General features: G+C 40.5%; 6 protein-coding genes across 6 annotated transcripts; all 6 read left to right on the plus strand.

Moving 5' to 3' along the window:
* Positions 1-1,848: 1,848 nt before the first annotated feature.
* On the plus strand, positions 1,849-2,982 carry LOC120946283 (olfactory receptor 1G1-like). The gene has a single exon (XM_040361112.1). The coding sequence runs from the start codon at positions 1,891-1,893 to the stop codon at positions 2,767-2,769; it is 879 nt and encodes a 292-aa protein (XP_040217046.1). The 5' UTR covers positions 1,849-1,890; the 3' UTR covers positions 2,770-2,982.
* A 15,279-nt stretch (positions 2,983-18,261) lies between these two features.
* Positions 18,262-19,238, plus strand: LOC120946284 (olfactory receptor 1-like). The gene has a single exon (XM_040361113.1). The coding sequence runs from the start codon at positions 18,280-18,282 to the stop codon at positions 19,153-19,155; it is 876 nt and encodes a 291-aa protein (XP_040217047.1). The 5' UTR covers positions 18,262-18,279; the 3' UTR covers positions 19,156-19,238.
* Positions 19,239-27,198: 7,960 nt separating this feature from the next.
* LOC120945705 (olfactory receptor 1G1-like) lies at positions 27,199-28,137 on the plus strand. The gene has a single exon (XM_040360061.1). The coding sequence runs from the start codon at positions 27,199-27,201 to the stop codon at positions 28,135-28,137; it is 939 nt and encodes a 312-aa protein (XP_040215995.1).
* A 7,658-nt stretch (positions 28,138-35,795) lies between these two features.
* Positions 35,796-36,713, plus strand: LOC120946285 (olfactory receptor 2A12-like). Its single transcript, XM_040361114.1, has one exon. It carries the CDS (start codon positions 35,820-35,822, stop codon positions 36,684-36,686), a length of 867 nt encoding a protein of 288 aa, XP_040217048.1. The 5' UTR covers positions 35,796-35,819; the 3' UTR covers positions 36,687-36,713.
* A 15,439-nt stretch (positions 36,714-52,152) lies between these two features.
* Positions 52,153-53,929, plus strand: LOC120944905 (olfactory receptor 1G1-like). The gene has a single exon (XM_040358664.1). It carries the CDS (start codon positions 52,174-52,176, stop codon positions 53,047-53,049), a length of 876 nt encoding a protein of 291 aa, XP_040214598.1. The 5' UTR covers positions 52,153-52,173; the 3' UTR covers positions 53,050-53,929.
* Positions 53,930-63,821: 9,892 nt separating this feature from the next.
* On the plus strand, positions 63,822-65,102 carry LOC120946286 (olfactory receptor 1G1-like). Its single transcript, XM_040361116.1, has one exon. The coding sequence runs from the start codon at positions 64,138-64,140 to the stop codon at positions 65,086-65,088; it is 951 nt and encodes a 316-aa protein (XP_040217050.1). The 5' UTR covers positions 63,822-64,137; the 3' UTR covers positions 65,089-65,102.
* The last annotated feature ends 6,987 nt before the right edge of the window (positions 65,103-72,089 follow it).

The following is a 72,089-nucleotide window of genomic DNA, read 5'->3' on the forward strand; positions in this document are numbered from 1 at the left end:
AAAAAAAAAGCATTTGTTTTTAAAAAAATTTGGTCTTTTTAATTTTTTTTGCAGAAAATAAAAATCCCAGAGGTGATCAAATACCACCAAAAGAAAGCTCTATTTTTGGGAACAAAATTATAAAAATGTAGTTTGGGTACAGTGTAGCACGACCGTGCAATTGTCATTCAAAGTGCAGAAGCGCTGAAAGCTGAAAATTGGTCTGGGCAGGAAGGTGTATATGTGCCCGCCAGGTATGGAAGTGGTTAAGAAAGTTGTGCTGATCAATTTTTATCATTACCCTTTTTGTGTACTGTGTACACAGTGGGCCAGATCCACATAGATCGGCACCGGCGCAGCGTATCTAAGATACGCTACGCCGCCGTAACTTACTTGGCTTTGTTTCAAATCCACAACAAATTTGCGCCGTAAGTTACGGCGGCGTAGTGTATCTCTGGCGGTGGAATTCAAATCGGCGATTAGGGGGCGTGATTCATTTAAATGAAGCGCGTCCCCACGCCGAATGAAGTGCGCATGCTTCGTTTCTAAATTTCCCGCCGTGCATTGCGCGAAATGACGTCGCAAGGACATCATTTTTTAAACTTAGACGTGACTTACGTCCATCCCGATTCACGGACGACTTATGCAAAAAAAAGAAAAATGTCAACGCGGGGAACGACGGCCATACTTAACATGGCAAATCTAACTATGCGCCGCAAAAAAGCAGCTTTAACTATACGCCGGAAAAAGCCAACTAGAGACGACGTAAGAGAATGCGACGGCCGCGCGTACGTTCGTGGATCGTCGGAAATAGCTAATTTGCATACCCGACGCGGAAAACGATGCAAACTCCACCCAGCGGATGCCGAAGTATTGCATCTACGATCCGAAGGCGTACGAAGCTGTACACCTGTCAGATCAAACCCAGATGCCGTCGTATCTTGGTTTGAGGATTCAAACTAAAGATACGATGTGGGAAATTTGAAAGTACGCCGGCGTATCAGTAGATACGCCGGCGTACTCGCTCTGTGGATCTGGCCCTTTAGGTCTAGCAGCAGTTTTCATATTTTTTTTTTTATAATCAAATTTTTTTTATTCTATTATTAACTTCAACTTTCCAATTCAGCATTGTACATTCTTATGTTTCATCGTTTACATAAAAGACGCAAATGAACATTGCAGGAAAGAACTAGATACAAAATTGTCTTATCAAAAGCTTATCATTTATACTAACCCCCCCCCCCAAAGAAAAAGAAAAGAAACAAGTAGAAAAAAGAGAAAAAGGAAAGACGAAGAAAAGAAAAAAAATATATATATTTATTTTATTTATTTATTGATTCACATGGTAGCATGAGGGACTACACTTTATATTTTAGCCCTTAGAAAATATAAGAAGGAAAAACAAAAGCAGTGCTCCTTTTATATTGTTTTAGATAACTTTGTCCACTAACCAATAAAATAAAATAGGGGACCGAAAGGTAAAAACACTTTCAGTGATTCTAAATTTAAATTTTAATGACTGTTCTCAATTATAGAAAAGGGGCTCCCAAGGTGTTAGAAATGAAATCTTTAGAGATCAATAATGAGACTTTCAGTTTTGTGTTCTTACAAAACAGCTGATTATCCTGAGGGAACGCCAACATTCTATATAAGAATAAATCGTTCGGTGCTAGAAATGCCTACATGCACACCTGAGTGCATTGTGTAGGTGATACATTTAAACAGAGAAAAAAATGAATAATATGAGGAATGTGACAGAGATTACATCTCTTACTCTTGTGGGTCTATCAGACCATCCACTTATTCTTCTATAGTGATACATTTAAACAGAAAAAAAAAAAGAATAATATGAAAAATGTGACAGAGATTTCTTTTCTTACTCTTGTGGGTCTATCAGACCATCCACTGACCATGAATGGACTTTTTGTGTTCTTCCTTCTCATCTATCTGATGACTCTTATCACAAACCTTCTTATTTTTTTCTTGGTCCTCACTGACTACAATCTGCACAACCCAATGTATTTTTTTCTTGCCAACTTGGCATTTCTGGACATGTCCTATTCATCAGTGACGGCACCAAGGATGCTCTTTGATTTGGTCACAAGAATCCGATCAATATCCATTCCTGCCTGTATATCCCAAGTCTTTTTCTACACCTCATTTGTTTGCTCAGAACTTTTCTTGCTCTCGGCTATGTCCTATGACCGCTACATTGCCATCTGCCACCCTCTACATTACAAACTAATTATGTCTTGGAGGGTCTGTACTTGTATGGCCTCTCTGGTCTGGGTTGCAGGATATTCTATCTCTTTGACCTATGCTTTATTTTTGCTCAGGTTGTCCTTTTGCAGAACATCTTCCATCCACAACTTCTTCTGTGACCTCCCACACTTATATCAAATTACATGTACTGACCCCTTCATAAATATGATGATCGTATTTTTATTAGGTGGTAGTACAGGATTGGGAGCCTTTCTTTTGACCTTTATTCCCTATGTCTATATTTTCAGGACCATCCTCAGAATCCGTAGCAAGACTGGAAAGAGGAAAGCCTTCTCCACCTGCACATCACACCTCACCGTGGTCTTCATCTTTTATGGCTGCTTCATTTTTATTTACTTGGTCCCCACTTCCAGCGATATGGTCACTTTAAATAAACTGTTCTCAGTCATAACTTCCCTTATTAACCCATTGCTGAATCCTCTGATCTACAGCCTGAGGAACAAGGACCTTATGGAGGCACTTATGAAGTCGTATTATCACCTAAAATTAATCCAGGCGTCATGGTGAAAATGTCATTGTGAACGTTGACACTTTTTTTTTATTTCTGTGCCATTTTTCAGTTGTTTAAAAAATTGTCCTTTATAAAATGTAAACATGTCGGGAGCTCGTAGTTGCACTTACCTTTACATGAACAGGAGACATTGTACCCCACAAACCAAATGTAGCAGTTTCATTACACTTTAGTTATCCTTAAAATATTTGTCTACCATTTTAATGTACCTACAGGGCTATTAATTAGAAAAAAAAGTTAATTAGTTAGAATTTGTTAATTTGAAAAAAAAAAGTTTTTATAAATACAGATCAGTTTATATACAGTAAAAGCTGACAAATAGAGAAAAATCAGAAAAAAAATGCAGTTTTAATCTGATTTATGAGCAATGTATAATACTTTTTCAAATATTTTCACCAAATTATTTTCTCCTTTTTCTCCCAAGTACAGGAACACCGATGTAGGTCTTGATATACGTTGGATCTTTATGGTTGATAAGCAATATATTGTACTCAGTGGGTGGATGGGTGACCATTCAATACAGCATCTCTCATGCCGCGTACACACGATCAGTCCATCCGATGAGAACGGACCGATGGACCATTTTCATTGGTTAACCGATGAAGTTGACTGATGGTCCGCCGCGCCTACACACCATTGGTTAAAAAAACAATCGTGTCAGAACACGGTGACGTAAAACACAACGACGTGCTGAAAAAAACGAAGTTCAATGCTTCCAAGAATGAAGTTAAATGCTTCCAATCATGCGTCGACTTAATTCTGAGCATGCATGGATTTTTAACCGATGGTTGTGCCTACTAACGATCCTTTTTTTCCCATCGGTTAGGAATCCATCGGTTAAATTTAAAGCAAGTTGGCTTTTTTTTAACCGATGGTTAAATAACCTATGGGGCCCACACACGATCGGTTTTGGACCGATGAAAGCGGTCCATCAGACCGTTGTCCTCTGTTTAACCTATCGTGTGTACGAGGCCTTACAGTAGGAAGAAAATAAAGAAAAATATTTTTACTGAATCAATAGAATGTTTTAAGTGCCAAAGAAGACCATTAGAAAAGCTTTATGTAAAAGTCATGTTTTGTCATGTCATACTATGTGTATTTCCTACTCAATGGATTCAAATGTTTCCATGTATTTATAACTTTAGAGAGGATAGCAGAGAGAGAGAGAGAGAGAGAGAGAGAGAGAGAGAGAGAGAGAGAAAGGGATGGCCTCAAGGTCAATGGGCTGACATTATTGCCCCTTTCTGTACTGATGATCTGCAAAAGGCTAACTTTGACCTGCCAACAGGGGGCATCGAGAATTATCAGTGGTTGAAGGCAGCGATCCTGGCCCAACTTGGGGTGACTGAATGTGGTATGGGCCCAGAGATTCACCACTGGAAATACCACCCTGACTGGCCACCAAGGTCTCCTATGCATGACCTTGCCAGAACCATTGACGTATCTTGGAATAAAGCCTACATATACCATCAGAATGTTTATACTGAAATATAAAATATTGTTGTATTTATGGAAATATGTAAATATGTGCTTTGGGAGATAAACACCTTTCCTACAATACAAGAAATCCAAAATTCTTTTATCCGTGCTATTTTGAGGACAAGTAACACAAATGAACATTTAAAATATATATATATTTATTAACTAAAGATATAGTTCAAAAATTCAAATCAGGTACAATTTGTGACAAAATAAACAATTGATATACTTCTACAATCAGAGATACATGGTGGTTAAATGTTCAGATAATATTTATATTATATGACAAGGTAAATTCATAGCTCTTATTTAAATCATCCTGGTATATTCAAAAGCTGGTGGCTTGTAATATAACCTTCCCGTTATTTCCACGGACTCTAGTAATTAGCTTGTGTTTACCTTGACACTGTGTTATCTCTTCTCAATACCAAACAGATCTCTTGCTTAATACACCTTATATATGTGTACAGAACAAATGTCATATTGTACACAAGCTCTGCAATGCAGACAAGCTTATTTTAAATTTAGAGAGAATTTATTTTCACAGACATCACCCTAAAACCATAGTACCACTGCCGGCATTAGCTTTTTAAAGACAAACATTATTTTGTGTATGTCTCCTAATGCCAGCATACTAAGTACATTTACTTTTGGCAGGTCATTTTTTTTTCTCTCTACATACCTTTATATCCTGATTTTGTACAGGGCTTCCACGTTCTGATGACTCCGGGACTGGGCGTTCCTATCCCAGCCTCAGGGTTCCAATGACTGGGCATTCCTATCCTTCAGTTCGATGATTGACGGCTTGTGAAACAGGTCCCCTGTCGCACAACGCGAGTCACCAGATTCCTGGAGATAGCCGAGCTGCGAGTCGGCACTATACGGCGCCTGCGCCCACCGTGTAGAGCTGACTGCGCAGGCGCCGTATAGTGCCGACTCGCAGCTCGGCTATTTCCGGAAATCTGTTGACGCGCGATGTGCGACAGGGGACCTGTTTCACAAGCCGTTAATCATCGAATCGAAGGATAGGAACGCCCAGTCCCGCAGTCATCGTAACCCGGAAGCCCTGGACAAAATCAGGATATAAAGGTATGTACAGAGAAAAAAAATGACCTCCCGAAAATAAATGTCCTTAGTATCATTAGTATGCTAGATCTAATTTAAAAAAAACATTTTTGGGTTAACCCCCGCTTTAAGAGTTCTTTCTGTTTGAGAAGTGAAAGTCCTATGAGGGACCCTCCTCAACCCCCTACATCTTTGCGTTCAATCTCTCCCTTCCAGCTTCCTTCAAAGATCCTCTCAGAGAAAGAGTTCTCCAGACATCTTCCCAGAGTCAGCCCCCTCAGAGATCCCCCAAAGATTCCTCCAAAGATCAGAGATCAAGAGCCTCATCAGCCATCAGACCTCCCTTGTGCTCTCTGCAATCACTTTTGATCTCCCCCAAAAAGTGGGTGTGTATCTCTCTTTACTACGTCACTGACGATGTCATGTGATGCTATGTTAGGTCGGATGCCATTAGCAACCAAGGATATGGCTATCTTGAACAATGCCAATATTAACCTGTAGGGGCAGTGGTGTATAAGGAATAATTCCTAATTTTAGGGTCGTCCAGGGTCAGTAATAATTTATGACCCCCTTTGACTTAAATCTTGGTATAGCACCATAAATTATTTTATATGTCAAACAATTGTCAGACATCTTGGCACTTCTAGTGAATTTGTGGGCTGTTTGTTTACATATCATTAGCTTAGACATTTGTTCAATTCTTAGAAAAAAGTGAAAAAACTTTTGAAGTGTACTTTTCAAGGCAAAACCTTTGCTTCCCAAATACAGATTCTCAATGTCACTTGTGATCTCACATTTGTAAGGATAATAATATACAGGTCATTCTCAAAAAATTAGCATATTGTGATAACGTTCATTATTTTCTGTAATGTACTGAGAAACATTAGACTTTCATATATTTTAGATTCATTACACACAACTGAAGTAGTTCAAGCCTTTTTATTGTTTTAATATTGATGAATTTGGCATACAGCTCATGAAAACCCCAAATTCCTATCTCAAAAAATTAGCATATCATGAAAAGGTTCTCTAAACGAGCTCTTAACCTAATCATCTGAATCAACTAATTAACTCTAAACACCTGCAAAAGATTCCTGAGGCTTTTAAAAACTCCCAGCCTGGTTCATTACTCCAAACCGCAATCATGGGTAAGACTGCCGACCTGACTGCTGTCCAGAAGGCCATCATTGACACCCTCAAGCAAGAGGGTAAGACACAGAAAGAAATTTCTGAAGAATTGGCTGTTCCCAGAGTGCTGTATCGAGGCACCTCAGTGGGAAGTCTGTGGGAAGGAAAAAGTGTGGCAGAAAACGCTGCACAACGTGAAGAGGTGACCGGACCCTGAAGAAGATTGTTGAGAAAGACCGATTCCAGACCTTGGGGGACCTGCGGAAGCAGTGGACTGAGTCTGGAGTAGAAACTTCCAGAGCCACCGTGTACAGGCGTGTGCAGGAAATGGGCTATAGGTGCCGCATTCCCCAGGTCAAGCCACTTTTGAACCAGAAACAGCGGCAGAAGCGCCTGACCTGGGCTACAGAGACGCAACACTGGACTGTTGCTCAGTGGTCCTATGTACTTTTTTCGAATGAAAGCAAATTTTGCATGTCATTCGGTAATCAAGGTGCCAGAGTCTGGAGGAAGACTGGGGAGAGGGAAATGCCAAAATGCCTGAAGTCCAGTGTCAAGTACCCACAGTCAGTGATGGTCTGGGGTGCCATGTCAGCTGCTGGTGTTGGTCCACTGTGTTTTATCAAGGGCAGGGTGAATGCAGCTAGCTATCAGGAGATTTTGGAGCACTTCATGCTTCCATCTGCTGAAAAGCTTTATGGAGATGAAGATTTCATTTTTCAGCACGACCTGGCACCTGCTCACAGTGCCAAAACTACTGGTAAATGGTTTACTGACCATGGTATTACTGTGCTCAATTGGCCTGCCAACTCTCCTGACCTGAACCCCATAGAGAATCTGTGGGATATTGGGAAGAGAAAGTTGAGAGACGCAAGACCCAACACTCTGGATGAGCTTAAGGCCGCTACCGAAGCATCCTGGGCCTCCATAACACCTCAGCAGTGCCACAGGCTGATTGCCTCCATGCCACGCCGCATTGAAGCAGTCATTTCTGCAAAAGGATTCCCGACCAAGTATTGAGTGCATAACTCAACATAAATATTTGAACGTTTACTTTTTTTTTATTAAAAACACTTTTCTTTTATTGGTCGGATGAAATATGCTAATTTTTTTAGATAGGAATTTTGGGTTTTCATGAGCTGTATGCCAAAATCATCAATATTAAAACAATAAAAAGGCTTGAACTACTTCAGTTGTGTGTAATGAATCTAAAATATATGAAAGTCTAATTTTTATCAGTACACTACAGAAAATAATGAACTTTATCACAATATGCTAATTTTTTGAGAATGACCTGTATATGTGCTTAACGAGTTATAATATATGAATTACTAATACACATATATTGTTATGGCATTACAAAGAAACAATACTATTTAAGATATTTAATATATAATCTCACCGACATTGTGAATAAGCCCCATGGCCTCAATATATAACGACAATACCAGTTGTTTTGTGTCATGCTGTGCAAGGCCTTTCATCTTGTTTATCTTACTGGGAGTCCTAAACTTTTGAGTTACAACCTGGGAGATGGCACAGCCAGACATCCAGTCTCTTGTAAGGACATGAAGTCATTCTGGTAGCAAGGCCTTATTAACAGGTTTTGAACTGTGACTCAACCTAAGACACAAAATGGTGTCTCTTCTGCCTAATATATATATAAATATGGAAAACTATGAAAAGTCCACAATGTACAATGTTTATATGTATTCTTTTAACCCCAAATGTCCTGGCAACCTGGATCAGCTGGTCAAGAAAATGCTGCAACCAGAGAAGCTGACGGGTCCTTACCATCCCTGCCAGATGACCTGCAGCACTGGGTGAGCCATGGAGACCCCACAACAATGGACCAGCTGGTCTTGTTCATCAAGGGGGAAAAAGTGGTGGAGAACCTGCTTGACCCTGTTAAGAATTGAGAACTGACACCAAGGGCAGCAAGGCAAGCTATAGCACCTAGGAAGAAAGGCCATCCAGACCCTGGAGCTGGGTCCAGGCTGGCAGGAAATCATTTTTCGATGTACAGAGAGCATGCTCCACACATCTCAACCTGGTTGAAGATTAGTTTTAGTGTGAATATTTTATAGTATATAGTTAGTCAGGTTGAAAAAAGACACAAGTCCATCAAGTTCAACCATAGTGAAGTAGTGTTGGCGGGTAGTGTGTATCCATGGAGACACCAGCGAGTACCCCTATTCCCGGTGTCCATAGCTGTATCTTTGTGACACAAAAGGTTGGGGTGGTGAACAGTCTCATAGATGACATCATAGTGGGATGGGACTGTCCATTGTTTCTTGAACTATGGGAACAGGTACAGAATAGACTTTCTAGACGTTCAAGAAAATTAGAGGCCCTGGTCCTTTCAGGACCCAATTATGAGGGGTCCGGTCCAGAGTCACCCACAACAAACCCCACTAATGTTGAGGTACATACTGATGGTTGTGAAATTTTGAATGATAGTGATGCTGTTGTTGTTGCTCATGTTCCAAGTCTCAAGACCGTATTTACCTCTGAGTGGGGGGGATTCCTTTCCATTACAGGCCATGGTGGGGGAAATTTCCTCCTGTCTGATGCATCCTGACTTGGGTGTATCCCTGGTTGTTGAAAACCACCCAAAAACATTGGTTAACACTAGGGAGCAGGTTACTGTTATTACTGGGGTTCCACAAATGCCTGCTGCAGATAAAAGGTTTCCTCATGTTTTGCTCAATGGGGATTTTATCTAGTGACAGTGCGGGGAGGCACCTGCCAAGGCTGTGAATCTATGCTCACCAAGGAACCTTTGGCCATTGTGAATTATGTTACCATCAAAGGTTATACCAAAGGGAAGGCTGAGTATAAACTTAGCATCTGTGCTGATGGTATTTTAGTGTTTTTTTTCACAACCCTTGACCTCTCTCCCAGATCTCATTTCAATATTAGACGTTTCACACTCTCTTGGGTCTGGGGCTGAACCTAACCAAATCTATGGCAATGCCCATGAACCCTTCTCCAAAGTTAATCTAGCCATCAATTTGCATTGTCACCGCAGTCATTATGGTATTTTCCAATTCGTATGACCCCCTTACTCGCAATCTCTTAATTAATTAAACATTCTTCCCATTTTAGTGAAAATTAGAGATATGACCAAATTGTGGACAACATTCTTATATGTTTTTCTTGGATAGAGTGAAAGCTGTCACAATGTCTATCCCTCCAAAATGAGAGGTTTTATGATCACAGACAGACCAACTTAATATTAGCACCACGTCCCTTAATTCAATGTAAGAAGGGGGATTGGGATTTTTAAGGTGCAGAATAAATTGAAATGTTATCAACTATAAAGATTTATTTTTTATTTTGAAGAGCAAAATAAAAAATTGTTAAAACATAACAATCGGCGAAACAGAATTTCATGGATACAGCACTAGAAGAGAAACTTCCCAACATGTTTTGCCCATGTATTGGGCTTCTTCAAGGTATGCTGTCCAATTAGAGGTACAAGCCTTCTATTAACACAAGAAAAAAAAGAGAATATATACATATGGTAATTATAATTACCATATGTATATATTCTTCTTTTGTTTTTTCTTGTGATAATAGAAGGCTTGTACCTCTAATTGGACAGCATCCCCTGAAGAAGCCCAATACATGGGCGAAACCTGTTGGGAAGTTTCTCTTCTAGTGCTGTTTCCAAGAAATTTTGTTGAATTGTACTTGCCGATTGTTATGTTTTTAAAAAAAAATTTTTTGCTCTTTAAAATAAAATAAAAATCTTATACATTATAGTTGATACCATTTCAATTTATTCTGCACCTTAAAAATCCAAATCCCCCTTCTTACATTAAATATCCTTACAAAATCATTTCCTTTTTTCAGGCCCTACCTTTGTGTGTTCTGAAATTCTCTATAGACCATATTCAATCAGCTTCATTTCCATCTCCAGAATTTAAGGCCTTTGTTCCATTACATGGAGGCAGGGCTTTTATTTTGGTGGGAACGCGGAGGGAACCCAGTTCCAGAACCTCCAGAACTGACTGTATGTAATGGCAGGGGTGCTGGGGTGCTGGGGTGTGCTGCAGGGTCTTTTCTTGCTAGTTGCTGGGGAGATCTATTTTAACCGGAGGGGGATCTATTTTTGCAGAGGGGTCTATTATTGCTGGTGAAGGTCCTATTGTTGCTGGGGATGGGTCTTTTATTGCTGGGGGGTCAGTTGTTGCTGGGAGAGGGCTCCAATCCCCCTGCCTCAAAGCACCCACCCCCCATGTTGAGGACATGTGGGCTAGTATGATTCAGGAGTGGGGGCGCTCACTCGTCCCCCCCATCCTGACCTCCAGGCTGCATGCTTGGAAAAAGGGTCTGGCACATCACACAGATGCACCACTTTACCGGCAGACTAAGGAGATCCCCAGGCACGATATTTAAAGAAATATTTCATTTTTATTGTTTCACTTTAAGCATTATTAAAATAAAATAAATTGTTTTAAAAACTTTTTTTTTGTTCCCCAAACACTTTTTTATGACAATAACTTGCATATAAGCCTTTAAAATTAGCACTTTTGATTTTTCATGTTCGTGTCCCATAGACTTTACATAATAATCTAGAGTGGGTGACTGGGGACAAAGAGAAGGCAAATTTATTAAATACCGTATTTATCTTCCTATAGCGCGTACCGGCGTATAGCGCGCACCCCTAACCCAGAAGGAAAATTTCAGGAAAAAAATAAAATACTTACAGTTTGAATGCCCCTCGTCGGTGTCTTGCCCGGCATCCATCGGTGGCCTTGTCCAGTCCGCTGTCCGTCTGCGTCCTTGGTGGTGTCCTCCCCGCTTCTCCCGCGCTGTTTTTGAGCCGATCCCCGCTTCCCGCGCTGTGTTTGAACGCCGCCGCCGACATATACAGAGCGCAGTACACTCGGGCACGCTCGACCATGCTCGGCTCCTCTCGCATAAAGGCTAGGATGCGGCACAGGGCGTGACCGCGAGCGGAACCGAGTGTACCCGAGTGTTCTGCACTTGGTATATGTCGGCGGCATTCAAACACAGCGCGGGAAGAGGGTATCGGCGTATATCGCGCACCCACGATTTTCCCCTGATTTTAAGGGGAAAAAGTGTGCGGTATACGCCGATAAATACGGTACATTCTTCAGTTCTGTGTATACAAAGGAGCATGGGGAGCTCATGTCCATAATGGGGGTGGTAGTGACACCAAATGATCCACAATGGCTCAAAAGGGACCTGGTCCATAAATATTTACACAGAATCAAGGTGGATAAAGCAACTGGACCAGATGGCATCCACCCATGGATTCTAAAAAAAATTGAGCTCTGTCATTTCAAAGCCATTGTATCAAATTTTTAAGGACTCATTAACCACTTGCCGAACAGCTCAAACATATACGTTGAGAAAGTGGCTTGTTCCAGCGAATCGACGTACCCATAAGTCAGCCCACTTAAGAGCCATAGCAGGCAGAGGACCTGATGCGCATGGGCGGCGGGCGTGATAACTGCCGGCCACCCGTGATCGCGGGCACCAGCACCAGAATGGGGATTTGTGTATGTAAACACACAGATTCCCGCTCTGACAGGGAATAAAACAACACCCCCCCTCAAATTCTCAATCTAAAGAGCGCACTTTTAGGGCAGCGATGGCCTTTATTTCCCCGGATGAAGCATATAATTTTAGCCTGAAAAAGATTCAGATGTGCTCTCTTGGAATAGGTAGAGACCAGAATAGATAAAGGAGGCGTGGTAAGACGGTCATTTTAATGGAACTGATCCAACCAAGCCAGGATAAATCGTGTTTTGACCATTCTTTAAGATCCTCACCTAACTTTTTATAAAGGGCAGGGTAGTTAACTGTATATAATTGGTCAATACCGAAGGTCAGACTTACACCCAAAAAAGGGGATGGAGCAGGAGTTCCAGGAGAATGAGAAGTAATTCTGTAAACGCTTGACCGTTGAAGCTGAGACTGAAGCGTTTAATGCTTTAGATTTAGATATTTTAAGGAGACCAGAAGCAAAACCAAGTCCCTGTAATAGTTTAAAGATATTGGGGTTTGAGATAAGGGGTGAGGATACGAAAAGGAGAAGTACATCCGCATACAATGCGCATTTATGTTCTTGAAGGGCACACTGGACCTCTTGAATGTCAGGGTGATTCCTGATAGCTATTGCCAGTGCCTCAATGGCAATAGCAAAAAATATTGGTGAGAGAGGGCAGCTTTGTCTCGTTCCTTTAGTGAGTAGTGCCTCTGCAGTCTCACCTAAACACAAGGCTTGGAGTAGAAAGCATGTATTGTTCCCAGGAAATTAGGGACAAAACCCCATCTTTCCAGGACTTTGAAGAGGTATGGCCATGCCACCATGTCAAAGACTTTCTACAGATAAATAGATAACAGGAAGCCTTCTTGCGGAATTCCCAAATTCCACTGTGAACAAAGAAAATAAATAATGTCAATTGCTCTCCGTATCTGATTGGGACCCTGTCTGCCTGGAATGAAGCCTGCTTGACCTTTGTGGACATACAAAGCTCTAAATCCAGACAGTCTAAGGTTTTAGTTAACATTTTTAAACCATTATTAATCAGAGAGATTGGTTGATAGTTACTCACATCACTTGGATCTCTGCCCAGTTTGGGTAGAATCGTTATGTAAGCTAAATTAGGGCGGGGGCAAATTATTTGTAGTGACGGGCAATATCAATGTTTTGAGGTTAATTTAGGGAGAGGGATACCTTGAAGGAATTTGGTTAATCAGCGATGTGAACTTTGGTTGTCAGCCTTGTATAGTTTAGCGTAGAAGTCTTCAAAAGTCTCCATGATCTGTTGAGGGTTTAGGCTAATAGTGCCTGAGCTAGAGCAACTTTTAGGGAGGCAAAAAGAACCAGATTTGGAAGTCTAGCCACCAGCAAAAGCCCTATCCATTCTTTTTGGGAATACGACCCCTGGAAAAAAAGTATGGAATCATCACTCTTGGAAAATGTTCATTCAATTGTTTAACCACTTGCCGCCCACCCACCATCAAATGGCGGAGCAGCTTTCGTTCTGGGCGGATGTCATATGTCATATTTACCCATCTTCGTCTTCTGCGCTGACTATTTTCCATGCTTCCATAAATAACCATGCCACTGCCTTCCACATGAACTGACCCTGCCCTGTTTTATCAACTATGCTTCTGTCCACCGCTTGGATTGCTTGCACGTGAACTGAACATGGCCTGTTTTATCAACTATGCTTCTGCTTACTGCTTGGACTGACCTGTTGCCCTGCTACTGTATTACTCAGGGGTCTTGCATATGTGATGGACTCCAGAATTGTTTTTCTGGATGGAGAAAACAATTTTTTGAGTTTTCTCCGGGTCTCATAATTTCCGGATTAGGGTCTGGAGGCTTCAAATAGATTTGGATGGGGGAAGACTTTACCCCTGTGCCCCTGTGTCCAGGTCTTACCAGACTGAGGCCCTCAGCCTTCTGCTGACTTACTGCCATCATGGCTCTGCCTGCCCCATGAACTGACCACACTTCTGCCTGCTACCTGGACTATGGAAATAATTAGCTGTATCGTGAGGCAGTATGATTGTGAAGGACTGGAGAGCGGTACACTAATGAGTGGTAACAGTGTACCAGGACCAATATTATAGCTGTGCTGGCTGTCTCTGCCTGGAAAATTCCTATGGACAAATGCTTTGGCTGTGCTGAAAATATCCTTGTGCTGACTATATTTCTGCCTGATGCCTGGATAATTACTATTGTTGTCGCTAAGCACATTTCTGCCTGCTGCCTGGACCAATGATCTCCTCCGTGGACACTACTATAAGCACAGGCAATACTTTTTTTGGAGTGTAATTCTTGGTATGTACATGCTATGTGTTAGAAATATGAAGGGCCTTCAAAAATGATAGATTGCCAGAAAATTGGATGTGTAATTTCTGCTCCTAGAACACCTGAAGGTGCTACATGAATGTTGGGCCTCTGTATGTGGCCAGGCTGTGCAAAAGACTCCCAAAAACTTGTAGAAAGAATGACACGTTCATAAGACTCATTATGCCTCATAGATTATATGTTGGGGTGTTTGCTTTCCAAAATCGGGTCATTCTGTGGGTGTTTCTTCTGTCCTGATGCTCCAGGACCCTTTAAAAGTGTGATAGGTCGTCATGAAATTATATGTGTAATTTATGCTCCTAGAACACCTGACGGTGCTACTTGGATGTTGGGCCTCTGTATGTGGCCAGGCTGTGTAAAAGTCTCACACATGTGGTATTGCCATACTCAGGGGTAGCAGAATGTATTTTGGGGGTGACATTTTTGCTATGTACATGCTGTGTCTTGGAAATATTGTATAAATGGACAACTTTGTGTAAAAAAAAAGTGTTTTCATTTTCTTTCCACATTTTATAAAAACTTGTGGAAAGAAATTACATGTTCAAAAGATTATGCCTCATAGATTGTATGTTTGGGTGTTTTCTTTCCAACATGGTGTAATTTTGTGGGCATTTCCATTGTCCTGGTGCTCGAGGGCCTTCAAAATTGTGATAGGTATTCATGAAATTATATGTGTAATTTATGCTCCTAGAACACATGAAGGTGCTGCTTGGATGTTGGGCCTCTGTATGTGGCTAGGCTGTGGAAACGTGGTATCGCCATACTCAGGAGGAGTATCAGAAAGTATTTTGGCATGCAATTTTTGCTATGCACATGCTGTGTCTTAGAAATATCGTATAAATGGACAACTTTGTGTGAAAAAAAACGTGTTATCATTTTCTTTCCACATCTTTACCAAAACATGTGGAAAAAACGGCATGCTCAAAAGACACATTTGTTGGAGTGTTTGCTTTGCAAAATGGTGTAATTTTGTGGGTGTATCCATTGTCCTGGTGCTTCAGGGCCTTCAAAAGTGTGATAGGTCGTCATGTCATTAGATGTGTAATTTATGTCCCCAGAACATTTGACGTTGCTCCCTGCATGTTGGGCCTCTGTATGTGGCCAGGCTGTGAAAAAGTCTCACACATGTGGTATCGCCATAATCAGGAGGAGTAGAAGAAAGTGTTTTGGGGTGCAATTTTTGCTATGCACATGCTGTGCCTTAGAAATATTGTATAAATGCACAACTTTGTGTAAAACAAAAATGCGTTTTCACTTTTTTTCCACATTTTATAAAAACTTGTGGAAAAATGACAAAAGACTCATTGGCCCTGATTCACATACATCGGCGCATATTTATGCCGCTGTAGCGTATCTTTTTTACGCTACACCGACGCAGCACAGAGAGGCAAGCACTGGATTCACAAAGCCAGTGCTGCCAAATCTGCGCTGGGTTTCTGAGGTGTAAGCCAGCGTAGGTGGAAGTGGACGTGAGCCATGCTAATGAGGCGTGACCACATGCAAATGATGGGCCGAGCGGCAGATAGATACGAATAACGATCAGCGCATGCGCCGTCCCGTGGACGCATCCCAGTGCGCATGCTCAGAATCACGTCGGAACGAATGCCTAAGATACGACGGATCACTGCCTACGTAACCTACACCAAGCCATATTCACGTACAACGTAAACGACGTAAAATACGACAGCGCATGTTCCCTGGTCCATACCTTTGCATGGGTTGCGCCTCATATATGGGGAATAACTTTATGCCAGACGTATGACTTATGCAAACCGTGTATATTATGCGCCGGGCACAAGTACGTTTGTGAATCGGCGTATCTCCCTCATTTGCATAGAAAATCAATGGAAGCGGCAAATGCGCCCAGCGTAAATATGCGCCCACTCTATGCCGGCATAGGCAAGTTACGTCGGTCGGATGAAGCCTATTTTCAGGCGTATCTAGTTTTGTGGGCACGGCGCACAGATACGACGGCGCATATTTGCACTTACGCTGCGTATCTCGAGATACGTTGGCGCAAGTGCTTTGTGAATCTGGGCCAAAATGCCTCATAGATTATACAGTATGTTTGGGTGTTTTCTTTTCAAAATGGGGTCATTTTGTGGATGTTTCCATTGCCCTGGTACTCTAAGGCCGCGTACACACGGTCGGTCCATCCGATGAGAATGGTCCGACGGACCGCTTTCATCGGTTCACCGCTGAAGTGGCCTGATGGTCTGACATCTTGACATCAGTTCAAAATCTGATCGGGTCAGAACGAGGTGACGTAAAACACACGACGTGCTAAAAGAACGAAGTTCAATGCTTCCAAGCATGCGTCGACTTGATTCTGAGCATGCCGGGTTTTGAACTGATGCTTTTGTGTACTAACCATCGGTTTGGACCTATGGTAGCGGTCCATCGGTTCGATTTTAAAGCAAGTTCTATAATTTTTGTCCAAAGGACAACAGACCGATGGGCCGTACACACGGTCGGTTTGGACAGATGAAAATGGACTTCAGGCCGTTTTCATCGGTTTGGACCAACCGTGTGTATGCGGCCTAAGGCCTTCAAAAGTATGATAGATCATCATAAAATTGTATGTGTAATTTATGCTCCTAGAACGCCTGGAGATGCTAACTGGATGTTGGGCCTCTGTATGTGGCCAGACTGTGAAAAAGTCTCACACATGTGGTATTGCCATACTCAGGAGGAGTAGCAGAATGTGTTTTGGGGTGTAGTTGCAAGTATCCATATGCTGTGTGAGAGAAATAACCTGTTAATATGACAATTTTGTAAAACAAAAAAAATCTTAATTTTGCAAAGAATTGTCGAAAATTACAAAAATTACAACTTAAAAAAATTCACAATGCAACTTACTAAATACCTTGGAATGTCTACTTTCCAAAAAGGGGTCATTTGGGGGGTATTTGTATTTTCCTGGTTAAGAAATGAGATAGGCCAGTGACGGCGAACCTTGGCACCACAGATGTTTTGGAACTATATTTCCCATAATGCTCATGCACGCTGCAGAGTAGTTGACCATCATGGGCAATGTAGTTCCCAAATAACTGGGGTGCCAAGGTTCGCAATCACTGAGATAGGCCATCAGTACATCAGGTGTGATCAAGTTGGATCAATTTTTAATGATTGGCACCATAGCTTGTAGACTCCATCATTTTCACAAAGACCAAATAATATACACTGATTTGGGTTACTCTTACCAAAGATATGTAGCAGTCTAAATTTTGGCCAAATAAATTTATGAAGAAAAATTACTAATTTGCAAAATTTTATGGCAGAAAAAAAGGAATAGGTGTTTTTCACAAAATTTTCAGTCTTTTTTTTATTTATAGCGCATAAAATAAAAAAAAACAGTGGTGATTGAATACCACCAAAAGAAAACTCTATTTGTGTGAAAAAAAGGACACAAATTTCATATGGGTACAGTGTTGCATGACTGAGTAATTGTTATTCAAAGTGTGAGAGCACTGAAAGCTGGGCAGAAAAGGGGGTGAAAGTGCCCAGTAGGCAAGTGGTTAATAGTGTTTTATATCACTTTGTCCACTAAACAATAAGTAAGTAAAATAGGTGAAACAAAGATAAAAAAAACTTTCAGTGAATTCTAAATTGAAATTTTAAAGACTGCATTCAATTAATGAAAAGGGGCTCCCAAGGTGTTATAAATTATATCTTAGGAGACCTTTAATGAGACTTTCAGTTTTGTGTTCTTACAACGCGGCAGATTATCCTGAGGGAACGCCAACATTTTATATAAGAATAAATCATTCAGTGATAGAAATGCCTACATGCACACCTGAGTGCATTGTGTAGGTACACCGTACAATTTATTTTCCTATTACTCCTCAGATCCATCATTTTATTATTCTTCTATACTATTAAATTTAAACAAAGGAAAAAAAAGAATAATATGAGGAATGTGACAGAGATTACGTATTTCACTCTTGTGGGTCTATCAGACCATCCACTGACCATGAATGGACTTTTTGTGTTCTTCCTTCTGATCTATCTGATGACTCTTATCACAAACCTTCTTATATTTTTCTTGGTCCTCACTGACTACCATCTGCACAACCCAATGTATTTTTTTCTTGCCAACTTATCATTTCTGGACATTTGCTATTCATCAGTGACGGCACCAAGGATGCTCTTTGGTTTGGTCACAAAAAGCCGATCAATATCCATTCCTGCCTGTATATCCCAAGTCTATTTCTATGTCTCCTTTGCTAACTCAGAAGTTTTCTTGCTCTCGGCTATGTCCTACGACCGCTACATTGCCATCTGCCACCCCCTACATTACACACAAATTATGTCAAGAAGAGTCTGTACTCGTATGGCCTCTCTGGTCTGGGTTGTAGGATATTCTCACTCTTTGGTTCATACTTTATTTTTGCACAGGTTGTCATTTTGCAGAACAACTTCCATCCAAAACTTCTTTTGTGACCTTCCACACTTATATCAAATCACATGTACTGACCCCTTCATAAACATGATGGCCGTATTCTTATTAGCTGGTAGTATTTTATTGGGAGTCTTTCTTTTAACCTTTCTTTCCTATGTCTATATTTTCATTACCATCTTTAGAATCCGTAGCAAGACTGGAAAGAGGAAAGCCTTCTCCACCTGCACGTCACACCTCACCGTGGTCTCCATCTTTTATGGATCCTTCATTTTTCTTTACTTGGTCCCCACTTCCAGAGATATGGTCAATGTAAACAAACTGTTTTCAGTCATAACTGCCCTCATTAACCCATTGCTGAATCCTCTGATCTACAGCCTGAGGAACAAGGACCTTATGGGGGCACTTATGAGGTCTTATTATCACTTAAAGTTAATACAGGCATCATGATGAAAATATCGTTGAGAGCAATGACACTTTTTGCATGTCTGTGCCTTTTTCAATTGTTTAAAAAATTCAGTATTGTCCTTTATAGAATGTAAACATGTCGGGAGATCGTAGTTGTACTTACCCTTACATGACCAGGGCTCATTGTACCCCACAGACCAAATGTAGCTGTTTCAATACACTTTGGTTATCCTCAAAACATCTGTGACTAATTTGTCTACCATTTTTTTGTTTTGTTTACAAACGATTTTTATTGGGTACAAAAAAGGTGGTACAAAAAGAGTTGGCATATGCCTAGATACATATAATACAAGCAACTTGCATATAAGGAAGGAAAATCAAAAGATATTGGGGCAGATCCACAGAGAGAGTACGCCGGCGTATCTACTGGTACGCCGGCGTACTTTCAAATTTCCCGCGTCGTATCTTTAGTTTGAGTCCTCAAAACAAGATACAACGGCATCTGGGTTAGATCCGACAGGTGTACGTCTTCGTACGCCTTCGGATCTAAGATGCAATTCTTCGGCGTCCACTGGGTGGCGTTCCCTTCATTTTCCGCATCGAGTATGCAAATTAGCTATTTCCTACAATCCACGAACGTACGAGCGCCGGCGCATTCCTTTACGTCGTCTCTAGTCGGCTTTTTTGGCGTATTGTTAAAGCTGCTATTTCGTGGCGTACTCAATGTTAAGTATGGCCGTCGTTCCCGCGTATAATTAATTTTTTTTTTTTTTGCGTAAGTCGTTCGTGAATTGGGATGGACGTAATTTACGTCCAGGTCAAAACCAATGACGTCCTTGCATGCGCAGTTCGTTCGGCGCGGGGACGCGCTTCATTTAAATTAAACAGGCCCCCTACCCGCCTCAAATTTGAATTCCGCGCCATTACGCCGCTTGAGATACACTACGCCGCCGTAACTTACGGCGCAAAATCTTTATGGATTCGAACCAAAGCCAGGTAAGGTACGGCGCCGGGGCAGATCTTTGTGGATCTGCCCCATTATGTATTAAGGTAGATATACTATGTTTTAGTCTGTGAACACAATAAATATAACCATTATGCTTGTTATACATTAAATGTTCATCCGTCTTCTGTGGCTAGTAATATGAATCAGGATAGCAATTCATTGGTTGACAGCATTCCACCCGTTCCTCTAGCACATTTGAAAACTAGAATTAACAATAATAATCTTATGGAAAAAATATTTCACACACTACAGAATACCAATCCTTTATGTAATAAAAAATGGGACCCTGGAAATCCAACTCCCTGACTACTTTAGCAGATCTCCAGCTTGGAGATTTATTTGCCTCGTTTGAGCTCCTATGCACACAAAAAGAGATTCCACTTCGGGAATACCTCTATTTCATGCAAATCAGACACTTTTATACCTCCCACTATGGTCTAACCCCTTCCTCCCCCTCCTACGAACTGATCTGCCGAGGAGCCCCCAGAGGTAAGGGCCTCATCTTGACTCTCTATAAAACTGCATTGGCTTTGGGTTTTTCAGGTGAACCTCCCATAGGCTAAAATGGACAATTCGCTCCGGAGGATTGGGATGCCTTGCTGGCAAACCTTCGGAAAGCCCCTAAATCACTGGCAGTTAGAGAAACAGCCTATAAGGCAACGCTGTATCCTGGCCTAGGCCATCAAGGCCCAGGCCTAGGGCAGCAATTTGCAGGGGGGGGCAGCACCAAAAGAGTCCCCACTGGCTTGCGCTACACAGTTAGTGTAAAACAAGCTGCTTCTAATTTGGACTGTCCTATCATCCTGGACCACAAACCTTCCTCACTGTGCTATGTGTTTTATGCTGCATTATTGATCAAGGTCATCAAGGTTATATCTTCTTAGTCTTCTCCATAAAATTATCAGAAATGTTTTCTTAAAGTAGGACTATAGGCAACACTTTTTTTTTTCATTTTAGATAGAGTAAGGGAGGGTTAGAGCCCCTGTCAGTTTATTTTTTACCATCCCTGTCCCATTGCAGAGATTTCCCTTCACTTCCTGCCCCATAGCCAAACAGGAAGTGAGAAGAAATTATGCAAATTAAGGGAATCCATTGCCCCCCCAAGCCCTAAGAACTATTATTCCTACTCAAAGTTTTCAGGGTGGCCTTGACAGGAAGGGGTGGGTAATATTTAAATTAGGGGTGCACAAGTTTAGTCAGGCCTAGGGCAGCACAAAACCTAAATACACCACTGCTATAAGGTAATGACCAGATGGTATTACACTCCTTCCAGACTCCAAGTAATGGTCCCGGGAGCGTCTGGATTGTGCTTTAGAGGCTGCCAGATTCAGGGCACATTTAAACATATATTTTGGGATTGTGAGCTCCTTGCCCCTGTATGGAAAAAGGTGACTGCTGTTGCCTCTGCTATATCTGGAACTTCTTTGGAGCTCACAATCCCAATGTGTTTACTTGGAGCAACGATCCCAGGGATCCTCCGCAAGGAAGAATTTCTTATACACACAGGCCCGGATTCACGTAGAATGGCGTATCTTTGTGCGGGCGTAACGTATCCTATTTACGTTACGCTTCCGCAACTTTTACAGGCAAGTGGCGTATTCTCAAACGAAAGTTGCGGCGGCGTAGCGTAAATAGGCCGGTGTAAGCCCGCCTAATTCAAATGTGGTAGATGTGGGCGTGTGTTATGTTAATTTTATGTGACCCCACGTAAATGACGATTTTAATGAATGGCGCATGCGCTGTCCGTGAAAGTATCCCAGTGCGCATGCTCCAAATTAACCCGCAAGAAGCCAATGCTTTTGACGTGAACGTAAATGACGCCCAGCCCTATTCGCGAACGACTTACGCAAACGACGTAAAATTTTCAAAATTCAACGCGGGAACTACGTCCATACTTAACATTGGTACGCCGCATCTACGCCTCATATAGCAGGTGTAACTTTACGCTGGGAATAGCCTAACGTAAACGGCGTATCTGTACTGCGTCGGCCGGGCGTACATTCGTGAATTCGCGTATCTAGCTGATTTACATATTTCTAGGCGTAAATCAGCGTACACGCCCCTAGCGGCCAGCGTAAATATGCAGTTAAGATCCAACGGCGAAAGAGACTTATGCCGGTCGGATCTAATACAAATCTATGCGCAACTGATTCTAAGAATCAGGCGCATAGATACGACGGCTCAGACTCAGAGATACGACGGCGTATCTGGAGATACGCTGTCGTATCTCCTTTGAGAATCTTGGCCAAAATCTGTATATCTACTCTCTGGGTCATTGCTCTTCACTGGAGGTCTCCTGTTGTACCCCTAACCTCCATTCATGACAGAATTGATATGGTGATGATTATGGAGAGGATATTGTATACTCTACAAGATAGGATGCACCTATTTCATAGTAGATGGGAAAACACATAAGCACATTTTGTTGGCACAAAGCTAAAGTCTGCGCGAGGTTGTTATGCCATAACAAAACAAGACCTTTATGTATTAATTTTTCATATGTTTTTCTGTATGCTTTAAAATGTGTTCTTTGTTTAATTTTCTTTCATATTATGCTTTGGATGTCACTTTTATGATGTATACCATTACATGCCTGTATGATTTCTTTCTGTATAATTTTTATTTTTATTTTACCTCTTTAAAATAATAAAAAATGTTTGTAAACAAAAAAAAAATGGGACTCTTGGTTTAAACAGTCTACTATTTTTTTGCACCTTATTGTTGCCCGGCTTATCTGTCCTCCCCTGCCTCCTGGAGATTGCCTAACTTCATTGTTTGGATGATGCTATCTATGCATTGTTTTCTGTTGTCCTCTTCTCCTTCTTTCTTCCATGTCTCCCAGCATCAGGGTCTTTTCCAATGAGTCCTCTCTTAGTATTAGGTGGCCAAAGTATTTGAGTTTCAGCTTCAGGTTCCGTCCTTCCAGTGAACATTCAGGGTTGATTTCCTTCAGGATTGACTGGTTTGATCTTCTTCCCATCCAAGGAACTTTCAAGAGTCTTCTCCAACTCCATAGTTCAAAAGCATCAATTCTTCGGTATTCAGTCTTCCTTATGGTGAAAGTTTCACAGCCATAGGTTACTACTGGGAATGCCATAGCATTGACTATACGGCACTTTGTCTGTAGGGTGATGTCTCTCTGATTTTTATAATGTTGTCTAGGTTTGCCATTGCTTTCCTCCCAAAAAGCAAGTGTCTCTTAATTCCATGGCTACAGTCACCATCTGCTGCGATCCATAAAGGGGTTTATGCACCTCCAAGGCTATTAATTAGAACAAGGTTTTTTTATAAATACCCGGATCAGATTCTTTAAAAGCTGACAAATAGAGAAAAATCTGAGAAATTTGGTTTTAGTTTGATTTATGAGGTTATAGCTACCTGGGGCCGAACCTATTGAAAACCTGAGACTGAAGTTTATGGGCCAGATTCACATACATTTGCGGCCGTGTAACGTAACCCATTTACCTAAATTGTGGGCAACCTTGTCGTATATCTTTCTTGGGTGGGGTGAAAGCTTTTTTTTTTCAGGCCCTACTTTTGTGTGTTCTGAAAACAACTATAGATCAGATTTATTTGAACATTAATAATAAACTTGTCTGTCTTCTTAAAAGTCCCAGATTTCAGAAACTACACGTTTGAGCGTTTAATAGCCATCAACTCTATGCAATGTGTCCGATTTGACCAACTATGGTCCATATGGCCAAAAAAACAGTAAAATTACAGAGTAATGACTCCTTATTTTACTTAGCCTTCAAATCTAAGTCTAGTTATATTGATATGCTAAATGTTTGTTTGGACTCTGTTTTCTTTCTTTATCTTTTATTAAACGGAGTAGCCTCCACAGTTAAAAAAAAAAAAAGTCCCAGATTTAACACACACCTCCTATGCCGTTTTCATCATTCTGGTGGCCTAGGCCTCCCTATTCTGTGGAAATATTATCTGGAGAGCTGGATTATCCTGATTGGCTGAAGGGCATCCCCACACCTGACATTCCTTGGCTGCATGTTGAGTTTTCTTCAATGTTACCAAATTTTTTCCAGTTTGTGCCAAATGAGGACTTATGAGGTTGGTCAGTGAAATAGTCTCCCACCCCCTCCGTCTTTGCTGGCAGTACCGCAAGAAGTATGATCCAGCCTCTCCTATCTCACCTCTGATATCCTAGTTAGGTGATCCCTCTTCCGTCCCGGCCTTTCATTCATCTCAGTCTTTATAGGAACTCTCAAATGAGAGAAAAAAATGAATGTCAGGTACACACGAGTTGGGAGACATCGGTCGGTTCAATAAAAAACAGGCGACATTCGGCCCAGGAGTATGTCAGCGGGTCCGACAGAAGCCGGGCGAGCATGCTGGAAAACCAGCAGCCGACCGTCTTCCGATCAGCACTCTCAGCCAATGAGAGAGCTGATCGGAGTGTTTTAGCAGAATCGGGGCCACCCACCTGTCAGAATATAACAGCTCAGCAAAGTAGATCAGGTTCTTTTTGTGTGTACCAGGCTTAAAAGAGGGGGAAAATAGTTGGATAGCTTTTCTACTGTTAGACCCCTTTCACACCGGGGTGCTTTGCAGGTGATATAACGCTAAAAATAGCACCTGCAAAGCGCCCTGAAAGAGCCGCTGCTGTCTCTCCAGTGTGAAAGCCCAGAGGGCTTTCACACTGGAGCGGTGCGTTAGCAGGACAGTAAAAAAAGTCCTGCTAGCAGCATCTTTGGAGTGGTGAAGGAGTGGTGTGTATACCGCTCCTATTCCGCTCCTGCCCATTGAAATCAATGGGACATCGCGGCTATATCGCCAGCAAAGTGCCTCTGCAGAGACTTTTTGCGGTGGTTTCAACCCTTTCTCGGCCGCTAGTGGGAAGGTAAAAGTGGCTGAATAGTGCCGCAAAATTGATGGTAAAGCTTTACCACCGACACACCCACCACCCCAGTGTGAAAGGGGCCTTAGAGGTAAGGGAAGACATATCCTTTCTATACCAATATCTAAAGAGCCTTCACCTGTCAGATGAAACTGCCCTGATGAATACTTGGGAGTCCAACAAACGTCTGTCTTTTATCCCCCGTGTTTGGGATGTAATGCTCACTAACCTGCGTAAGTGACAAGATTGCTTTTGGTCTGTGAAACAGCGATACCGTTACATACAAGATGGTACATGTATGACCTTTCAAAAACTTCATACTGTTGTCTAGACATGTGCAAATCGTCTCGTTCCAAATTCCTTTTTCGTCAGAATTCTGCAAATTTGTTAATTGACGAAAGACCATTTAACACATTTTTTCCAAAAATCCAAAAATTCTAAAATCCAAAATAATAACTAACTCACTAATATTATTTTCCAAAAATTCAAAAATTCTAAAATCCAAATTATTAACTAACTAACTAATAATAACTAACAAATAATACCTAACTGTTAAATTATAGTTACAAATTATTCAAAATAATGAATGCCACATCTAAACAAATGGAATGTAACAAATTATTTATAATAAATAGTAATAATAAAAGCTGATCATGTGGTAAACATACCGGTGGCTGTTTACCATGCGATTGGGCGTGATCCATTCACAGCCAATCACAAATGTAAACACAGACCAGTAACTGGCTGTTACCCGCTCCTTTCTTCTCACACACATTTCCAGAGTGAGGAGAGAAGAGCCAGGGATCAGTGAGTTACAGATCTGTGTCTGTACTGCACCAAGCACAATAAAGAGAACCTGTCTCATCACCCCTACCCCCCTTGCACATGTCACCCAATAGTCCCTACATCAGTACCCATCAGTGCCCATAAAGTGCACTTGTCATCATCGGAGTCACCCATCATCGGAGTCACCCATAAGGGACCTGTCACCCATCAGTGACCATCACCTATCACCCATCAGTGACAATCACCTGCTCCTGGAACACTTGACAGTGCTACTTGGATGTTGGGCCTCTGTATGTGGCCAGGCTGTGTAAAAGTCTCACACATGTGATATCGCCATACTCAGGAGCAGCAGAATGTATTTTAGGGTGCAATCTTTGCTATGGACATGCTGTGTCTTAGAAACATTGTATACATTTTTCAAATTTGTGTGTAAAAAACAAAGTGTTTTCATTTTCTTTCCACATTTTATAAAAACTTGTGGAGAAAAATGACATGTTATAAAGACTCATTGTGCCTCATAGATTATATGTTGGGGTGTTTGGTTTCCAAAATTGGGTCATATTGTGGGCTTTTCCATTGTCCTGGTGCTCCAGGACCTTCAAAAGTGTGATATGTCGTCATGAAATTAGATGTGTAATTTATGCTCCTAGAACGCTTGATTGTGCTACTTGGATGTTGGGCCTCTGTATGTGGCCAGGCTGTGTAAAAGTCTCACACATGTGGTATTGCCATACTCAGGGGTAGTTGCAGAATGCATGTTGGGGTGAAATGTTTGCTATGTAAATGCTATGTGTTAGAAATATTTTATTAATGGACAACTATGCAAAAAAAAACACATTTTGATTTTTTCCACATTTTATAAAAACTTGTGGAAAACACTTGGGCTTCTCTTTATGGCCAGGCTGTGAAAAGTCTCACACACACACGTGGTATTACCGTACTGTGGAGGAGTAGAAGAATGTGTTTTGGAGTGTAGTTGCAAGTATGCATATGCTGTGTGAGAGAAGTAACCTGTTAATATGAACATTTTGTGAAAGTGCCCAGTAGGAAAGTGGTTAATAGAATTTTATATCACTCTGTCCACTAACCAATAAGTAAGTAAAATATGTGACAAAAAGTTACTTTCAGTGGATTATAAATTAAAGTTTTAAAGACTGTATTCAATCAATGAAAAGGGGCTCCCAAGGTGTTATAAATTAAATCTTAGGAGATCTTTAATGAAACTTTCAGCTTTGTGTTCTTACAACACGGCAGTCTGTCCTACGGGAATGCCAACATTTTATATAAGAATAAATCATTCAGTGATAGAAATGCCTACATGCACACCTGAGTGCATTGTGTAGGTACACCGTACAATTATTTTTCCTATTAATCCTCAGATCCATCATTTTATTATTCTTATATACTGATGAATTTAAACAGAGAAAAAATAAAGAATAATATGAAAAATGTGACAGAGATTACCTTTTTTACACTTGTGGGTCTATCAGACCATCCACTGACCATGAATGGACTTTTTGTGTTCTTCCTTCTCATCTATCTGATGACTCTTATCACAAACCTTCTTATTTTTTTTTTGGTCCTCACTGACTACAATCTGCACAACCCAATGTATTTTTGTCTTGCCAACTTGGCATTTCTGGACATGTGCTATTCATCAGTGACGGCACCAAGGATGCTTTTTGATTTGGTCACAAAAAGCCGATCAATATCCATTCCTGCCTGTATATCCCAAGTCTTTTTCTACGTCTCCTTTGCTGGCTCAGAAGTTTTCTTGCTCTCGGCTATGTCCTACGACCGCTACATTGCCATCTGCCACCCTCTACATTACAAACTAATTATGTCTTGGACGGCCTGTACTCGTATGGCCTCTCTGATCTGGGTTGTAGGATGTTCTCACTCTTTGGTTTATACTTTACTTTTGCTCAGGTTGTCCTTCTGCAGAACATCTTCCATCCACAACTTCTTTTGTGACCTTCCACACTTATATCAAATCACATGTACTGACCCCTTCATAGACATGATGGTCGTATTCTTATTAGCTGGTAGTATTTTATTGGGAGTCGGTCTTATGACCTTTATTCCCTATGTCTATATTTTCAGGACCATTCTCAGAATCCGTAGCAAGACTGGAAAGAGGAAAGCCTTCTCCACCTGCACATCACACCTCACCGTGGTCTCCATTTTTTATGGGTCCTTCATTTTTCTTTACTTTGTTCCCACCTCCAGCAATTTGTTCAGTTTAAATAAACTTTTCTCAGTCATATCTGCCCTCATTAACCCATTGCTGAATCCTCTGATCTACAGCCTGAGGAACAAGGACCTTATGGTGGCACTTATGAGGTCTTATTATCACTTAAAGTTAATACGGGCATCATGATGAAAATATCATTAAGAGCAATGACACTTTTTGCATTTCTGTGCCATTTTCAGTTGTTTAAAAATTCAGTATTGTCCTTTATTAAATGCAAACATGTCGGGAGCTCGTAGTTGTACTTACCTTTACATGATCAGGGGTCATTGTAACCCACAAACCAAATGTAGCAGTTTCAATACACTTATCTTAAAAAAATCTGTGGTTAATTTGCCTACCATTTTTTTTGTTTACAAACTATTTTTATTGGGTACAAAAAGAGTTGACATATGCCTAGATACATATAATACAAGCAACTTGCCTATAAGAAAAAATCAAAAGATATGTTGTATTAAGGTAGGTATACTTTTGTAGCACTACCCCCGAAGGAGCTGCTGGTTTGTTTTGGGTGGCATGTTACCTCTACTCCTTCGCTGTCTAGGGTATATGATGAGAGTTGAGAAGAACTGCAATGGCCACACTTTAGGTTTCTTTTGCTCTGCTTTATTACCCAACAGGGTAAAAGAATTAAAGTGGTAGTTGAAGAGGTGGAAAGGGTAATAGGTAATAGGTTCAGGTGTATAACTTTGTTCGGAAACAATTCTGCCTCCAGAAACTTAACTTTCGTCGCCACTCTAGCCAGAGTGGGTATTGTGAACCTGGATAGGCCTGTCTCACGGTGTCACACGGAAACTTTAGCAAAGTCTCTGTCACAGACCTTCCCAAAGGTTGAGATGTATTCGGTCCAGAATCCTTCTCAACACAGGATTAAGCACCCGGATTGCTCTTGAATAAACTTGTGAACTCAAAACTGACAGTCCCCATCACTCAGCCTTTCAGTAATCATGCGTCCTTCGATGAAGTTCAAGGCCTCTCCTGAGATACCAACCTCGTGCTCGGTGCTCTCCAAGACAGGTTCTTCATCGGGTGGCTTCCTTCCTCAGGACGGACAGTACAGGACCACTCAGCAATTATAGACCCAGTCTGACTACCAGGCCTACATAGTAGATCACACGACCCAGAACTTATGACGTCTGTCCCTTACGTACTCTCCCCCAGCATGCACAGCGAGGCGATCAACCCCCACTGATAGGCTTCCGAGGAAAAACACCCAATACACCCTGACTCAACTGCTGCCACCCTTGGCCTGGGGTGGTACCAACACCCCAGACACCAATAGTGGTCACTCACAGTACAGCCATGGCTGGAACAGAGGCCCAAATTTGGTAAAACAATACAGTCAGAGGTAATTAAGTCTCTGACCACCCTCTAAATTTAAGGCAACGCCCGCTGTGAAAGTAGCAGTCCGCTACACTTTGTTTTAGTCTGTGAACACAATAAATATAACCATTATGCTTGTTACACATTGATACAACATATAATATGCGTCTGTCTTCTGTGGCTAGTAATATAAATCAGGGTAGCAATTCATTGGTTGACAGCATTCCACTGGAAATCTCCATCCGTTCCTCTAGCACATTTGAAAATTAGAATTAACAATATCAATCTTATGGAAAAAGTATTGCACACACTACAGAATACTAATAATTTATATAATAAAAAATGGGACCCTTGGTTTAAACAGTCTACCATTTTATTGCACCTTATTGTTGCCCGGCTTTTCTGTCCTCCCCTGCCTCCTGGAAATTGCTTAACTTCATGTTCATTGTTTCGATGATGCTTTCTATGCATTGTTTTCTGTTGTCCTCTTCTCCGTCTTTCTTCCATGTTTCCCAGCATAAGGGTCCTTTCCAATGAGTCTTCTCTTCGCATTAGGTGGCCAAAGTATTTGAGTTTCATCTTCAGGATCTGTCCTTTCAGTGTATATTTAGGGTTGATTTCTATTAGGATTGACTGGTTTGATCTTCTTCCCATCCAAGGGACTTTCAAGAGTCTTCTCCAACTCCATAGTTCAAAAGCATCAATTCTTCGGCATTCAGTCTTCCTTATGATGCAAGTTTCACAGCCATAGGTTACTACTGGGAATACCATAACTTTGACTATACGGCACTTTGTCTGGAGGGTGATGTCTCTCTGATTTTTATAATGTTGTCTAGGTTTGCCATTGCTTTCCTCCCAAGAAGCAAGCGTCTCTTAATTCCATGGCCCCAGTCACCGTCTGACGTGATCCATAAAGAGGATTATGCACCTCCAAGGCTATTAATTGGAACAAGGGTTTTATAAATACCCCGATCAGATTCTTTAAAAGCTGACAAATAGAGAACAATCTGAAAATTTTTGTTTTAGTTTGATTTATGAGGTTATAGCTACCTTGGGCCGGACCTATTGAAAACCTGAGACTGACGTTTATGTCTTTTCATACCAGGTATACGGTATATTATAAGATTACTTACGGTATCCACAGCCAGTTAGTGGGCTTGAGAGCATTTTGTGATGTTTGCCTTTGTTGCAGGATTGTGGATTTGGTTTGCTTAAATCTCCTGGAATTGATTACCACAGTCTGTGGCAATGCCCATTAACCTTTCTCTACAGTTAATCTAACCCTCAATTTGCATGGTCACCGGCCGCAGTCATTATGGTATTTGGCAATTCTTATCACCCCTTATTCATAATTTCTTAACAATCTTTGCGTTTTAGTGAGAATTAGACATGCGCATTAGTTTTCGTCCTAATGCATTTTCCTCCGAATTTCGGGGATTTCCGTGTTCGTTTAAACTAACGATAACAAATGTGCAGAATCCGAAATCTGAAAGATCCGACATAAAAAATGCTTTATTTTTGTTTTGTTGCGACAACAGTTGTATATAGATAGAAGATTCGACATGACGATGACAAAAGTGATCTGTGTCTATCGAACCTGCGGTCGAATGTGCCTAACCTAGCTCTATTAGTCTGAGATTATTCGACATAGAGAGGAAATATTCGACATTTTAGAGACATGAAGATTGGACGAAGCAGCTAAAAACATACGATCGCCGCGAGCCGACATTTATGGTCAAATGCTCCTCCCATAGGCTACAGAAGAATTCTAATGTTGGTTGACTAGTAATAATAATATATATATAATAATTACTAGTGTCATACAACATCAGAATTCTTCTACAGCTTGTGGGCGGAGCAAACGACCGGAAATGTACGATCGCAGTGTCGTACAGTTTAGCTGCTTTGTCGAATCTTCTTAAAACATCCGACACAGGGCCGATCCTAGGGTCACAGGCTCATGGGTGCAGAAATATTTCTGACGCACCCACATGGGCGTGGTCATTTTACTAACCCCTCCCCCTTTGCCAATGTTTCTATGGCAATGACACAGCCGCAGAGATACTCCCCCACAAAGTCTTCATTACCCTGGGATCCTTACATGATCTGTTAACAATAAACAAAATACAGGAAGAGAAGCAGAGTACTTTATTGGGACCTGGAGGGGGGGGCTCTCTGATGGACACAGAGAGGGCTTCTGCTAGAGAGTCTGCTAGAAAGAGCCCCCAGACATACTACAGACATGATACAGGAGATGGTCAGAGACTGCAGACATAGTACAGGAGATGGTCAGAGACTGCAGACATAGTACAGGAGATGGTCAGAGACTTCAGACATAATACAGGTGATGGTCAGAGACTACAAACACAGTACAGTAGATGATCAGAGACTGCAGACATAGTACAGGAGATGGTCAGAGACTGCAGACATAGTATAGGAGATGGTCAGAGACTGCAGACATAATACAGGAGATGGTCAGAGACTGCAGACATAGTATAGGAGATGGTCAGAGACTGCAGACATAATACAGGAGATGGTCAGAGACTGCAGACATAGTACAGGAGATGACCAGAGACTACGGACATAGTACAGGAGATGACCAGAGACTGCAGACACAGTACAGGAGATGATCAGAGACTGCAGACACAGTACAGGAGATGATCAGAGACTGCAGACATAGTAAAGGAGATGGTCAAAGACTACAGACATAGTAAAGGAGATGGTCAGAGACACATCAGTTCTGGACGGACATACACCTATGCTCAGAACCCTAGTTCTGGACGGACACAAACAAGGACAGAAGAACAGAGGGAAGAACTCTGCCACTTTGGCGCCCCCACCTCTGCAGGCGCCTGGGTGCAAAGCACCCTGTGCACCCTGCCTAGGATCGGCCCTGATCCGACAGACACCATAAGCCTTCAATGACAGATTCAACATTAATTCGGATTTTTGGACTAATGCATTTTTTAACAAAAAAATAAAAATAAAAACGAATTTCGGGAGTAACAAAATAAATGTATTTTTCAGGCGAAAACGAAATTCTGAAAATAAATATTTCAGTGTGCACATGTCTAGTGAAAATCAGAGAAATGCCTAAATTGTGGGAAACCTTGTCGTATATCTTTGTTGGGTGGGGTGAAAGCTTTTTTTTTTTCAGGCCCTACTTTGTGTGTTCCGAAAACAACTATAGATCAGATTTATTTGAACATTAATAATAAACTTGCCTGTCTTCTTAAAAGTCCCAGATTTAACACACACCTCCTATACCGTTCTCATCATTCTGGTGGCCTAGGCCTCCCTAATCTGTGGAAATATTATCTGGAGAGCTGGATTATCCCGATTGGCTGAATGGCATCCCCACACCTGACATTCCTTGGCTGCATGTTGAGTTTTCTTCAATATTACCAATTTTTTTTCCACTTTGTGCCACTGAGGACTTTTTGAGGTTGGTCAGTGAAATAGTCTCCCACCCCCTCCGTCTTTGCTGGCAGTACCACAAGAAGTATGATCCAGCCTCTCCTATCTCACCTCTGATATCCTAGTTAGGTGATCCCTCTTCCGTCCCGGCCTTTCATTCATCTCAGTCTTTATAGGAACTCTCAAATGAGAGAAAAAAATGAATGTCAGGTACACACGACGCGGGAGACATCGGTCAGTTCAATAAAAACCAGGCGACATTCGGCCCAGGAGTATGTCAGCGGGTCCGACAGAAGCCGGGCGAGCATGCTGGAAAACCAGCAGCCGACCGTCTTCCGATCAGCACTCTCAGCCAATGAGAGAGCTGATCGGAGTGTTTTAGCAGAATCGGGGCCACCCACCTGTCAGAATATAACAGCTCAGCAAAGTAGATCAGGTTCTTTTTGTGTGTACCAGGCTTAAAAGAGGGGGAAAATAGTTGGATAGCTTTTCTACTGTTAGACCCCTTTCACACCGGGGTGCTTTGCAGGTGATATAACGCTAAAAATAGCACCTGCAAAGCGCCCTGAAAGAGCCGCTGCTGTCTCTCCAGTGTGAAAGCCCAGAGGGCTTTCACACTGGAGCGGTGCGTTAGCAGGACAGTAAAAAAAAGTCCTGCTAGCAGCATCTTTGAAGTGGTGAAGGAGTGGTGTGTATACCGCTCCTATTCCGCTCCTGCCCATTGAAATCAATGGGACATCGCGGCTATATCGCCAGCAAAGTGCCTCTGCAGAGACTTTTTGCGGTCTTTTCAACCCTTTCTCGGACGCTAGTGGGAAGGTAAAAGTGGCTGAATAGTGGCGCAAAATTGATGGTAACGCTTTACCACCGACACACCCACCACCCCAGTGTGAAAGGGGCCTTAGAGGTAAGGGAAGACATATCCATTCTATACCAATATCTAAAGAGCCTTCACCTGTCAGATGAAACTGCCCTGATGAATACTTGGGAGTCCAACAAACGTCTGTCTTTTATCCCCCGTGTTTGGGATGTAATGCTCACTAACTTGCGTAAGTGACAAGATTGCTTTTGGTCTGTGAAACAGCGATACCGTTACATACAAGATGGTACATGTATGACCTTTCAAAAACTTCATACTGTTGTCTAGACATGTGCAAATCGTCTCGTTCCAAATTCCTTTTTCGTCAGAATTCTGCAAATTTGTTAATTGACGAAAGACCATTTAACACATTTTTTCCAAAAATCCAAAAATTCTAAAATCCGAAATAATAACTAACTAACTAATATTATTTTCCAAAAATCCAAAAATTCTAAAATCCAAATTATTAACTAACTAACTAATAATAACTAACAAATAATACCTAACTGTTAAATTATGGTTACAAATTATTCAAAATAATGAATGCCACATCTAAACAAATGGAATGTAACAAATTATTTATAATAAATAGTAATAATAAAAGCTGATCATGTGGTAAACATACCGGTGGCTGTTTACCATGTGATTGGGCGTGATCCATTCACAGCCAATCACAAATGTAAACACAGACCAGTAACTGGCTGTTACCCGCTCCTTTCTTCTCACACACATTTCCAGAGTGAGGAGAGAAGAGCCAGGGATCAGTGAGTTACAGATCTGTGTCTGTACTGCACCAAGCACAATAAAGAGAACCTGTCTCATCACCCCTACCCCCCTTGCACATGTCACCCAATAGTCCCTACATCAGTACCCATCAGTGCCCATAAAGTGCACCTGTCATCATCGGAGTCACCCATAAGGGACCGTAGCCTGTCACCCATCAGTGACAATCACCTGCTCCTAGAACGCTTGACAGTGCTACTTAGATGTTGGGCCTCTGTATGTGGCCAGGCTGTGTAAAAGTCTCACACATGTGATATCGCCATACTCAGGAGCAGCAGAATGTATTTTAGGGTGCAATCTTTGCTATGGACATGCTGTGTCTTAGAAACATTGTATACATTTTTCAAAGTTGTGTGTAAAAAACAAAGTGTTTTCATTTTCTTTCCACATTTTATAAAAACTTGTGGAGAAAAATGACATGTTATAAAGACTCATTGTGCCTCATAGATTATATGTTGGGGTGTTTGGTTTCCAAAATTGGGTCATATTGTGGGCGTTTCCCTTGTCCTGGTGCTCCAGGACCTTCAAAAGTGTGATATGTCGTCATGAAATTAGATGTGTAATTTATGCTCCTAGAATGCTTGATTGTGCTACTTGGATGTTGGGCCTCTGTATGTGGCCAGGCTGTGTAAAAGTCTCACACATGTGGTATTGCCATACTCAGGGGTAGTTGCAGAATGAATGTTGGGGTGCAATGTTTGCTATGTAAATGCTATGTGTTAGAAATATTTTATTAATGGACAACTATGCAAAAAAAACACATTTTGATTTTTTCCACATTTTATAAAAACTTGTGTAAAACACTTGGGCTTCTCTTTATGGCCAGGCTGTGAAAAGTCTCACACACACACGTGGTATCACCGTACTGTGGAGGAGTAGCAGAATGTGTTTTGGAGTGTAGTTGCAAGTATGCATATGCTGTGTGAGAGAAGTAACCTGTTAATATGAACATTTTGTGAAAGTGCAGAGTAGGAAAGTGGTTAATAGTATTTTATATCACTCTGTCCACTAACCAATAAGTAAGTAAAATATGTGACAAAAAGTTACTTTCAGTGGATTCTAAATTAAAGTTTTAAAGACTGTATTCAATCAATGAAACGGGGCTCCCAAGGTGTTATAAATTAAATCTTAGGAGACCTTTAATGAGACTTTCAGCTTTGTGTTCTTACAACACGGCAGATTATCCTGAGGGAATGCCAACATTTTATATAAGAATAAATCATTCAGTGATTGAAATGCCTACATGCACACCTGAGTGCATTGTGTAGGTACACTGTACAATTATTTTTCCTATTAATCCTCAGATCTATAATTTTATTATTCTTATATACTGATGAATTTAAACAGAGAAAAAATAAAGAATAATATGAAAAATGTGACAGAGATTACCTTTTTTACTCTTGTGGGTCTATCAGACCATCCACTGACCATGAATGGACTTTTTGTGTTCTTCCTTCTCATCTATCTGATGACTCTTATCACAAACCTTCTTATTTTTTTCTTGGTCCTCACTGACTACAATCTGCACAACCCAATGTATTTTTTTCTTGCCAACTTGGCATTTCTGGACATGTCCTATCCATCAGTGACGGCACCAAGGATGCTTTTTGATTTGGTCACAAAAAGCCGATCAATACCCATTCCTGCCTGTATAGCCCAAGTCTTTTTCTACGTCTCCTTTGCTAACTCAGAAATTTTCTTGCTCTCGGCTATGTCCTACGACCGCTACATTGCCATCTGCCACCCCCTACATTACAAACTAATTATGTCTTGGAGCGTCTGTACTCATATGGCCTCTCTGGTCTGGGTTGGAGGATTTTCTCACTCTTTGGTTCATACTTCATTTTTGCTCAGGTTGTCCTTCTGCAGAACATCTTCCATCCACAACTTCTTCTGTGACCTTCCACACTTGATTCAAATTACATGTACTGACACCTTCATAAACATGGTGGTCGTATTCTTATTAGGTGGTAGTGTTTTATTGGGAGTCTTTCTTCTGACCTTTCTTCCCTATGTCTATATTTTTAGGACCATCCTCAGAATCCGTAGCAAGACTGGAAAGAGGAAAGCATTCTCCACCTGCACATCACACCTCACCGTGGTCTTCATTACTTATGGCTCCTTCATTTTTATTTATATGGTTCCCTCCTCCAGTGATATGGTCAATTTATACAAACTGTTTACGGTCATATCTTCCCTCATTAACCCATTGCTGAATCCTCTGATCTACAGCCTGAGGAACAAGGACCTTATGGAGGCACTTATGAAGTCTTATTATCATTTGAAAAATCATTGAGAGCACATACCAGATGGTATATGACACCCACTAAGATTCACACCATAGGCTTTTTTTCCCTTGGGCTTGCATGGCTGCCCTGAATCAGGGACCTTCCTCCATATTTTTTGGAGCTGCATACCCCTCAAGCCACTTTGACAACAGGCGGCCGCGAGAGCATCTAAGATAGCTGGTCACTCGATCACATTGATGGTACACATGTGCATTTTTCTTTACTACTATCTCAGGCGTCCCCGTTCCCTGTCAGAGATTACTACACTCATTGTTTGTAGCCATCCATTGGATTGTGGCCCTAAACTGGCGTTCCTCCTCAGTATCCTGGTCAAAGGTCTTGGCCAGAATGGAGACAATTAAACTCTCTGATGCCGCGTACACACGATCGGTCAAACCGATGAGAATGGCCTGATGGACCGTTTTCATCAGACCAAACCGATCGTGTATAGGCCTCCATCGGTTATTTATCTATAGGTTAACAAAAAACAATGTTTTGAATTTAACCGATGGATACCTAACCTAGAGAAAAAAACGATTGTTTGTAGGCACGTCCATCGGTTAAAAATCCACGCATGCTCAGAATCAAGTCGACGCATGCTTGGAAGCATGGAACTTTGTTTTTTTCAGCACGTCGTTGTGTTTTACGTCACCGCTTCTGACACGATCGTTTTTTTAACCGATGGTGTGTAGGCACGACTGACCATCAGTCAGCTTCATCGGTTAACCAATGAAAACGGTCCATCAGACCGTTTTCATCGGATGGACTGGTCGTGTGTACAGGGCATGAGTGTATTCACCACACCTTATATGACACTGTCCACCTCTTTGACAGGAAATGGGAGTGCTGGGACGCCCCATGTTTATCCTACGGTATATTGTACATTACCCCGTCTACAGTGTTCCCAGAGTTCGGTGTTAAAGGTGATATCTCTGTATTGAAACTACATTTGCGTTTATCTGTAATGTTTGTATGTGTTTTTTTATATGCTTGCCACTTCATGTATGTCAACGAATCTTCCAATAAAATCATTTGTAAACAGAAAAAATCATTGAGAGCGATCACACATTTTGCATTTCTGTGCCTTTTTCAGTATTGTCCTTTATAAAATGTAAATATGTTGTAAATATGTTGGGTGCTCATACTTGGGAAGGGTGAGAAATATTGCGCAAACAATGAATGATGATATATGAAAAACACAATCGTGTAAATGGTGCCAAATGTGATTAAAGCGGCTACATAAGAATGAGACAAAAATTGGAAAGTGGTGGAAATGTAGTGCTAAAGCTCATGTGAAAATAAAGGTGCACATAAAAAGGGAAATAAAAATGTAAATGGACATTCAGAAATAAATATAAAAGTCCAACAAATATAATAATCTGAAATTCAGAAAAAGCAAATATAGTCCAATAATCATAACAAAGAAAATATGGAAAACAGGTAAGTCCACAACCATGCAGGGGTGCTCTTCAGACAACTGGAAGGCTGATGATCAGGGCATCAATTGTAGAAATTAATCATTGCTGTGTAGAAAAAATGAATACCCTTACCGCAACAGATGGACCCTCATGTTGGCAACAGCGGATCATATGAGCATGGAAAGCCAAAACAGTACGTGGCCCAAGTGGTGGAAGGAGCCCAGGATCTCCAGTCGGAACTTCATTTACAGCCTCTGATCTACAGCCTGAGGAACAAAGATCTTATGGAGGCACTTATGAGGTCTTTTTAGCACTTAAAGTTGATCCAGGCGTCATGATGAAAATATTGTTGTGAATGTTGACACTTTTTGTATTTCTGGGGCATTTTCAGTTGTTTAAAAATATTAGTATTGTCCGTTTTAAAAAGTAAACATGCCAGGTACTCATACTTGTACTTAGCCTTGCATGACATGGGGTCATTGTACCCCACAAACCAAATGTAGCCATTTTAATACACTTTGGTTATCCTCAAAACATCTAACACAAATTTTTCTACCATTTTTATGCACCTTGTTGTTGCCAGGCTTTTCTTTCCTCCACTGCCTCCCAGAGCTTGCTAAACTTGTAGGGCAGAAAAAATAATGAAAGATGAGACCCATCCGGCTGTAATTTTTTTGAGTTATTGCCATCCAGGAGACGTTTTAGGGTGATAAAAGCCAGGATAAATAGATTTAAAGTGGATGTAAACCCCAATTTCTTTTTATGTCACAATGTAGAGAATAAGATTTCCTATCATCTGTGCCCAGTCTTGCCACACAGAGTTAATCCAGCTCTGAGCAATCCACTTTTATTGTTCAGTGAAAATAAACAGACTTCCAGATATAAACCTGTCTAAATAAAAAGTCCTTTCCGTCCCCTTGCTTCGAGTGACATGGTTTTTACATATCTCGTGCACTAGCTTGGACACATGCACATTCCTGGATGTTTATCATAATATGGGGGGTGATCCACAGTTCATTGTGACAGGTAATGTATGTCACTCGAAGCAAGGGGACGGAAAGGACTTTTTATTTAGACAGGTTTTTATCTGGAAGTCTGTTAATTTTCACGGAACAATAAAAGAGGATTGCTCAGAGCTGGATTAACTCTGTGTGGCAAGACTGGGCACAGATGATAGGAAATCTTATTCTCTACATTGTGACATCAAAAAAATTAAATAAAAATGTTTGGGTTTACATCCACTTTAAGGAGAGTTTTTTTTCTAGGGCTAATAAAGATATTAATACAGGAATGAAATGAAAGTGGTCATTCAGATTTATGTTACCATGTTTGTTATGCTTTTAGGTTGCTTTTAGGTTGCCAAAATATTTGAGTTTCAGCTTCAGGACCTGTCCCTCCAGTGAAATATTCAGGGTTCGCTTCCCTCAGGATTGACTGGTTTGATCTTCTTCCTGCCCAAGGGACTTTCAAAAATCTTCTCCAACACCATAGTTCAAAAGCATAATTTTTTTTTGGCATTCAGCCTTCCTTCTGGTCCAACTTTCACAACCAGAGGTTACTACTGGGAATGTCATAGCTTTGACTATACGCAACTTTGTCAGTAGGGTGACGTCTCTCTGATTTTTTAATGTTTTCTAGGTTTGCCCTTGTTTTCCCCTCAAAAAGGAAGTGTCTCTTAGTTCCATGGCTATAGTCACAATCTGCCATGATCCATAAAGGGGTTTATCAACCTACAAGGCTAATAATTAGAACAATGTTTTTTTTTTTTTTTTTACTAAAGGCAACTCCACTTTGCCTACAAGTGCACTGCAAGTGCGCTTAAAAGTGCAGTCGCTGTAGATCTGAGTGGACAAGGGAAATAAAAAACAGCATTTTAGCTTGCACATGATTGCCTGATAAAATCAGTAGAGCTTCCCCTCAGATCTACAGTGACTGCAATTCCAAGTGTACTTGTAGTGCAAACAGAATTTGCCTTTAGTAAATCAACCCCAATATTTTTATAAGTACCCAGAGATCACATTCTTTAAACGCTGGCAAATCTGAGTTTTAGTTTGATTTATGGGGTTATAGCTACCTGAGAGTTTATACATAGTTACATAGTTAGTCAGGTTGAAAAAAGACACAAGTCCATCCAGTCCAAAAAAAAAAATAAACAAACAAAATAAAAAACACAATACAATCCCATACACCCAACTCCATACCCACAGTTGATCCAGAGGAAGGCAAAAAAAACCAGCAGAGCATGAGATCCAATTTGCTACAGCAGGGGAAAAAATTCCTTCCTGATCCCCCGAGAGGCAATCGGATTTACCCTGGATCAACTTTACCTACAAATCTTAGTACTCAGTTATATTCTGTACATTTAGGAACGTATCCAGACCTTTCTTATAGCAATCTACTGAGCTGGCTAGAACCACCTCTGGAGGGAGTCTGTTCCACATTTTCACAGCTCTTACTGTGAAGAAACCTTTCCGTATTTGGAGATGAAATCTCTTTTCTTCTAGACGTAAAGAGTGCCCCCTTGTCCTCAGTGTTAACCGTAAAGTGAATAACTCAACACCAAGTTCACTATATGGACCCCTTATATATTTGTACATGTGGATCATATCCCCCCTTATTCTCCTCTTCTCAAGAGTGAATACATTTAGTTCTTCTAATCTTTCCTCATGGCTGAGCTCCTCCATGCCTCTTATCAGTTTGGTTGCCCTTCTCTGCACTTTCTCCAGTTCCCCGATATCCTTTTTGAGAACTGGGGCCCAAACTGAACTGCATATTCCAGATGAGGTCTTACTAATGGTTTGTACAGGGGAGCAAAATGACATCTCTCTCTCTGGAGTCCATCCCTCTCTTAATACAAGAAAGGACTTTGCTCGCTTTGAAAACCGAAGCTTGGCATTGCATGTTATTATTGAGCTTATGATCAACTAAAACCCCCAGATCCTTCTCCACTCCGATTCCCCCCGTTTATGTATTTTTATACCACATATACAGTGAGGGAAAACAATATTTGATCCCCTGCTGATTTTGAATGTTTGAAGACTGACAAAGAAATGATCAGTCTATAATTTAATGGTCAGTATATTTTTACAGTGAGAGACAGAAAAACAACAAAGAAAATCCAGAAAAACGCATTTCAAAAAGTTATAAATTAATTTGCATTTTAATTGGTGAAATAATTATTTGACCCCTTCGCAAAACATGACTTAGTTGGCAAGCACAGAGGTCAGACGTTTCTTGTAGTTGGCCACCAGGTTTGCACACATCTCAGGAGGGATTTTGTCCCACTCCTCTTTGCAGATCCTCCCCAAGTCATTAAGGTTTTGCGGCTGATGTTTGGTAGGGATGGGCTGAATGACCCCCTGTTTGGTTCACACCAGACCTGTTGAACATCGCAAAAATTCAGAGCCGAATAACGAACCCCATTGAAGTCTATAATACCCTAACTGTAAAAATCAAGAGTGCCCTATGTGAAGGCTTATATGCAAGTAATTGGGCATCCAATGGTTATGCGGGTCCGGGTATTGACCCGGGAGACATGTATCCATGAAAACAACTTTAGTAAAAAAAAAACATAATTTTTTAAAGTAAATGAGCAGTGATTTACTGAAGCTTAAAGATTAAAGTGAAACCATAAAAATTATAAATAACAATAAAAATGAAAAATTACTTTCAATATAGTGCCGGGGGGGGGGGGGGTTCCCCTAGTACAACTGTAAGGTGGCTCATCTGTACTATGTATAAAAGCTGCTGCAACAATAATTTCATTTATAAAGCCAAATAAATGACATTTTCCCTGCAAGCTTTCTTTATTTTGTAAACAACGTCTTGAGGAGCCAGTCTGTATAATGAGGCCACAATGTAGTGCACTGGGAACAAGGTTACAGTATTTTTGATTAAATTCTGGTGTCACTTCCACAGACTTTGGATAGAAGTAACAGATGCGAAAAAATTGGTCTTTGGGCGTCGGAGGTGCCTTCACATCATAACCCTGATGAAAGCAAAAATTGGCCTTGCTGTCAAAAAATTTAATGATATGCACCTATCTAACAGGTGTGGGAAAAAATGGTCTTTGGGTTAATTGGGCCCATGAGACCTACACCAAAAAAAGTCTTCCAGATAAAATTAACACCCACAATGCTAGGCAGCCTAGAAGTCCTAGGTCCTGCAGAGATTCCACATCCCAAAAACACTTAATCAGCAACATCTGAAAACTAAATGTCAGACGGTCCACGGAGTCTGTGGACAGATATGTTCTATCATGAGTAACAAAACCTCCAGCAGCACTGAATTCCCATTTGGAAAGCACGCTGTATGCAGTGCAGCTCAGTAGCTCAGTTGCATACTGGTCAAGTTCTGGCCAATAATCTATTCTCATGACCCAGTAACCCAGTGGATCATCAACTGGAAAGCTCTCCATCTCTGTTTTCACCCCTAGATAATCCTCCACCATATGATGCAGACACTGCCAATGGGATGTGGAAGCTGACAGCCCTGGGCAGCGAGGACTAAAAAAAATTGTGAAATGCATCACTTAGGCGGCCATCCTCTCTAACGCTCCTCTCTTGACCAACAGAAGCCTCAAAACCACGACACTGTAACCTACCAGAGTTTGGAGTCTCACACATGTGATATCGCCATACTCAGGAGTAGCAGAATGTATTTTAGGGTGCAATTTTTGCTATGGACATGCTGTGTCTTAGAAACATTTAGCCAGATTCAGGTAGATGGGCGCATCTTTGTGCCGGCGTAGCGCATCGCATATGCGCTACGCCGGCATACGCCAGAGAGGCAAGTACAGTATTCACAAAGCACTTGCTCTCAACTTTGCGCTGGCGTAATGTAAATTTGAAGGCGTAAGTCGGCGTAAGTGTAAGTGGGTGTGACCTTATGCTAATGATGGCCTGAGCGTGGAGCAGTGGCTTACGCGCGGCGTATAATTGACGGTGCTGCTGCAGCTGCTCTCCAGCTGACCTGTGCACGTCTGGTGCAGAGATAAACCAGCTTGTTGATGAAATAACTTTAGGCCAGACGTACGAATTACGCGCGCCGCACGTAGCCTGTGTCGGGCGCACGTACATGCGTGAATCGCCGTATCTCCCTCATTTGCATATTTGAATAGGAAATCAATGTGAGCGCCAGATGCTTCGAGCGTAAATATGCGCCCACGACACTCCGGTGTAGGAAAGTTACGTCGGTCGGAGGAAGCCTATTTTCAGGCGTATTTCGTTCTGTGGGTACGGCGCACAGATACAACGGCGCATATTTACACTTACGACGCGTATCTGTAGATACGCCGGCGTAAGTCTTTCTGAATCTGGCTAATTGTATACATTTTTCAAATTTGTGTTAAAAAAATGTGTTTTCATTTTCTTTCCACATTTTATAAAAACTTGTGGAGAAAAATGACATGTTATAAAGACTCATTATGTCTCATAGATCATATGTTGGGGTGTTTAGTTTCCAAAATTGGGTCATTTTGTGGGCGTTTTCATTGTCCTGGTGCTCCAGGACCTTTTAAAATTATGATATGTCGTCATGAAATTAGATGTGTAATTTATGTTCCTAGAACGCTTGATTGTGCTACTTGGATGTTGGGCCTCTGTATGTGCCCAGGCTGTGTAAAAGTCTCACACATGTGGTATTGCCATACTCAGGGGTAGTTGCAGAAGGAATGTTGGGGTGCAATGTTTGCTATGTAAATGCTATGTGTTAGAAATATTTTATAAATGGACAACTGTGCAAAAAAAAACACATTTAGATTTTTTTCCACATTTTATAAAAACTTGTGGAAAACACTTGGGCTTCTCTTTATGGCCAGGCTGTGAAAAAGTCTCACACACACGTGGTATCACCGTACTGTGGAGGAGTAGCAGAATGTGTTTTGGAGCGTAGTTGTACTTATGCATATGCTGTGTGAGAGAAGTAACCTGTTAATATGTAAATGTTGTGAAAGTGCCCAGTAAGAAAGTGGTTAATAGTATTTTATATCACTATGTCCACTAACCAATAAGTAAGTAAAATAGGTGACAAAAAGTTACTTTCAGTGGATTCTAAATTAAAGTTTTAAAGACTGTATTCAATCAATGAAACGGGGCTCCCAAGGTGTTATAAATTAAATCTTAGGAGACCTTTAATGAGACTTTCAGCTTTGTGTTCTTACAACACGGCAGTCTGTCCTACGGGATTGCCAACATTTTATATAAGAATAAATCATTAGCTGTTAGAAATGAATACATGTAATGTGTAGATACACTGTTCATGTTTCCTATTTATCCTCAGATCTATCACCTCATTATTCTTCTATACTGATACATTTTAATGGAGAAAAAAAATAATAATATGAGGAATATGACAGAGATTTCCTCTCTCACTCTTGTGGGTCTATCAGACCATCCACTGACCATGAATGGACTTTTTGTGTTCTTCCTTCTGAACTATCTGATGACTCTTATCACAAACCTTCTTATTTTTTTATTGGTCCTCACTGACTACAATCTGCACAACCCAATGTATTTTTTTCTTGCCAACTTGGCATTTCTGGACATGTCCTATTCATCAGTGACGGCACCAAGGATGCTCTTTGATTTGGTCACAAAAAGCCGATCAATATCCATTCCTGCCTGTATAACCCAAGTCTTTTTCTACCTCTCCTTTGTTGGCTCAGAAATTGTATTGCTCTCGGCTATGTCCTACGACCGCTACATTGCCATCTGCCACCCCCTACATTACAAACTAATTGTGTCTTGGACGGTCTGTACTCGTATGGCCTGTGTGGTCTGGGTTGGAGGATATTCTCACTCTTTAGTTTATACTTTATTGTTGCTCAGGTTGTCCTTCTGCAGAACATCTTCCATCCACAACTTTTTCTGTGACCTTCCACACTTGATTCAAATTACATGTACTGACCCCTTCATAAACACGATGGTCATCTTTTTATTAGGTGGTAGTATTTTATTTGTAGTCTTTCTTTTGACCTTTATTCCCTATGTCTATATTTTCAGGACCATCCTCAGAATCCGTAGCAAGATTGGAAAGAGGAAAGCGTTCTCCACCTGCACATCACACCTCACTGTGGTCTTCATCTTTTATTGCTCCTTAATTTTTCTTTACTTGGTCCCCACTTCGAGTAATATGGTCAATTTAAACAAATTGTTTTCAGTCATATCTGCCCTCATTAACCCATTGCTGAATCCTCTGATCTACAGCCTGAGGAACAAGGACCTTATGGAGGCACTTATGAAGTCTTATTATCATTTGAAAAATCATTGAGAGCACATACCAGATGGTATATGACACCCACTAAGCTTCACACCATATTCCCGGCTGTTTCTCCCTTGGGCTTGCATAGCTGCCCTGAATCAGGGTTTTCTCCATATTTTTTGGAGCTGCAAACACCTCAAGCCACTTTGACAACAGCTATCTTAGATGTGAGAGCCTCTAAGATAGCTGGTCACTCGATCACATTGACGGTACACATTTACTACTATCACAGGCGTCCCCGTTCCCTGTCAGAGATTACTACACACATTTTCAGTTGTTTAAAAATATTAGTATTGTCCGTTATAAAATGTAAACATGTCAGGTACTCATACTTGTACTTAGCCTTGCATGACATGGGGTCATTGTACCCCACAGACCACTTTGGTTATCCTCAAAACATCTATCACAAATTTTTCTACCATTTTTATGCACCTTGTTGTTGCCAGGCTTTTCTGTCCTCCACTGCCTCCCAGAGCTTGCTAAACTTGTAGGGCAGAAAAAAATAATGAAAGATCAGACCCATCCTGGCTGTAATTTTTTATTTAAATTGTTTTAGGGTGATAAAAGTCAGGACAAATAGATTTAAGGAGAGTTTTTTTCTAGGGCTAATAAAGATATTAATACAGGAATGAAATGAAAGTGGTCATTCAGATTCATGTTACCATGTTTGTTATGCTTTTATATGGGAATTTTAATCGCAGTAAATGAATTGCATATTACAAATGTGTAGTTGATGCTGGTAATATATGAATAATGTGTGAAGTAGAAATGTAATTTCAATGTGAATTTGTTTTTTTACAATGACAATAACCCTTATCTTATCTAACTTAATGTTCATTGTTTTGATGATGCTATCTTTCCATCTTGTTTTCTGTTGTCCTTTTCTCCTTTTCCCTTCCATGTTTCCCAGCATCAGGGTCGTTTCCAATGAGTCCTCTCTTCGCATTAGGTGGCCAAATTATTTGAGTTTCAGCTTCAGGATCTGTCCTTCCAGTGAATATTCAGGGTTCGTTTCCCTCAGGATTGACTGGTTTGAGCTTCTTCCTGCCCAAGGGACTTTCAAGAGTCTTCTCCAACTCCATAGTTCAAAAGCATCAATTTTTTCAGCATTCAGCCTTCCTTATGGTCCAACTTTCACAGCCAGAGGTTACTACTGGGAATGCCATAGCTTTGACTATACTCCACTTTGTCAGTAGGGTGATGTCTCTCTGATTTTTATAATGTTTTCTAGGTTTTCCCTTGTTTTCCCCTCAAAAGGGAAGTGTCTCTTAATTCCATGGCTACAGTCACCATCTGCCATGATCCATAAAGGGGTTTATCCACCTACAAGGCTAATAATTAGAACAATGTTTTTGTTTTTTTTTACTAAAGGCAACTCCACTTTGCCTACAAGTACACTGCAAGTGCGCTTGAAAGTGCAGTCGCAGTAGATCTGAGTGGACAAGGGAAATAAAAAACAGCGTTTTAGCTTGCACATGAATGGATGATAAAATCAGCAGAGCTTCCATTAATTTCAGGTCTTCCCCTCAGATCTACAGTGACTGCAATTCCAAGTGTACTTGTAGTGCAACGAGAATTTGCCTTTAGTAAATCAACCCCAATATTTTTTATAAGTACCCAGAGATCACATTCTTTAAACGCTGGCAAATCTTTTAGTTTTAGTTTGATTTATGAGGTTATAGCTACCTGAGACTGAAGTTTATGTATTTTTATACCACATATACAGTGAGGGAAAACAATATTTGATCCCCTGTTGATTTTGAATGTTTGAAGACTGACAAAGAAATGATCAGTCTATAATTTAATGGTCAGTTTATTGTAACAGTGAGAGACAGAAAAACAACAAAAAAATCCAGAAAAACGCATTTCAAAAAAGTTATAAATTGATTTGCATTTTAATTGGTGAAATAATTATTTGACCCCTTCGCAAAACATGACTTAGTTGGCAAGCACAGAGGTTTCTTGTAGTTTGGCCACCAGGTCTGCACACAGGGATTTTGTCCCACTCCTCTTTGCAGATCCTCCCCAAGTCATTAAGGTTTTCCGGCTGATGTTTGGTAGGGATGGGCTGAATGACCCCCTGTTTGGTTCGCACCAGACTTTTTGAACATCGCAAAAATTCAGAGCCGAATAACGAACCCCATTGAAGTCTATAATACCCTAACTGTAAAAATCAAAAGTGCCCTATGTGAAGGCTTATATAGTAATTAGGAATCCAATGGTTATGCGGGTCCGGGTATTGACCTGGGAGACATGTATCCATGAAAAAAACTTTAGTAAAAAAAAACATAATTTTTTTAAGTAAATGAGCAGTGATTTACCGAAGCTTAAAGCTTAAAGTGAAACCATAAAAATTATAAAAATTATAAATAACAATAAAAATGAAAAATTACTTTTAATATAGTGCCGGGGGGGGGGGGGGTTCCCCTAGTCCAACTGTAATGTGGCTCATCTGTACTATGTATAAAAGCTGCTGCAACAATAATTGCATTTATAAAGCCAAAAAAATGACATTTTCCCTGCAAGCTTTCTTTATTTTGTAAACAACGTCTTGGGGAGCCAGTCTGTATAATGAGGCCACAATGTAGTGCACTGGTAACAAGATTCGAGTATTTTTTAATAAATTCTGGTGTCACTTCCACAGACTTTGGATAGAAGTAACAGGTGAGAAAAAATTGGTCTTTGGGCGTCGGAGGTGCCTTCACATCATAACACTGATGAAAGCAAGAATTGGCCTTGCTGTCAAAAAATGTAATGATATGCACCTGTCAAACAGGTGTGGAAAAATTGGTCTTTGGGTGTTAATTGGGCCCAATAGACCTACACCAAAAAAGTCTTCCAGATAAAATTAACACCCACAATGCTAGGCAGCCTAGAAGTCCTAAGTCCTGCAAAGATTCCACATCCCAAAATCACTTAATCAGCAACATCTGAAATCTGAATGTCAGACGGTCCACGGAGTCTGTGGACAGATACGTTCTATCACAAGTAACAAAACCTCCAGCAGCACTGAATGCCCATTTGGAAAGCACACTGTATGCAGTGCAGCTCAGTAGCTCAGTTGCATACTGGTCAAGTTCTGGCCAATAATCTATTCTCATGACCCAGTAACCCAGTTGATCATCAACTGGAAAACTCTCCATCTCTGTTTTCACCCCTAGATAATCCTCCACCATATGATGCAGACACTGCCAATGGGATGTGGAAGCTGACAGCCCTGGGCAGCGAGGACCAAAAAAATTGTGAAATGCATCACTTAGGCAGCCATCCTCTCTAACGCTCCTCTCTTGACCAACCGAAGCCTGAAAACCACGACACTGTAACAGAATTGGGAAACGTGTTAGATAAACTCCTCTTTAAGGAGTTCTGAGACATTCTCCTTATAACTGTGGTCATCGATTGTTCTAAACAATAGAAAGCCTAGTCCTTTATGCTACATATTTTTGGGTCCTTTCGGAGGCTTTGAAGCATGAGGGAGCCCATGCACCACAAGTTTGAAGTGGCATGAGAAGCAGACTCTGCATGGTTACTGAGGATTACAGTATCAGGAACTGCCTCCTCCTAGCCACATACTACTCCCAAGGGTTCTGGGGATGGAAAACCATTTCTTAATGTTCGATCTATGTCTTCCTCTTCTTCAGTGCCTCCAAAACTGTCAGAATCCTTTTCCTCCCTCTCCTCTTGTGTGTTCTGTGGAGTAGTAAGAATGGTGTCTCATCTCTGGAGTAAATTCCTTATTTAATGCATGCCAATATTCTGCCAGCTTTGAAAGCCACAGCTTGACTTTGCATGCTATTTCTTAGTCTGTCTTCTACTAGGACCCCCAGATCTTTCTCCATCCGGGAAGCCCATATAGATTCTCCCCCTAAAGAGTAACTTGTGTTTATTTTTTTATCCCCAAGTGCATTACCTTACATTTACCAGGATTAAACTTAATTTGCCATGTAGTAGCCCACTCAACTACTTTATTCATGTCCTCTTGTAAGGTTTCTGGATCCTGCTGTGTTGTTATTGTACATATGTTTGTGTCGTCAGCAAACACTGATTGCCCTCAAAAGGGCCAGTGGTATCTGTAAGATTAGATGTCCAGTGCATCCCCTCCCCTTACATTAGATGTCAAGAGCCACCCCCACAATCAGAAGGACCCAAAGCCAGATACAAGTCCAAAGGAGAACGAAGATTTGCAGTCCAAGGACCTAGATTATGGAACGCTCTACCAACCAGCATCCGATTGGAGGTGAACTACCTGGCCTTCAGAGGAAAAATCAAAACCCATCTCTTCTGAGGGCAAAAAGTTTACTTAGGGAATGGATACTAAGCGCCCAGAAGTGATTCAGTTCGCACGTGTTGCGCTATATAAGTTTCTCACTCACTCACTCAGAAGTTGAGTCCCCCACTCTCTCTTACATCACAATGCACCCCCTTTCTTTATGCTGCTGCTGGGAAGAAGCTGGATGTATTGCTTGAAAGCAGAAAGTAAGGGTCTGGAGGAGGACTAGGGGAGGGCTGGAGCTCTCCTGCAGCTGCAGGAGAGATACGAGGACCACATGAAATGGCCTGGAGGGAAAAATTTGGCCCACAGGCCTTGTGTTTGACACCTGTGCTCTATATCATTTATAAATAAATTTAAAAGGACAGAGCCTTAGGGTACCCATAACTGACCACTCTAGACCATTCTGAGTACATGTTATTTATCACCACCCTTTGGACACGCCCCTGTAGCCAGTTTTCTATCCAGGTACATACCCATGCCTGCAGACCATCCAGATACACCACATCCACCGGCCTACCTTTGTCCAGATGGGAGCTCACTTGGTTGGGTCCTCAGGTCACGATGGTACTTCGTAATTTTTACTCACTATTTATTTTTTGGGAGATTGCTGGTGCCATGCAAGTCTCCTGCAGATCTGCCAGTGTATCTGCTTCCCCATACATCCCATAGGGGTAAGCAGATACAATCTGACAGGAAGAGACAATGAACTACCACAGTTCTCCACAGCACCATGGTAGTTCATTAAAAACTACAAGCCGACAGCCCTTGTAGCTTTCTATGCTCGGCGCACTGTCAATCAGTGACACAGCTGGAAGGGCGGAGCCCCGCTCTGCCCAGGGAGGGAGAACAACCCTGCTAGTTGTCACAGCAGGGAAATGGGGAGGTGTGGGGGCCGGTCCATTCGTAACATGTTATATGTTCAACCCTGAATATGGATATAACATGTTACAAAAAGTGAAGTTATCATTTAATCTCTTCAATACTGGGCACTTTTCACCCCCCCCCCCCCCGCTTCCTGCCCAGGCCAATTTTCAGCTTTCAGCACTGTCACACTTTGAATGACAATTGCGCGGTCATGCAACACTGTACCCATATGACATTTTTATAATTTTTTCACACAAATAGAGCTTTCTTTTGTTGTTTTTTTTTTATGCCAGGAAAGTACAAATACTCCCCAAATGACCCAATTTTGGAAAGTAGACATTCCAAGGTATTTAGGGCCAGATTCAGGTACAATTGCGCCCGTGTAATGTAAGCCGTTTACGTTACACCGCCGCAAGTTTTCAGTTTTAGTACCCGATCCACAAAATAACTTACCTGGAAACTTGCGGCGGTGTATGGTAAATACGTCCGGCGCAAGGCGGTCCAAATCGAATGGGCGGGTACAATTTAAATTAGGCGCGCTCCCGCGCCGGACCTACTGCGCATGCTCCATTTAGAAATTCCCGCCGTGCTTTGCGCGAACTGACGTCATTTTTGCGATCGGCGACGTGCGTAGCGTACTTCCGTATTCCCGGACGTGTTACGCAAACGACGTGAAATTTTAAATTTCGACGCGGGAACGACGGCCATACTTTAGACAGCAATACGTTTGCTGTCTAAAGTATTAGTTACAGTAACTAACATCCAAATTTGAAAGGAAATTTCAATACCTATAATTTAATAGTTAGTTATTATTAGTTAGCTAATTGTTATTTAGAATTTTTGGTTTATTTGCTATATCACTGATACAATATTTTCTGTCATGATAATTTGTTTTACTTAATCCTTCAGATACTAGAACTACAATAGGATGTAATCTATGTCCCGGTCCATACCCCTTCCTCTCCCCCCCTTTTTTTTCTCCCCCCCCCCACCTTCCCTCCCACCCTCCCCCTCTTTTCTCCCCCTCTCTCTATTCCTGAAATATTTGACTTTCTTTTATCCAATCAGACTAAATGATGTTAGACCTTATCCAGTATAATATATGTTAATACAAGTTATATGTTAAATGTATGTTAATGCTGGATCCTTCGACCCAATACGTTGTACGATGTATTTTGCAACTTTTTCATTAATAAACTTTGATTGTGAAAAAAAAAAAAAAAGATTTTTTGGATTATCTTTCTTTTCAAATATTATAATTTTAGGATTTTCAAATTTACAAATTTTTTGAATTACTCATTTTTTAACTTATGAATTGTAATCATAATGAATTACCCGAAAATAAACACAAAATAAATGAAACAAAAATAACACATTTTTTGGTAGTGCATATGTCTAGTATGAAAAATAAAAATAATAATTATATTCTCAAATTTTCAAATAGGTGACAATAAGATAAAAACACTTTTTGTGGATTTTAAATTCAAATTTTAAAGATTGTTTTCAGATATAGAAAAGGAGCTCCCGAGGTGTTATAAATTACATCTTTGGAGACCTTTTATTAGACTTTCAGATTTGTGTTCTTACAACATTTAAACACAGAAAAAAAAGAATAATATGAGAAACGTAACAGAGATTTCCTCTTTCACTCTTGTGGGTCTATCAGACCATCCACTGACCATGAATGGACTTTTTGTGTCCTTCCTTCTCATCTATCTGATGACTCTTATCACAAACCTTCTTATTTTTTTCTTGGTCCTCACTGACTACAATCTGCACAATCCAATGTATTTTTTTCTTGCCAACTTGGCATTACTGGACATGTCCTATTCATCAGTGACGGCACCAAGGATGCTCTTTGATTTGGTCACAAAAAGCCGATCAATATCCATTCCTGCCTGTATATCCCAAGTCTATTTCTACCTCTCCTTTGCTGACTCAGAAATGTTCTTGCTCTCGGCTATGTCCTACGATCGCTACATTGCCATCTGCCACCCTCTACATTACAAACTAATTATGTCTTGGAGAGTCTGTGCTCGTATGGCCTCTCTGGTCTGGGTTGTAGGATATTCACACCCTTTGGTTCATACTTTATTTTTGTTAAGGTTGTCCTTCTGCAGAATAACTTCCATCCACAACTTCTTTTGTGACCTTCCACACTTATATCAAATCACATGTACTGACCCCTTCATAAACATGGTGGCCATATTCTTATTAGGTGTTAGTGTTGGATTGGGAGTCTTTCTTTTGACCTTTCTTCCCTATGTCTATATTTTCAGGACCATCCTCAGAATCCATAGCAAAACTGGAAAGAGGAAAGCATTCTCCACCTGCACATCACACCTCACCGTGGTCTTCATCTTTTATGGCTCCTTCATTTTTCTTTACTTGGTCCCCAATTCCAGAGATATGGTCAATTTAAACAAACTGTTTTCAGTCATATCTGCCCTCATTAACCCATTGCTGAATCCTCTGATCTACAGCCTGAGGAACAAAGATCTCATGGAGGCACTGCTGAGGTCTTATTATCACTTAAAGTTAATACGGGCATCATGATGAAAATATCTTTGTCAACGTTAATACTTTTTGTTTTTCTGTGCCTTTTTCAGCTATTTAGAAATGTCAGTATTGTCCTTTATAAAATGTAAGGTGCTTATATTTGTACCTACCCTTGTATGACCAGGGGTCATTGTAGCCCACAGACCAAATGTAGCAGTTAAAACACACTTTGGTTATCCTCAAAATAACTGTGACTAATTTGTCTACCATGTTTATGCACCTTGTTCTTGTTCAGTCGTTTAGTCATGTCCGACTCTTCGTGACCTCATGGACCATAGCGCACCAGGCTTTTCTGTCCTCCGCTGCCTCCTGGAGCTTGCCTAACTTCATGTTCATTGTTTCGATGATGTATCTATCCATCTTGTTTTCTGTTGTCCTCTTCTAATTTTTCCTTCCATGTTTCCCAGCATCAGGGTCTTTTCCAACGAGTCCTTTTTTCGCATTAGGTGGCCAAAGTATTTAAGTTTCAGCTCCAGCACCTGCCTTCTAGTGAGTATTCTGGGTTGTAAAGAAGTGCTATGTATAAAGAAGGGTTGAAAGTGGTACCTTCATCCCATCGAAATACAGAAAGAGATTGGAAGGAGGCTAGGGGTTGGAAATTTTAATGGTAGCGTATATTAACTGATATCCAGTCACATTTAAGAAGTTACAAAATCATTTTTATTACAAAAGCAGATAATTTTACATATTCATAGAATAAAGCATTTAATCATGACAATCATGAAGTAACTATTTCAGTACATCCTATCGTTACCCAATAGAACATCAGAACCATCCATGAGGTCACAACGAGTCGGACACGACTAAACGACTGAACAACAACAATGTATACCTTTTTTCCTTAATTTTAATTTTAATACAATAATAGACTGGCGGCTCCCGAAGAAGTGGATTGATCCATGAAACACATTGGGCCACAAAAGACCAGTATATATGCATATCATAATTGATGAATAAGATTGTATCATGGATCGATTTTGGGAAATATTGTATGACATATTAGCTTGTTTTTATGTTTAATTACAATAAAGATAGTGTATATTTTATAATAGCTGTGCCTCAAAAATCCCTTCTTTATAATACGATATATTGATTTATGAACAACGTATAATACTTTTTCAAATATTTTTCCCAACCTATTTTCTCCTTTTTCTCCCAAGTACGGGAACCCCGATGTAGGTTTTGATATACATTTGGATCTTTATGGTTGATCAGCAATATATTGTAGACATGTGCATTCGTTTTCATCCAAATTTCGAGAATTTTCACGTTTGTTTTAACAAATGATAATGAACGTGCAGAATCCAAAATCAGAAAGATCTGACATAAAAAATGCTTTATTTTTGTTTCTTTGTGACAACAATTTGATATAGATAGAAGATTGAACATGACGGTGACAATATCGATCTGTGTCTATCAAACCAAATCGAATGTGCTTAACCTAACTCTATTTGTCCAAGATTATTCGACATAGAGAGAAAAGATTTGACATTATAGAGAGAAAAGATTCGAAATTATAGAGAGAAAAGATTCAACATTATATAGACATGAAGATTCGACATTATAGAGAGAAAAGATTCAACATTATAGAGAGAAAAGATTTGACATTATAGAGAGAAAAGATTCAACATTATAGAGAGAAAAGATTCAACATTATAGAGAGAAAAGATTCAACATTATAGAGAGAAAAGATCCGACATTATAGAGAGAAAAGATTCGACATTATAGAGAGAAAAGATTCAACATTATAGAGAGAAAAGATTCGACATTATAGAGAGAAAATATTTGACATTATAGAGAGAAAAGATTTGACATTATAGAGAGAAAAGATTTGACATTATAGAGAGAAAAGATCCGACATTATAGAGAGAAAAGATCCGACATTATAGAGAGAAAAGATTCGACATTATAGAGAGAAAAGATTCGACATTATAGAGAGAAAAGATCCGACATTATAGAGGGAAAAGATTCCACATTATAGAGAGAAAAGATTCAACATTATAGAGAGAAAAGATCCGACATTATAGAGAGAAAAGATTCAACATTATAGAGAGAAAAGATTCGACATTATAGAGAGAAAAGATCCGACATTATAGAGAGAAAAGATTCGACATTATAGAGAGAAAAGATCCGACATTATAGAGAGAAAAGATCCGACATTATAGAGAGAAAAGATTCGACATTATAGAGAGAAAAGATTTGACATTATAGAGAGAAAAGATTCGACATTATAGAGAGAAAAGATCCAACATTATAGAGAGAAAAGATTCGACATTATAGAGAGAAAAGATTCAACATTATAGAGAGAAAAGATCCGACATTATAGAGAGAAAAGACTCAACATTATAGAGAGAAAAGATCCGACATTATAGAGAGAAAAGATTCGACATTATAGAGAGAAAAGATCCGACATTATAGAGAGAAAAGATCCGACATTATAGAGAGAAAAGATTCGACATTATAGAGAGAAAAGATCCGACATTATAGAGAGAAAAGATCCGACATTATAGAGAGAAAAGATCCGACATTATAGAGAGAAAAGATCCGACATTATAGAGAGAAAAGATTCGACATTATAGAGAGAAAAGATTTGACATTATAGAGAGAAAAGATCCGACATTATAGAGAGAAAAGATTCCACATTATAGAGAGAAAAGATTCAACATTATAGAGAGAAAAGATCCGACATTATAGAGAGAAAAGACTCAACATTATAGAGAGAAAAGATCCGACATTATAGAGAGAAAAGATTCGACATTATAGAGAGAAAAGATCCGACATTATAGAGAGAAAAGATCCGACATTATAGAGAGAAAAGATTCGACATTATAGAGAGAAAAGATCCGACATTATAGAGAGAAAAGATCCGACATTATAGAGAGAAAAGATCCGACATTATAGAGAGAAAAGATCCGACATTATAGAGAGAAAAGATTCGACATTATAGAGAGAAAAGATTTGACATTATAGAGAGAAAAGATCCGACATTATAGAGAGAAAAGATCCGACATTATAGAGAGAAAAGATCCGACATTATAGAGAGAAAATATTTGACATTATAGAGAGAAAAGATCCGACATTATAGAGAGAAAAGATCCGACATTATAGAGAGAAAAGATCCGACATTATAGAGAGAAAAGATCCGACATTATAGAGAGAAAAGATTCAACGTTATAGAGAGAAAAGATTCAACATTATAGAGAGAAAAGATCCGACATTATAGAGAGAAAAGATTCGACATTATAGAGAGAAAATATTTGACATTATAGAGAGAAAAGATTTGACATTATAGAGAGAAAAGATTTGACATTATAGAGAGAAAAGATCCGACATTATAGAGAGAAAAGATCCGACATTATAGAGAGAAAAGATTCGACATTATAGAGAGAAAAGATTCGACATTATAGAGAGAAAAGATTCGACATTATAGAGAGAAAAGATTTGACATTATAGAGAGAAAAGATTCGACATTATAGAGAGAAAAGATCCAACATTATAGAGAGAAAAGATTCGACATTATAGAGAGAAAAGATTCAACATTATAGAGAGAAAAGATTCCACATCATAGAGAGAAAAGATCCGACATTATAGAGAGAAAAGATTCGACATTATAGAGAGAAAAGATCCGACATTATAGAGAGAAAAGATCCGACATTATAGAGAGAAAAGATTCAACGTTATAGAGAGAAAAGATTCAACATTATAGAGAGAAAAGATCCGACATTATAGAGAGAAAAGATTCAACATTATAGAGACATGAAGATTCGACGAAGCAGCTAAAAACATACGATCGCCACAAATTCTAATTGGTTGACTTGTAATAATAATTAATAAATATAATTTTTACTAGTGTCATACAACATTAGAATTCTGATATAGCTTGTGGGCGGAGCATTCAACTGGAAATGTACGATTGCGGCGTCGTACAGTTTAGCTGCTTCGTCGAATCTTCTTAGAATATTCGACAGACACCAAAAGCCTTCAATTGACAGATTTTACTTTAATACATTCAGATTTTCGGACGAATGCATTTTTTTAACAAAACAAAATAAATAACTATAACTAAATTAATGTATTTTTCGGACGAAAATGAAATTCCAAAATTGTCTAATATATTGTACTCAGTGAGTGGATGAGTGATCTTTCCTTATAGCATCTCTAACAATAGAAAAAAAATATATACTTTTTACCAAAATCAATCGAAATTCTTAGATGCCAAAGAAGACCATTAGAAAATCTTTATGGAAAACTCATGTTTTCTGAGGAGTTAATCCCAAAATGCATCAACATTTAGCCATCTTTTCTTTTCTTTTTTATAAATAAGGAATTCTTTAATATTACACATGGCATAAGTAACATAAACAACCAAACAGTAGTAAAAAAATATGTCTGTAAGTATACAAAAACTGCATTTGTGAGGAACCACAAGTAGAAAACGGTCAAATCTGGGTGGTCCATTTCAGATAAATCAGCAGATAAGGGAGGAGGGAGTTAGGAAAGAGGGACAAAGAAAAGGGGGTAAAGAGAAGGGGAGGAGGGGAGGAACGGGGAAGAAGAAGACAACGGGACTCCAAGCTACCAGAAGAGCCATGTGTAGGCACATTACTGGTCTATCCAAGGCAACAAAACCTTGTCAAATTTTTGAGGTTCAATTTATATTTATGTAGGTCAACTTATGCATAGGCAAAGCAACATTAACAGACAATTTCAATGAAGACGATGTGGGTGGTAAGAGCGAGTTCCATCAATAAAGGATTTTTTCTCAGCATAATACATTAACTATGAAATTAGCAACTTAGTGTGATGAGGTCTCTGCTCATCCTTGTGTATGCTCAGGTGGGCCAACGCAGGAGATATCAGTAGGGTCAGTTGCAAACGGGTATTTAGAGTATCATATAACCATGAATCAGATGGAGAAACATTCTGTAAAAATAACAACTTTTAATAAAATTGTAAAAAAATGGTACAAATAGTAAACATAGTCAAAACATATGAATCAAGAAAAATTAAGTCAGAGAAATGTCTGAAACACCCGAAAAGATTGGCACCTCATCCCAATAAATTAGAATACAAAATGGGGGAGAGAGGAAGGAAGACTTTGACGGTGCTGTGCATATAATGATGAGAAACGGAGGCAAAAAATGTAATTTAAACACATTTTTAATGTGGTTCAAGGTTAAAATCTTCAATTGAATAGCAATCACAATTAGGGTAAGCAGCAGCTGAATGGTCACAATCCATCAATATAAGGCTAGATCGATAAAAATATACAGTTTAACGTATTAGTCCCAACATGTTTCGCACATTCGCTTAGTCGGGGGACATACGAGAAGAACAAGAAAGTTTACACGATACTAGACAAAAATAGAAAAAAGAGAAATAAATTAAGTAATGGAACATACATAAAGGAATATTTCAAGCATTAGTTATGATGGTAGCTGGAACCGTGTGTTAGTGCCACCACGTCAGCCTCTACAAAAATAGTGAAGCTTACCCAGCCAGAAAGGACCTCCCAATGATGAACACTACTCGGCAGGGGGGGGGGGGACAAACATACAAATAAAATGGGGGTTCAGAAGTAGCCACAGATGGCACACTTTGACCTGGCTAATGAAGATAACCCAAGGAAAAATAATGAGACACAGGAATGTGGGATAAACAAAAAGAATACACAAGTGAATAAGAGTATACTCACTTAAATGGGTTATAAAGGTAAAACTTTTTTTTTCTAAATAGCTTCCTTTCCCTCAGTGCCGTCCTCCTTCACTTACCTCATCCTTCCATTTTGCTTTTAAATGTCCTTATTTCTTCTGAGAAATCCTCACTTCCTGTTCTTCTTTCTGTAACTCCACACAGTAATGCAAGGCTTTCTCCCTGGTGTGGAGTGACGTGCCTTCCCCCTCCCTTGGACTACAGGAGAGTCAGAACGCACACTAACACACAGCTCTTTTCTCTATCTGCAACTTCGAGAGCGTTTTGACTCTCCCATAGTCCAAGGGAGGGGGCGAGCATGACAATTTACATCAGGGAGAAAGCCTTGCATTACTGTGTGGAGTTACAGACAGTAGAACAGAAAGTGAGCAGGAAATAATCACCAGGTGAGTCACTGTGGAAAGCTGAGTGCCGGCAATTAACCGACAGCTGAGCAACCTGGGCACTGAGAAGGGCAGGCTGAGAGCCCAGCCCTGACATATATACTGCTGTCCAAAGAGTGATGCAATTTGGTGCAAGTCCAAAACATGTGCAAGTATGTTCCAGGGGTTACCTGGCAATGAGGACAGATAGGAGACCTTTGGGGATATTTCCTATGTAAGAATTTAATCTTACACCATGGCCTTTGCCTGAAGGTCTATTGGGAGAAGAACAGACTTGGACCGATTTTTTCCTATATTTAACATGTTTCGATTCCTGAGAAAGAACCGATAATGTTAAATATAAACAAGGCAGCTTGGAGAGGAGGAAATCCTTTCCGTTACAGGTCATGGTGGGGGAGATCGAAAGGAAATATATCCAATAACAGGTCATGGAAAATGAGGATGAAGAGGCAATTTCTTGTAGTCAGGCATATCCTGACTTGGATGTGTCCAGGGGTGTGTTTGGCACGGCTGAAATACAGGATCCTACTTTGGGTAACACTAGAGAAGAGATTACTATTATTACTGGAGTTCCACAAATTCCTGCTGCAAATAAAAGGTTTCATAATTTTGTGCTCAATGGGGAATTTGTCAAGTGGAGAGGCACCTGCCAAGGCCAGGGGCATACTGACAACTCATGGGGCCCCCGGGCAATAGAATTTTTTCTCTTGCTGTAGCAAATTGGAGCATGCTCTTCTGGGGATTTTCGCCTTCCTCTGGATCAACTGTGGGTATAGAATTGGGTATATGGGATTGTATGATATTTTTTATTTTATTTATTTGTAGGGTTGAACTAGATGGACTTGTGTCTTTTTTCAACCTGGCAAACTATGTAACTATCCTCCTCTCACCCTCACCAGACCTCCCCACTCCTCCTATAGGTCACGTTAGGTTACGGCTTTGATGTCACTTCTGGTTTCTGTGTAGCCACACCCCAATGTGTTTTACGTCCTTCCGATTTCATCCCAGGGAGTGGCTTTTATATCCTCCTTCATACAAAAGTTAATCCTTAAGGCACCAGGATCCCCATGGTGACACGGACCTCCCGCAATAAAGCAGCAGTAGTGGACTAACATTCATCCAACTATTCAATTAATCTTTAAGCTAAAACCACCACCCGCCGGACACCTGCAATTTTCCTTCATAAATTTAATACATAACCTGCAAAAAGCTATATTTTTTTTATAGTAGTAGCACAGCAATTTATAACCTTTTAAAATAATATTCAAACTACATTATAAATATTAACAATACATAAATACTTACAACTCAATATAAAAAAAAATAAAAAAAAATAAACTGTATATATATATATATATACACCTTATATATCACTGTATGCCATTTTATCCATTAATATTAAAACAATTGTAATAAAATTAATAAAAATATCCATATTCATATTGTGATTAATAATTACATTACTATAAAAGGTTATACCAAAGGGAAGTGTTGTCACATCCCTTGACCTCTCTCCCAGATCTCATTTCAACATTGCAGACTTTTCACACTCTCTTGGGTCTGGGGCTGAACCTAACCAGGTCTGTGGCGATTCCCATTAACCATAACCTTAAAATTTGTATGGTCACTGCAGTCATTATGGTATTTGGCTATTCTTATCACCCCCTAACTCATATGCCCAGATTCTCGTAGATCGGCGTATCTCCTGCGGCGGCGTAACATATCCAATTTACGTTACGCCGCCGCAACTTACACGGGCAAGTGCTGTATTCTCAAAGCACTTGCTCCGTAAGTTGCGGCGGCGTAAATCACCCGCAGAATTCAAATTCGGTGGGTAGGGGGCGTGTAGCATTTAAATTAAGCGCGTCCCTTGTGCATGCGCTGTCCGTAAAATATCCCAGTGTGCATTGCTCTAAATGACGTCGCAAGGACGTCATTGGTTTCGACGTGAACGTAAATGCCATCCAGCCCCATTCACGGACGACTTACGCAAACGACGTAACTTTTTAAATTTTCGAAGCGGGAACGACGGCCATACTTAACATTGGCTGCGCCTCATATAGCAGGGGCAACTTTACGCCGGGAAAAGCCTAACGTAAATGTCGTAACTTTACTGCATCGGCCGCGCGTACGTTCGGGAATTTGCGTATCTAGCTAGTTTGCATACTCAACGCGGATTTCGATGGAAGCGCCACCTAGCTGTCCAAAATTAGGACAGATTAGGACTTACGACGGCGTACATGGCGATGCGCCGTCGTAAGTCCTTTAAGAATCTGGCCCATAATTTCTTAATTTCATGAACATTCTTTCCATTTTAGTGAAAATCGGAGAAATGCCTAGCCTTGTCATATATCGTTCGTGGGTGGGGTGAAAGCTTTTTTTTTTTCAGGCCTTAATTTTGTTCGTTAAGAAATTCACTATAGATCATATTTAATTGGACATTATTAAACTTGTCTGTCTTCATAAAAAAAACCAGATTCAGCAAACACCTCCTATACCATTCTCAACATTCTGGTAGCCTAGACCTCCCTAATCTGTGGCAATATTATCAGAAAGATGGATTAGCCCAATTGGTTGAATGGCGAGTGAGTGAGAAACTTATATAGCGCAACACATGCGAACTGAATCGCCTCTGGGCGCTTAGTATCTTTTCCCTACTGTACTTTTGCCCTCAGAAAAGATGGGTTTTGAGTTTTTTTCTGAAGGCCAGGTGATTCACCTCCAACTGGATGCTGGTTGGTAGAGCGTTCCATAGTCTAGGTCCTTGGATTCCAAATGGCATCCCCACACCCCACTTCCCCTGGTTGTATGTTGAGTTTTCTTCAATATTACCTTATTATTTCCACTTTGTGCCAAATCCATTTATAATGAGTACTTATAAGGTTGGTTAATGAAATAGTTTCCCAACTCCCTTCGTCTTTGCTGGCAGTTCCACAAGAAGTATGATCCAGACTCTCCTATCTCACCTCTGATATCCTAGTTAGGTGATCCCTCTTTCGCACCGGCCTTTCATTGAAAGAATAACTATTCTTGGTGGCTTCACAACTTTCATATTTACCTTACAAAATCTCCAAGACAGCTCAGTCTTTATAGAAACTCCCAAATGAAAGAAAAAAAAAAACGAATGCCAAGTACACATGAGCCGAATGCCAGGAGACTCCTCATGTGTATGTCAGCCAGTCCGACAGAAGCCGAACGAGTATGCTGGAAAACCAGCAGCCGACCAGCTCCCAGTCAGTGCTTTCAGCTAATGTCTGAGACCGCTGATCGGAGTGTTTTGGCAGGGATGCCCATCTGTCAAAACATAACCGCTCAGTGGGGTATATCGCTGTACTAACATCAGATCGCTAGTACAGCTGCTTTGACTGGAGCTGTCATGTTTTTTTTGTTCAACCCAGCGGAGTTGTGGACGGATTTGTAAGTTGTTGTTAGTATTATGAATTTAATTTGTTGGGTGAGCCGAAGCCAATTGAGGGATTGGCAGAGAGGAGTAGCAGACACAGAGTGGTTGGTAAGGTGGATGCAACAGCATTCATATTGGACTGAAGGGGGGATAGACTATGTAAAGGTAAACCAATGAGAAGGGAATTGCAGTAGTCGAGGCGAGAGATGACCAGGGAGTGAACTGGGAGCTCTGATGTGCCATCGGTTAGAAAGGGGTGTATTTTGGAGATGTTGGGGAGGTTGAGGCAGCAAGATTTGGACAGTGATTGGACGTGGGGCCGAAAGGAGAGTTCAGAGTCCAGGATTACACCTAGATCCTGAGCAAATAGTTATACCATCGATCTTGACAGAGAGATCAGAGGAAGGGGCACATGGGGAAAGGAAATGTTATGAGCTTGGTTTTGTATAGATTGAGTTTGAGGAAGTGGTGTGACATCCAGGCTTATTTATATGTTAGTAATTTAGTGATGTGTGAGGAGACTGAATGAGTAAGCTGAGGGGTGGAGAGATCATTTTGGGTGTCGTTAGTGTAGAGATAATATTGGAAGCCATGGGGGTCTATTAGCTGACCCAGGGAGGAGGTGTAGGCTGAGAATAGGAGAGGTCTAAGGACAGAACCTTGGGGGTACCTGACAGAGAAAAGAAGAGAAGAGAAGTGGAGGATAAGTAACAATACAAGTCCTCTTATAAATGATTTATAGTAATACTCTTCAATTAGATTCTATTCTATATACGTTTTCTTAAGAATCTTCCTGGCTTCACTTTTAGGGGTGTTGGTGTTGGGTGAGGTGTTGCCTTCAAACTTTGGGACCACTGGCCAGATTTTACCCCTCCATAACAAAGGGCTGCAGCTCTATTTATTTTTAGAATGACTCCTCCTCTCTGTGACTCAACTCTCCAGTTTTAGACTTAGTGCTCCCGTCCATTGACCACTGGCCAATTATTAGCCACCCCAATGTAAGGAATGAAGCTCTAATGATTTTCAGCAATACAGCTTCCTGTGTCTTGTGTTTCTGAATTTTGTTGCTTCTACCAAACTGTGTTGACCCTGGACAATATTTACTTTCCATACTGACTATCAACTGTGTGATTCAATTACGTTTTTAATCGACAGCCCCTATAAAAATGTAGCTACGAAATTATAGAAGCAAAAAATAAAGTAGTGTTCCTTTTATAGTGTTTTACATCACTCTGTCCACTAACCAATAAGTAAGATAGGTGACAAAAAGGTAAAAACACTTTCAGTGGATTCTAAAGTCAAATTTTAAAGACCGTTCTTAATTATAGAAAGAAGGGGGTCCCAAGGTGTTATAAATTACATCTTAGGAGACCTTTTATGAGACTTTTATCTTTGCGTTCTTGCAACACAGCAGATTATCCTGAGGGAATGCCAACATTTTATATAAGAATAAGTATTACACTGCTAGAAATATCTACATGTAAACCTGAGTGTAATGTGTAGGTACATTGTACAGGTTTTCCTATTAATCCTCAGATCCATCATTTTATTATTCTTCTATAGTGAGAGATTTAAACAGAGAAAAAAATGAATAATATGAGGAATGTGACAGAGATTTCCTCTTTCACTCTTGTGGGTCTATCAGACCATCCACTGACCATGAATGGACTTTTTGTGTTCTTCCTTCTCATCTATCTGATGACTCTTATCACAAACCTTCTTATATTTTTATTGGTCCTCACTGACTACAATCTGCACAACCCAATGTATTTTTTTCTTGCCAACTTGGCATTTCTGGACATATCCTATCCATCAGTGACGGCACCAAGGATGCTCTTTGATTTGGTCACCAAAAGAAGTTCAATATCCATTCCTGCATGTATAACCCAAGTCTATTTCTACCTCTCCTTTGTTTGCTCAGAAGTTTTCTTGCTCTCGGCTATGTCTTATGACCGATACATTGCCATCTGCCACCCCCTACATTACACACAAATGATGTCTTGGAGAGCCTGTACTTGTATGGCCTCTCTGGTCTGGGTTGTAGGATGTTCTATCTCTTTGGTAGATACTTTGTTTTTGCTCAGGTTGTCCTTCTGCAGAACATCTTCCATCCACAACTTCTTTTGTGACCTTCCACACTTATATCAAATTTCATGTAGTGACCCCTTCATAAACATAGTCGCTGTATTATTATTAGGTGGTAGTCTAGGATTAGGAGCCTTTCTTTTGACCTTTCTTCCCTATGTCTATATCTTTAGTACCATCCTCAGAATCCATAGCAAGACTGGAAAGAGGAAAGCCTTCTCCACCTGCACATCGCACCTCACCGTGGTCTTCATTACTTATGTCTCCTTAATTTTTATTTACTTGGTTCCCTCCTCCAGTGATATGGTCAATTTATACAAACTCTTCTCAGTCATATCTGCCCTCATTAACCCATTGCTGAATCCTCTGATCTACAGCCTGAGGAACAAGGACCTTATGGAGGCACTGCTGAGGTCTTATTATCACTTAAAATTGACCCAGGCATCATTCTGAAAATATCATTGTAAATGTTGACACTTATTGTATTTCTGGGACATTTTCAGTTGTTTAAAAATGTTACTAATGTCTTTTATAAAAATGTTAACATACTTGTACTTACCCTTACATGACCAGAGATTATTGTACCCCACAGACCAAATGTAGCCATTTCAATACACTTTGGTTATCCTCAAAATAACTCTGTGACTAAAATGTCTACCAATTGTTATGCATCTACAAGGCTATTCATTAGAACAAAGTATTTATAAATACTCAAATCAGATTCTTTAAAAGCCGAAAAATAGAGAAAGATCTGAAAAAAAATTCAGTCTTAGTTTGATTTATGAGCAATGTATAATACTTTTTCACATATTTTCACCAAATTATTTTCTCCTTTTCCTCCCAAGTACAGGAACCCCGATGTAGATTTTGATATATGTTGGATCTTTATGGTTGATAAGCAATATATATTCAATAAAAAAAATGCATTTTTACAAAATCAATATGACTTTTTAGATGCCTAAGAAGACCTTCAGAAAAGCTTTATGTAAAACTCATGTTTTCACAGGAGTGCATCCCAAAATCCATCAAAATTTTGAATATTTTCATTTTTTTTATTTATACATTTATTTATTTATTTAACATTACACGTGGCATAAGTAACATAAACAACCAAACAATATTAAAAGTATGGCTATAGGTATACAAAAATAGCATTTGTGATGCACCACAAATAGCAAGTGAGAAAATCTAGATGGTTTTTTATTCATGTAGATCGACTTATACATAAGCAAGGCATCAATAACAGACAGTTCCCTCGAAGACACTGTGGGTGGTAAAAGCGAGACCCATCAATAAAGGATTTATTTCTTATCATGATACATTAACTATGAAATGAGCAATTTAGTGTGATGAGGTCTCTGCTCAATTGGGCCAACGCAGGAGATATCAGTAGGGTCAGTTGCAAGTGAGTATCTATAGTATCATATACTGCTGTCCAAATGTGATGCAATGTGGTGCAAGTCCAAAACATGTGCAAATATGTTCCAGGAGCTACTTGGCAATGAGGACAGATAGGAGGCCTTTGGAGATAGATCTTATGTAAGAATTCATTCCTGGAGGAGATAACCAGCTTAGAACAGTTTTTAAGTCTTCCCAGTCCTTTCCATCCAGATTGGGAATGTCAGGTTTGCACTGCTCCCACCTTTGACCAATCTTAGGTGAATCTAGGTGAAACCTGGGCACTGAGAAGGGCAGGCTGAGAGCCCAGCCCTGACACATATAAATATACTGCTGTCCAAAACATGTGCAAGTATGTTCCAGGGGCTCAATGTGCTCAATGGGGAATTTATCAAGTGGAGAGGCACCTGCCAAGGCCAGGGGCGGACTGACAACTCATGGGGCCCCCGGGCAATAGAATTTTTTCTCTTGCTGTGGCAAATTGGAGCATGCTCTTCTGGGGATTTTCGCCTTCCTCTGGATCAACTGTGGGTATAGAATTGGGTATATGGGATTGTATGATATTTTTTATTTTATTTATTTTTAGGGTTGAACTAGAAGTGTCTTTTTTCAACCTGACAAACTATGTAACTATGCTCCTCTCACCCTCACCAGACCTCCCCACTCCTCCTATAGGTCACGTTAGGTTACGGCTTTGATGTCACTTCTGGTTTCTGTGTAGCCACACCCCAATGTGTTTTACGTCCTTCCGATTTCATCCCAGGGGGTGGCTTTTATATCCTCCTTCATACAAAAATTAATCCTTAAGGCACCAGGATCCTCATGGTGACACGGACCTCCCGCAATAAAGCAGCAGTAGTGAACTAGCATTCATCCAACTATTCAATTAACCCTTAAGCTAAAACCACCACCCGCCGGACACCTGCAATTTTCCTTCATAAATTTAATAAATAACCTGCAAAAAGCTATATTTTTTATAGTAGTAGTGCAGCAAATTATAACCTTTTAAAATAATATTCAAACTACATTATAAATAATAACAATACATAAATACTTACAACTCAATATAAAAATAAAAGATATACTGTATATATATATATATATATATATATATATATATATTGTAAGGGGTTAGCTCGTTAGCGGGGTGTGTGACCCCTTGGATGGGTTCAACACACACTGAATTTATACAGACTGGCAGTGGAAGACGGTTGAAAACAACGTTTTTGGTTTATTTTTCCATCTTGCTGGAAAACAATTGCAAGCATCCAAACAGCACAAACAAAATCAAACATAAAATAAATCCTAACCACTTTGGGCGTCTACCTTCCACTCAGGAACCTATCTATGAAATCTAACACAGTCTACTGCTGGGTAGACAGTGCTGGTCATACAGCAAAAGAAAACACTAGTCTTTTGATTTTTATCACACAGAAAAATCAATCCTCTCCTCACCTCCACAGAAGACATTCTGGCACTGCTCTCCTTACTCACAAAGACTCAGGGTGATGCCGCCACAACGTGGTAATCCTCTGGGATTCTTATAGAGGCCTTAATTGCCTCATTCTGAACAGCTGAAGTTTTTTAACGGCCTTTAGCCTTTCTCTGGCTACGTTTGTATCCAACGCCCAATAACAATCTGTGTATCGTCTAAACAAGGCAGAAATGTATGTCCCATCAGTGACAACACCCACAGATTTACCTGACTTCCTGTCAAAATATGTATAACAGTTACTTACATATATACACCTTATATATCACTGTATCCAAATGTATCCATTAATATTAAAAAAATTGTAATAAAATTATTAAAAGTATTCATATTCATATTGTGATTAAGAATTACATTACTATCAAAGGTTATACCAAAGGGAAGAGTATACATGTAGCATGTGTGCTGATGGTGTTTTAGTGGTTTTGTCACATCCCTTTGAAAAGGATTAAACATCTAGCACAACTCTAGAGTATAAAAACCCATTCTGCCGTTGATCCAAATTGTGAAAGCAAGGACAAAAAAACACTCTGCCTTCTTTGTTGTCCAAACGTCAAGAGGAGGAGTCTTTATTTCTAGCATAGATTTATAGACACAATGGCATCATTCACATGAGCACATCTGATTGGCTTAGTCCATATAAAGGGTCTCTTTCCTGTGAAACTATTCTTGGCACGGAGTCCTCATGGCACACAGGGTCCTCTATTCAAACTCACAGGGGCTTTCTTCAATGGAGGGGGTTTTGGAGTGAGTACAAGGGAGGGGTTTGGAGGAGGGGTAACAGCTGTTTAGTATTAATAGTCCTCTTGTCTTCACTCCGAGCTGAGATGTTAGGCCTCGTACACACGATAGGTTAACCAGAGGACAACGGTCTGTAGGACCATTGTCATAGGTTAACCTATGAAGCTGACTGATGGTCCGTCGTGCCTACACAGCATCAGTTAAAAATACGATCGTAACAGAACGCGGTGACGTAAAACACAACAACGTGCTGAAAAAAAAACAAAGTTCAATGCTTCCAAGCATGCGTCGACTTGATTCTGAGCATGCGTGGATTTTTAACTGATGGACGTGCCTACTTACGATCGGTTTTTTTCCATCGGTTAGGAATCCATAGGTTAAGTTTAAAGCAAGTTGGCTTTTTTTTAACCTATGGTTAAATAACCTATGGGGCCTACACACGATCGGTTTGGACCGATGAAAACGGTCCTTCAGACCGTTCTCCTCTGGTTAACAGTTAGGCCTTAGGCCCCATACACACGAGAGAATTTATCCGCGAATACGGTCCAGCGGACCGTTTCCGCGGATAAATCCTCTCGAGGATTTCTGCGGATTTTCATGCGATGGAGTGTACTCACCATCGCATTGAAATCCGCGCCGAAATCCTCTGGCGATGACGTGTCGCGCCGTCGCCGCGATTATGACGAGGCGACGTGCGCGACGCTGTCATATAAGGAATTCCACGCATGCGTCGAATCATTACGACGCATGCGGGGGATCCCTTCGGACGGATGGATCCGGTGAGTCTATACAGACCAGCGGATCCATCCGTTGGAATGGATTCCAGCAGATAGATTTGTTTAGCATGTCAGCAAATATTTGTGAAAATCTAAGAAATGCCTAGCCTTGTCATATATCGTTTGTGGGTGGGGTGAAAGCTTTTTTTTTTCAGGCCTTAACCACTTAACCCCCAGACCATATTGCTGCCCAAAGACCAGAGCACTTTTTGTGATTCGGGACTGCGCCGCTTTAACTGACAATTGCGCGGTCGTGCGACGTGGCTCCCAAACAAAATTGGCGTCCTTTTTTCCCCACAAATAGAGCTTTCTTTTGGTGGTATTTGATCACCTCTGCGGTTTTTATTTTTTGCGCTATAAACAAAAATAGAGCGACAATTTTGAAAAAAAATAATATTTTTTACTTTTTGCTATAATAAATATCCCCCAAAAATATATAAAAAAAACATTTTTTTTTCTCAGTTTAGGGCGATACGTATTCTTCTACATATTTTTCATTAAAAAAAATCGCAATAAGCGTTTATTGATTGGTTTGCGCAAAAGTTATAGCGTTTACAAAATAGGGGGTATTTTTATGGCATTTTTATTAATATATTTTTTTTACTAGTAATGGCGGCGATCAGCGATTTTTTTTCGTTACTGCGACATTATGGCGGACACTTCGGACACTTTTGACACATTTTTGGGACCATTGGCATTTTTATAGCGATCAGTGCTATAAAAATGCATTGGATTACTATAAAAATGACACTGGCGGTGAAGGGGTTAACACTAGGGGGCGGGGAAGGGGTTAAGTATGTCCCTGGGTATGTTCTTACTGTGGGGGGGTGGCCTCACTAGGGGAAACACTGATCCTCTGTTCATACATTGTATGAACAGAAGATCAGCATTTCCCCCGCTGACAGGACCGAGAGCTGTGTGTTTACACACACAGCTCCCGGTCCCCGCTCTGTAACGAGCAATCGTGGGTGCCCGCCAGCAATCGAGCCCGCCAGGCACACGCACGTGAGTCGGGAGCGAGCGGGGGGTGCGCGCACGCGCCCCTAGTGGCCGCTCAAAGAGCCGACGTTATACTACGGGCTCTCGCCCAGGAGAGCCGACCTGCCGCCGTCAAATGACGGCGGCTGGTCGGCAAGTAGTTAATTTTGTTTGTTAAGAAATTCGCTATAGATCATATTTAATTGGACATTATTAAACTTGTCTGTCTTCATAAAAAACCCAGATTCAGCAAACACCTCCTATACCATTCTCAACATTCTGGTAGCCTAGATCTCCCTAATATGTGGCAATATTATCAGAAAGCTGGATTAGCCCAATTGGTTGAATGGCATCCCCACACCCCACATCCCCTGGTTGTATGTTGAGTTTTCTTCAATGTTACCTTATTATTTCCACTTTGTGCCAAATCCATTTATAATGAGGACTTATAAGGTTGGTTAATGAAATAGTTTCCCAACTCCCTTCGTCTTTGCTGGCAGTACCACAAGAAGTATGATCCAGACTCTCCTATCTCACCTCTGATATCCTAGTTAGGTGATCCCTCTTTCGCACCGGCCTTTCATTGAAAGAATAACTATTCTTGGTGGCTTCACAACTTTCATATTTACCTTACAAAATCTCCAAGACAGCTCAGTCTTTATAGAAACTCCCAAATGAAAGAAAAAAAAAAACAAATGCCAAGTACACATGAGCCGAATGTCGGGAGACTCCTCATGTGTATGTCAGCCAGTCCGACAGAAGCCGTACGAGTATGCTGGAAAACCAGCAGCCGACCATCTCCCAGTCAGTGCTTTCAGCTAATGTCTGAGACCGCTGATCGGAGTGTTTTGGCGGGGGCGCCCATCTGTCAGAACATAACTGCTCAGTGGGGTGTATCACTATACTAACATCAGATCATTAGTACAGCTCCTCTGACTGGAGCTGTCATGTTTTTTTTTGTTCAACCCAGCGGAGTTGTGGACGGCTTTGTAAGTTGTTGTTAGTATTATGAATTTAATATGTTGGGTGAGCCGAAGCCAATTGAGGGATTGGCAGAGAGGAGTAGCAGACACAGAGTGGTTGGTAAGGTGGATGCAGCAGCATTTATATTGGACTGAAGGGGGGATAGACTATGTAAAGGTAAACCAATGAGAAGGGAATTGCAGTAGTCGGGGCGAGAGATGACCAGGGAGTGAACTGGGAGCTCTGATGTGCCATCGGTTAGAAAGGGGTGTATTTTGGAGATGTTGGGGAGGTTGAGGCAGCAAGATTTGGACAGTGATTGGACGTGGGGCCGAAGGGAGAGTTCAGAGTCCAGGATTACACCTAGATTCTTGGCATGCGGGGATGGGCAAATAGTTATACTATCGATCTTGACAGAAAGATCAGAGGAAGGGGCACATGGGGAAAGGAAATGTTATGAGCTTGGTTTTGTATAGATTGAGTTTGAGGAAGTGGTGTGACATCCAGGCTTATTTATATGTTAGTAATTTAGAAAGGTGTGAGGAGACTGAATATGTAAGCTGAGGGGTGGGGAGATAATTTTGGGTGTCGTTAGTGTAGAGATAATATTGGAAGCCATGGGGGTCTATTAGCTGACCCAGGGAGGAGGTGTAGGCTGAGAATAGGAGAGGTCTAAGGACAGAACCTTGGGGGTACCTGACAGAGAAAAGAAGAGAAGAGAAGAGGAGGATAAGTAACAATACAAGTCCTCTTATAAATGATTTATAGTAATACTCTTCAATTAGATTCTATTCTATATACGTTTTCTTAAGAATCTTCCTGGCTTCACTTTTAGGGGTGTTGGTGTTGGGTGAGGTGTTGCCTTCAAACTTTGGGGCCACTGGCCAGATTTTACCCCTCCATAACAAAGGGCTGCAGCTCTATTTATTTTTAGAATGACTCCTCCTCTCTGTGACTCAACTCTCCAGTTTTAGACTTGTTGGTGCTCCCGTCCATTGACCACTGGCCAATTATTAGCCACCCCAATGTAAGGAATGAAGCTCTAATGATTTTCAGCAATACAGCTTCCTGTGTCTTGTGTTTCTGAATTTTGTTGCTTCTACCAA

This window comes from Rana temporaria, chromosome 7 (genome assembly GCF_905171775.1).
Source record: "Rana temporaria chromosome 7, aRanTem1.1, whole genome shotgun sequence".
NCBI classification, from domain to species: Eukaryota; Metazoa; Chordata; class Amphibia; order Anura; family Ranidae; genus Rana; species Rana temporaria.

Bases quoted from the DNA above. Each gene is read 5' to 3' on its own strand.
- LOC120946283 (XM_040361112.1), top strand. From the start codon at position 1,891: ATGAATGGACTTTTTGTGTTCTTCCTTCTCATCTATCTGATGACTCTT.
- LOC120946284 (XM_040361113.1), top strand. From the start codon at position 18,280: ATGAATGGACTTTTTGTGTTCTTCCTTCTGATCTATCTGATGACTCTT.
- LOC120945705 (XM_040360061.1), top strand. From the start codon at position 27,199: ATGAAAAATGTGACAGAGATTACCTTTTTTACACTTGTGGGTCTATCA.
- LOC120946285 (XM_040361114.1), top strand. From the start codon at position 35,820: ATGAATGGACTTTTTGTGTTCTTCCTTCTCATCTATCTGATGACTCTT.
- LOC120944905 (XM_040358664.1), top strand. From the start codon at position 52,174: ATGAATGGACTTTTTGTGTCCTTCCTTCTCATCTATCTGATGACTCTT.
- LOC120946286 (XM_040361116.1), top strand. From the start codon at position 64,138: ATGAATAATATGAGGAATGTGACAGAGATTTCCTCTTTCACTCTTGTG.